This window comes from Ambystoma mexicanum, chromosome 12, assembly GCF_040938575.1.
Source record: "Ambystoma mexicanum isolate Mex_15411 chromosome 12, UKY_AmexF1_1, whole genome shotgun sequence".
Classification (NCBI taxonomy): Eukaryota; Metazoa; Chordata; class Amphibia; order Caudata; family Ambystomatidae; genus Ambystoma; species Ambystoma mexicanum.
In genome coordinates, this window is record NC_090936.1 from 763,838,849 (window position 1) to 763,910,937 (window position 72,089).

Here is a 72,089-nt window from a genome sequence, read left to right on the forward strand (position 1 = left end):
TCGCCGCCCAGTGGAGGCATCCCTGCCGCTTGGCTCCACAGCGCCGTCTCCGCCCTCTTCTTCACTTGACGCTGTGTAGAGGGAGACATAAAACACAAGCATCAGGGTACAGTACAAAATACCCTAGACAGGAAGCAATAACACATGAGTGGCACTGTCAAATGTCACTTCCATCCTGTCACTCCACAACACATGGGTGAATGCATACAACACACATGCAGAAACAGTCCTGGCGCCTGCAATCAACATCACCATCCATGTAGAAGGGCCCCTGTAAACCAAGATGTTGCCTTCAAAGTCACATGCATCCATGGCGTTTCAAAGTCACACACACACACTTCTCAGGCACACACACATGTGCACCATACATGTACATGACATCAGCACCCATTCCTCACCCCCCTCCATGTCCAGGAACAGAGACAGCCATGCTTTCATGTGTGCATTCCGCATAGAGCTCCCCATGTTGAATTGAAACACATGCACCAACCATGTGGTTCACACATAACTGGTCTCGCATGCATGACCATGATGTCCCTGCACACACACATCCATACATGGCCTATGTCACACATACAGGCAAGCATCAGACTACCAGCACACTGCAACATGTCCTGTCTCACACAGCAATGCTTGGCCACTTACCGCTGAACTCCAGATGGGTCTGCCTCCGAAGGATCTGGGTGTGGAGTGCTGGGCCTACGCGTTCCAGGACCCTCATCTGGGTGTTACTCACGCGTGCCCGTCCCCCCTCCGCGAGGCGCCGGGCCTTGCGAGTGTCCTGGACCTGAAGTCCTCCCAGCGCTTCTTGACGTGCTTAATGTCGCGGGTTGCCACCCCCTCCGCGTTGATGGCAACCACTACGCCGTCCCAAATCCTCTCCCGTCCTTCCTTGTTGGCGCGTGATGTTCCGAAGAGGGCTTCATAATGCCCCAGGACATGCTCCAGCAGGACACCAACTTCGGTGGCAGTGAAGCTGGTGGCCCTCTGCCTCTTTGGCTGGGGGTTGCCAGTGGTGCCAGATGGAGATGTGCCCGACATGGCAACCACAGAGGCAGGAGTGGGTGGGCAACTGGATCCTGGGGCTGGGCTGTGGAGCGATGGTATCCCAGTCGGGAGTCTTCTGTTCCAGCAGGGGTGAACACAGCAACTGGACCCCTGCAGATGGCTGATGTGCAGGCACCAAATAGCAGGGCACGTGGGCAGCAGACAGTCAGGCAGCAGCAGATGGCAGGTGGGAGCGTGCTTGGGGCTCTGGGGGGCAGGAAAATGGCGTTCAGGGCAGGAGCGTGGTCTTCCGTGTGTGTATGCGTGGCCAGCTTGATACGGAGTGATTTGGCATGTGAAAAAATTGCACATCAGCGTGTAATTTGAGGAAAGGCCCTTAGCGCGTAAGCGTGTCTGTGACGTATCGCGCACAGGCGTTGCACTTTCGTGTGTAAAACTTCACGCGAACCTCAGGAATACACGTACCCCACTCGCACAGGGCCCTTAAACGTGTAAAACTTCACGCGAACCCCAGGAATACACGTACCCTACTCGCACAGGCCCGTTCGCGTGTGAAACTTCCCGTGCACCCCGTAATACACGTACCCTGCTCCAATCGCGTGTGAACCTTCCCGCAAACCCCAGTTATACACATACCCCACTCGCACAGGGCCCTTTCACGTGTGAAACTTCCCACGCACCCCGTAATACACGTACCCTGCTCCAATCGCGTGTGAAACTTCCCGCGAACCCCAGTTATACACATACCCCACTCGCACAGGCCCTTTCGCATGTAAAACTTCCCGCGAACCCCTTAATACACGTACCCTGCTGTAATTGCGTGCAAGACTTCCCGTAAACCCCAGTTATACACATACCCCACTCGCACAGGCCCTTTCACGTGTAAAACTTCCCGCAAACCCCAGTTATACACATACCCCACTCGCACAGGCCCTTTCATGTGTGAAACTTCCTGCATATCCCCGTAATACACGTACCCTGCTCCAATCGCGTGTGAAACATCCCGCAAACCACAGTTATACACGTACCCCACTCGCACAGGCCCTTTCGCGTGTGAAACTTCCTGCGCACCCCCGAAATACACGTACCCTGCTGAAATCACATGTGAGACTTCCCACGAACCCCAGGAATACACATACCCCACTCGCACAGGCCCTTTCGAATGTGAAACTTCCTGCGCACCCCTGTAATACACGTACCCTGCTCCAATCGCGTGTGAAACTTCACGCGAACCCCAGTTATACACGTACCCCACTCGCACAGGCCCTTTCGCATGTGAAACTTCACGCGAACCCCAGTAATACACGTTCCCTGCTTGGCGTTTGCTGTTTGGCAGCCCTGTAAACTGGTCCAGGGTTAGCGCAGCCCTTTGCGCTGGATTGGGGATTTTGATGGCTTTTCCTTGCGCAAGGGCGTTCTTGGGGCGTACCTGGCACTGCTGCAGGGCCGCTGCGCCACTCTGCACCACGGCTGGTTTTGGAGGCTAAAATCCATGAATACGCTGTGTGTGGAAATCGATTATAGCGCACACGGCTGGCGCAGACATTCGCACGCGCTCACCGTTTCGCCAGCCGCATGAGCCACTTGTGCGCGAAATTTTATGAATTACCCCTTTAGTCTTTTTGCACATTCCATTCTCAGATAACTTTAAAAACCATTTTGACAGCTTGCTAATCAATTCTGTCTTACTCTTGTGGAGCTGGGGGGAAAGGGGATTGTTATTTTGTTTGAATTCTGCCATTCCTGAAAACCTGTTCTCACCTCCTATCTCTTTACATTGTCTATAGGGGGATTGATGGGTGTGCAGGGGGAAATAGTAACCACACTGCTATTTGATTTGAACACACACACAAAAGTATTATTTCTGTGCTGAATTGTTTTGCTCACTATTACTCCTTGTGATTAAAGAGATTGCTTAGTGTTACCTCACCCCATTGGTGATCATTGTATACCCATTAAACATAGTGTGATTAATTTGTAAATATATCAATAAATATTTTACCTTTGCAATCCAGCCTGATTCCTGGTTCAGTGTGACTGGGGGTGTTCCAAGAGAGGGGCGTGCTATGAGTGGTACATCGTTCAGAATAAAAGAACTTTTAGACTTTTAGACACAAATAAATAAGGATTTCAGTTGTGCATTACACGCTAGGCGTTGATTTAGGTGAAGTGCCTGATTGAAATCACTTACAAATTGCTGAATTAATTATCACACATGATGTTGATGCCATTTTCATTAATGTGACCTGGATGACATCCACCTCCACCCAGAGCCTAGATATCCTCATTCCCAATGGTTACACAAATCTACAACGAGATAGTCCAAAGAAGATCAGTGAAGGCATCGCTATCATTGTCACGTACCCAACTGGACATCATGACGATTGTCTCTTTTGAAAACCTTTCCTGCTACCACCCGTTCTCTCAAACGGATACAGTCACTTTTCAACTCATCTACAGATCACCAAGGTCCAACACCTCCTTCATTGAAGACTTCAAGGACTTGGTCGCTGCCATGTCTCCGACGCAAGCCAAGAACATCTTCCTTGGCAACGTTAATATCCAAGGGAACACAGTGAACAAGTCATTGAGGGAAGATCTACACTGCTTACTCAACAGTCTGAATCTCACACAGCACACAAAATACCAAACTCACAAGAAAGGTAATATTTGCAACCTCATCATCTCTGCCCTGTACACCGTCCATCACAGCTCTCAAATCCTGCTTAACTGGTCAGACCACTCTGAGGGGTCAGTAATGCGAGGTGGACTGCTGCTTGTAGATTTCTCAAAATATGAAATTTTATTAAAGAAATTATATAAAGAAAATACCTTGCTTGCCGTACACTACAGAATAATGCCCTACCTAGTCTAAATGCTAAGGAAACATCCTCTAACATGGGCAAACTGGCCGTCTTACTCAACTACCAAAGTACAAAAGAAATCATATAGCAACACAATATAATAAGCAATATTAACACAACGTCTGAATGGACTTCTGTCCTGGGTAAGATCTCTTCCCTGGCCTTAAAGTCAATTAAAAAAAAAGTCATCAAAGGAAAAGAAAGGTTTTGAGCCAGCTCTTAAAATTTCAAAGTCAAAGCAAAAGTTCATCAAACTCTAATCCACTGGTAATGACTATTTGTTCCTGGATGAAAGGATCCCCTTCAAACCTCCAGAAAAAGAAATAGCACCAATGGTAATACTGGTTATGGTGATGAATTGTCTCTTCTGCAATATAAGTTGTCACAATTCAAAAGAAGGTGTAGTATTTCCCCATTGTCAATATTATACAATATATTTAGGACTTCTTCAGTTACAACTTTACATTTGATATGATTTGCTGGATGCTTTATTTGGGCTGCTGCTTCTATTATCGAAAACAACACTTCTACTGCTGGAACTATGAGAACATTCCCATTTCTCCCACAGAATATTACTACTTCAAACCACTTCAATGTGACATCTGTTAACAGCTTAATATACCTCCACAGTTCGAGTATTACTACCAATGCTCAGTACTCTTGAATTATCAGGTAGATTTTGACAAGACACCTGAACCTCTTCAGGTAGGCAAGGTACTCATCCTTTTAATTGGTTTCTTAAAATCCTCTTTTCCTCTTCCGTGATTCTGACTACCACAAGAACAACCTGCTTCTGCCCATAAGACTCTCTCCTCTCTAGCTTCAGCAGTATTTTACACCACAGGTTTTACTTCAGAATATTCATTCACATGAATTTGGTTCCCCTTCCATAGCTTTACTGCCACTTTTCTGCCAGTTAACAGCACAAGAAATTACCCAGAAGCTTATGTGCCACATTTGCAGCTTCGGCTAACAATAGTGTACTTGCTTCTTATGCCACTCGACTATTAACAACTTCACAGTGTAGTTAGAAGAACCGTTAACTCTTGGCAAGACTGGTTTCACTATGAAAAGGGGATGCCCCTTGGTATGGGTAATGCTTGTTCTTCTCTTCAATAGTTTTGACTCTTTACTTAGTTGAAACAGAACAAATGTCACTTCTAGATAAAGTGCAGAGTTTGGTATTTCAAGCGAAAACACAATTGGGCACAAGCAACCTATCTTTCAAGTAGATTTTAAGGTTTAAAGTTAAATAAATAATTATATTCCCATGTAACACTAAGGATGAAGTTCTGACTTCCTTTGGGAATTATAATTAGGTACATGTGGCCTGATTTTGAATTATTTTTCACTCACTGTAACTTGTAACTCCTCTATCGACAATGCTTGGTATTCGAAAATGGTTAAGAAGCATTCCCTCTTTTTAAATAGGGACACGTGACCACTCTAAAGGTTTCAACAATGGCTTTTAAGCACATTTACCTCTAACCCAAGTATGGATCTTTAAATGTATATGCAAGCTGCTACAACACCATTTTGAATGACACTTCAGGTAAAACAAACAGTGTTCTCTTGCATTCAGTAATATGCGAGTTACTTAAAAGCTGTATACAGTTACTGGCAAGGCTTGAACAGTGTATTTGAATGCTGTGCTTCACTCACTGGCTTCAGGGACACTGACGTGCAGGTTTTAACACTTTCCTGACTTGCTCTACCTCTTCTAATTCTAATGGCTCATTGGGGGCCCACACCCTTTCCCAACATGGGCTGGTCCGGCCACTTGATTTGGGAGTTACTTTTTCTCCCGAAACCCTTGGCTTGCCTTCTGCTTCTGACCTCTGGTCTCTTGCACACTAACGGCTCTGCAATCACTGCAATACAGCTCACATGGGGAAAACTCAGCCTCTTGCATGTCTTTCGCTGGGCAGCCTCTACACTTCAGGTTTTGGGATAACAGCACTCTCTCATATCTTGCAGGTGAAATCTTCTGTCTCCACGTTCCAGCATCCCTTCTGTTCTTCCACTTCCTCATGATTTGCCAGCCTTCTCCTTTTCCTCTGCTGCTGCTACTACTGTAAGCCTTACAGTTCTCATTCCAGATCCATCTACTCATCCTCTCCTGCTGGGGACTTTTATGTATCACAGGTTCAACAATAGACTTCAGATGTGGTCCACTAGCCTTCACTGCCAGCATACTGCATTGGCTACTATGCTTAATTGACTGACTATTACATCTACAGTCCTTTTCTTCATCTCAGTACTTCTAGGTTTCTGGGACTTGTAGTTTCTTCCACTAAAGTTAGGGTTTTCAACTTCCACAATATATATATAATGGTAGATTTGATTCCCTTAAGGCTTTTTATGGGGGGCTGTGAGAATTGGATATCATAGAGGAAGATGGTTTAATGAAGACAATATTTCCATAATCCTTCAAAAGTTACCCTTGGGTTTGAGGAAGGTATTTAGTTTGAAATACAAAAAAGATCTTTCTTTTGGTATTGTTTGTTCTGGTTTTAAAACCTTGGCATTCACAACCTTAGAACCAACATCAAAATGACAACAAGCCATAACCTCGTTAGGTACTGTAAGGGAGGCATGGTATCACAAGTATGACATGGAAACAAGAGCTACAAGTTTCAAAACCTTTATTACATTCTTGGGGTTTGGAAAAACTCCTACTTTGCCCTATAGCTATGATTGGAGTTGTCTCTGCCATCAATTAATAAAGGAAACACAGTCCTAGTCAGTCTATGTCAAATCAAAATGGCCTATACTAGCAAATCCTAATGCCTGCCCTATCTTTTATACAAAATTGTGTAAACGGAAAGGTGTATGACAAGATAAGTCATTATGATGACATAAAAGATCAAGGTGGCTGAGTCAGTTCTCCTTCCCATGTTGGACAACACGAAATAAGGCACCCCACAGAAAGGATGACACACTCTGGCTCAGGTTATCAAAAAAAGGCATTTCAAAATGTGGGTTGAGGCCCGCTTGGCCTTCCACCTTAAAGTCACTTATTTCTAGTTCACCAAAAGTTCTTTCACAGTTCAACAAAAGTTCATGTAGGTCTCCCTCTGTCGGGCTCGGACCTCTCCAAACACAAAGTACCTGATCCATTGTAGATCTACCTTAGCCGGACTCGGACCTCGCATTCACAGTACATTCATTAGGCGGTCCCTACCCCTAACTTAGTTCCTGTTTATCATCTCGCTGAGTCGGGCTCAAACCTTTTACCAATGCTGTAGACTTTCAAATGTGTGAGGCCTTTTCCATAGACCTCCCCAGGAACACTTCAACTTTCAATTCAACTTTCCCTTGTGTTGATTGCCCCAGTGTCTCATGGACTTGGTTGTCCATAGCACACTTTATGTTATGTTTGTATTCAAAGAAAACTTTCTCTTAGAGCAATTACCTATTAACTTCCCCTTTCAAAGGAATTAATCTTGACCATTGCGCATTTCATAAATCGTTCGCTTTGTCGCTTTTAAAGAATACAACAACATTTTGTGAAGACTTTCAAGTGGTCTATTTCCTTTCGCCAGACCACTCCACTACGTTGTATCACTGGCTTCACAGTTATCAGTAACTTTTCAAGTTCACTATTCATTTGCTATCGTTTGCATCTCATCAGCACGTGAGCAACTTTCAATCAGAAATACACTGTTTCGGCTTCAATCTTTCCTTGACAGAAACTGGCCTTCCATGTCTTTTGCTAACTCACCGGTTGTGTGCATTCATCTCCTGCCTTTGCGGCTTTGATTCACGAGTCAAGGTTGATAGCACAGGCTTGGGCTCGCCTCCCCAACTCTGCCGTTCATCAGGCAGGGTCGCTGGTGTCCTTGAAACACAATGCAGGCTTCTTCTTGTCTGGGATTTAACTTTCTCTGCATATCCTTCACGGTTTCCTGGAGGCAACAACCTCCTGCAGGGATATTCAGGGTTTCCCTATCCTTTGCTCTTGTCCATCAATCAGTCATCCTGCTCCACTGGGCTTTCGTTCACCCCAGAAGATCTGCTTCTTCTTGTGTCCCACCTTGCTGAGAGTGTGTCTTTATATTTTGCCTTTTATCTGTGTGGGGGAGCTAATGGGTATCAGATGTATGTGATTAAGTGCCTGACTTTGCCTGACCTTATTAACAGGGCATAACAGGCGTATTTGTAAAGCACACTTTCACCCCCAAAGGGGCATCTTGACGCTAATAGCAGATGTTTATTCTTACCCAACTTAATGGTACTCATTTTATCAACCTCGGAAGGATGAAGGGCTGAGTGGACCTGCCAGGATTCGAACCTGTGACCATGAGGTTAAACACAGGCCCCTGTAGTGGGTGAATTAGTCCACAGAGTCACAGACCCGGCTGTCCAATGGATATGCAAGTGTTAGTTTCTTTACTCTCAGTCCTCCTCCTCCTCGTCCCAGTGTTTGTGTAGAATGGGGTGAGAGTTGGAGAATCCTATAAAATAGGATGGGATATGGGCATTGAAAAGGGGGGGATACTGTGTCTCACCATCGGTTGTCTTACCCCCACTCCCAGAAAATCCCCCACCCAGGTGATCCGCCCGCACAGGTCCACCCCCAGGGTCTGGATCCAAAGGAGATTGCTGTGCCTTGGCCACCTGAAACAGATCCCCAGGGACACCTTTTGGTTTCCCACAGTACATTAGTAAGAACCTTCCTGTTAGAGGACAAATACTGTGTCTCATCCCACAGACTCTCCTCACCACCCTAGGTCCTGTCTCCTCCCAGGTAATGGTTCTGCAGCACACCACTCCCAGGGTTGGGATCAAGTAGCATATGCCTTCCCCTAACCACAAGGGAGATGACTTTAGGCAGGGTTTCAGTGAGGGATATGTAGTATTCTTCACACACCCTTCCCCTAAAGACCTGACTACTCGGTCCAGGTTCTTTGTTCTCTCTTACTTCTGCCTTCCCTGCATTCTTACTAAGTCCACCATCTTCTCAGTCCCAGACTGGATCATTGTTAAAATAATCTCCGCAGACCCATTAACCACGGGAGGAATTTGAATCTTTTTTCCCTCCCTTTTGAATAATAGACTTTACTTCAGTTCTTAGTTTCATTTGAGCCATGCAAAAAATCCATTCATTAAATCATAAAATGTCCAAAACCAAAGATATAGGAAGATCAGTCTTCTCTAGAATGGTAACATCAAGAATGGTCGAGGGATGGTTCTCTATTTGACCATGTACACAATATTTTTCTTTATAGCCCATAGTTTTCCAACTAGATGGAAGAAGGCTTGCTTGTATAGCTTAGTTTTTACTTCTAGAATCTAACTGGGCCCAGAATGTTTCACCATAAAATACTACTGTAATTGTTTTTTTCTCCAGTACAAAACAAGTTATCTGATTGATCTCCCCTCTCGTATTTAGAAAGTTTACTGATGGCATACTGTCTTCAGAAATTGCTTGTTTTTCTTCTTCACACTCATCTCTCAAGATACTGAATGGACTATAAGCTCTACATCCATACTAGTGTGGTTCAAAATTCCCACAACGCAAACACCTTGAGTCAGAAGATACATCTTTCTCAGAAAAATCTAGATCTCTAAAAGGAAAATTATTTTCCTGTGCAGGTCAAGAAGTAGATCTTTCAGATATATCAAGACATATAGCAGGGACGTCATTTGGGGGTCACCAGAGGTCGCAGGTGCGATCTCTGAGGTCTCCCTTGCGACTTCTGTTGTCTCCCTTGCAACCTCTAAAAAAAAAAAATGTATATATATATATATTTATTTTTTTGCAATGCAAGCTCCTGGGCTGTGGCCAACAATATGTGGGTCTTTCATTCTGGAGTGGCTAGCTTTCTTGTTCAGGCCCCTTAAAAAAGAAGAAAAATAAGAACATGAGGGCCACAAGTCTAACACTTTCAGCACTGAACCTAAATAAGAATGAATATGAATGTCAAAACATTTCTCTTTCTGTAATTCTATACAATAATTGCGAGACTCATTAAAGGTTTCTTTCAGGCACACTTCAAGGGGTGAGTCACTGATTTAGTCTGTTCTCAAACGCCTCAACTCAGCCTTTCATCCTTCTGAGGTCGATAAATGGGTACCAACACAGGTTGGGTGATATTGGGTGTATATTTCTTCTATGTAAATCGCTTAAGCGTAAGTGCTATATAATAACACATCATTATCATATGTTCATGGACGTCTGCTTGCAATCACAGTAATTTGGTGATATGGGCCTATACACACTGATCTTAACAATACATATGGCGATCCATTCAGGTATGAAATGTACATCACATTATTGTGATATCATAACCATATTTTTCATAGTGTACACTGCTATGTGATGCCACTTCCTGTTTTGTCAACGGGTGAAAGGACGTGTTCCATCGTTTCCTGCGATATCACTTTGGGGTGGGGTCAAATGACATCACTTCCTGTGATGTCATCAGGGGTCAAGAGTCGTGTGATGTCACTTCCGCTACCCCTGGCATTTTGGTGAAATGACGTCCCTGACATATAGGCTCCTCAAGGCTGGAAACATTTTAGTTAAAGCGGAAGAAGCACAACCATTTGATATTTTATTACTAAATCTGATAGTCTCCTCAAAAAATCTGGATTTTGTTCTTGCTCTACACTCTAAGTAACACTTGCTTGCTCTTGAAAAAGAGGTTCATGTTCTGGGCAAGTAATGTCTTTCTCAAAACGGTATAACAAGGTAGTTTGAGAATTTTCACATTTTGTTTTACACAGATGTTCAAGGTTAGGGTAACTTTATTTCTTAATGTAATATAACATGGTGTCTGGTGACCTTCCTGTTTGATTTTACTAGAAGAAGTGTCATAAAGGTCACAGGTGGAAAGAAAACAATTCTAGGGTAATTCAAAGCCTTGGTAGGTGAATTTCTCTCTTGACGCCATGACTCCCAAGCTATATCATACATCAACTTGCCCAATATATCTCCTTATATATTTCATGAGTATTGGTTGACAAATTGAGAGCTATAAGTTTCATTTCCTTTCCACTAGATATGAGAGGATAGATCTTAAATGTCGGTGCTTGCCGCAGTATAATACAGGCAGATATATAAATGGAAAATTCTACCTTTAATAACAAAGACACTGTCCATTTGTCTTTCCGGGTATCACAAGATTCTAAGGGAAATATATGTGCTACACATTCCCTTCAACATATTGGTAAGCCCACTGCAGGCGAAGGACGCTGTTGTCTGAGATGCTAAGCTGCCCGGACCCGACGAGCATTGATGGATTTGGTCCTGCCCCTTTTTCGGAGGAAGGAAGGATGGCAGCTCCAAAAGTTGTGCCGGCAAACCGTTGTAGTGTAAGCACGCTGCAGGCGAAGGGCACTGCTGTCTGTGCTATCCACTGCCCGACTCGCGAGGAGGAAAGAGTTTGAGCTGGTGGTGCTAGTGATGGCACAGGTTAAGGAGTCAAACGCTATCCCCAGAAAGGAGTAAGCAACACGGCATGTACAGCTCTTTTGGCTATTGTTTTGTGCACTTTCAATTGCTTAGTAATGCTCCACTGCTGGGGCCAGAGGACTAGATGACTAGATGACCAGCGGGTGTTTACCTTGCATCCATCTTAACTATTTATCCTTGGAAATTTCATTTTTAAAAGAGTTGTATCTTGTGCAGGCAACTGCCTTTTGCTACAGTGTATTTCTCGGAGCAAGTAACCAAAGAGTCTTGCACAGACACTGCTTATTGTTAACTTCACTAATTTATTTGTACATTTTGCACTATTTGCTCAACCTGCTATTTTGCACAATCTTTTGAAGAGTCATCATATTTGGTGGTGGACCTGAAAGTGACTGTACAGCCCTCTTCAACAATGGGGAAAAGGAACGCTGCCAACCCAATCTCCCCAGCAGAGAGCCAGACATTTTATGTAATTATTTAAAATTCAAACCCATAGAGGATGTAAACATGCTGATAACAGAGATCAAATATCTCCTTGGTGATATTGAGGCTATTGACACCATCAATGCAAGGAAGGGAGTTGCTGTGACATCTGTACTTTTTACAGCGACAGTTGATGAGCGACCTCCAATCACTAATTGCAGCTTGAATTTTAACGCGCTACATTTATAAGTTATATTCTCTGACATTTTAGAGAGTAGGCCAGGTGTATTATATGTTCCAACAGCTCAACGGAATGAGCTGTGTTTTGGTAAGGGAAAAACAACAGCTGATCCGTTGGACGCATTCAAGGTAAATAACACCCCTAGCCCCCCCCCCGTAATGGTAACAACTATTTAATTCCAGTCTCAGACTGAGACATTTTCCCAGTTAGGGGGCCCATTGAATGCCACCCGCATCCCTTACCCTTGTTCACGACTGCATTGGATGCCGAGTCAAGCAAAGCCCTGGCAGGAGGCATAGCACCCCAACTGAGGGAGAAGGAGGTGGTATCTACTGTAAGGGAAGGGCATGCACTGATCGTGACTCATAATCGAGGAGCTAATGCAGTTGGCACATCGCCAAGCCCAAGCTGCAAGTGACCAGCTACATTGTTTGTCCCGCTCTAACACTTCTATTAGGGTCGTCACACCATAACTAACTGTAATGAACCTTTTGTGTATTCAGTACCCCTCTCCAACAGCAAGTGCAGAGCCACAGACACAGGATAAGGTGTCAGAATGGGAGAGGGGGCATTAAGAGAGGGGGAAGGCAGGGCAGGGGAAAGGTTATCTCCCTGACTAGGACGCATAAAACCTGTCCAACCAAAGGGAGGAAAGATTCCATAGTTAAACTTAAACCCTCCAGCCCATTATGCAGTAGTAATGATATGGGCAACAATTGTATATGTAATGGCTGGAACCCCCGTGAAATAATGGCTACCCTGAGCAGCATTACAGAATAAGTAATCAAACTAAAGAGTGAAGTTGCTAAATTGGTTAAGGTTTCTGAGGCTCGGATAGAGCAGTCAGCGGTATCTGGTCATGCCCAGGGCACTTTGAATTCAACCAGTGAACCATTAAAACGTTTTCCAGGTTGGGGGACAGAATACTCCCGGGCACTGTAAGGATATTTGGCGTGTTACAGCACAGAGTACAGCACTACTGCACAGGTAGCATTTTTTTTTTGATGCAGCACCACCACATGGGTGTGGTGCATTGCTATATGTGTTGCCAGAGTAACATGGACATATAAGTAAAGACAGGCTATTCAGTCAAAAACAATTTCTACATATAAGATGCAAATCTATTTTTATAGTTAAAAGCACACATGTGCACATTCAAAATGCACACTATTTTTCACCTGAAATGCCTATGTTGCAAGAGACACATTTGAAAATTAATAACTAACCTTATTAATAACTAACCTGACTAATAAAACTTCATTTAACATAACCCACTAATAAAAATGTGTCTCCACTGCAGAATAAGGCCTACTCTGAAAGTGAACTTTTAAACGCACATTCATTTTTTTTTCTCTGCTGCCCTGTCCACATAACTACAGGAAGCAAAGATCTCGAAGGAACAGGAAATCTGTTTGTTACAATAGCCACTGTAGAAGTGAGCCATTGTCTAGTGAGGGAGGAGTTGACATGATTGATTCTGATTGGAGCAGTGTCATAGCATGTATCATGCTAGAGGCTGTGATTAGAACTTTGCTGGAGAAGCTTGAGGGGAGAGGGAGAACAATCGAGATCTTGCAGAGCTGGGAGAAGGATCTGTTTCCTGGCTGAGGCATTCCTGCTGCAAAAGCTGAGAGTTCCAGGCAATAACCCCGGTTTGAGAACAGCAGACGCTTGTTCTCACTGGGGTTGATTTTCAAGGGAGCCAAATTCAGAAAGAGAATAGCCGAAGAAAACTCATGCTGAACAGATAAGGTAATTATAGAAGTGAGTGGGAGCTGTGCGAAAGTGTGCAAAACTGTTCAGTCAGTGTATTAAAGGGAGTATCAGTCTCTTATCAGCATATTTAATGTTACCAATTGACTATAGTCTCGCAGCTCTCTGTTCATTTTATCACAAATAATGTTGTACCATTTCATTTATTTCTGTTTATATAATACAAAAACATTTGAAAATTTGAAAACAGATAGCTAGTGTGTATTATTTCTCTCTTTCATTTTGCATGGGGAAAGGTTTAAACGTGGGGAGATTTTTAAACAGTGTAATTGTCATTTTAAAACAGATGTGTGCATGATTCTATTCAGTATGGACAGTTGTGAGTGACTGCTTGTAGCATAGCCTGTTGGAGGTACATGAGTCAACGGCAAGAGAGACTCTCTGGGCATAGTTCCCTACCGTATATAAGGTAGTGGAAATTACCACAAAAATACCACAATAGCCCATGGTGGCACACAACACTAACACTGAAAATGTGGTATCCCTAAAATGTAGGCCTGAGGTCTCTCTATTGATCAAGAACAATCTAGATAAAAAACAACGGATGTTTGATATTGGGGCCACAAATAAACCAACCACTATACCAACCAACCACGCAAACTACCGCGCACATCATCTAAATAGGTCTGAATTTCTGAAATAATGCAATGTATTATTGTCATGTGTGACCCAATATGAACACAGAGAGTGATTATTGCTAAAGGTATTTTGGCGGCAAGAAAATACCGCAAAGCCCCAAATATCCACAACATACCGAACATATTTATGGTGCGTTGCAGGCCTGGAAAGTGATCACACTGCCATTTGCACATTAAAGGGAACCCATTTTATAATAGCAGTGTGCCACTAAAAACGAATTTCAGAATGTCACAAAGGGAAACCACAATTTCAGACCTAGTGCAATATTTAGAGGCAAAGTTGTTTGCACATGGACGTGGTCGTCGAACAGCACCTTAGAATGGCGTGACCGCATTCAGGGTGAGGTACAGAAAGAAAAACTAGACAATATTTTTGCAGAAGGCAGCATAATTCAGGTCTGCCTTATAAGATTATTGAATGCAGCCGATAAAAGTGCAGAGAAGACTGTTCAATACGGCTATGCAGCAAAATATAGTTTATTTTGAATAAGTCCCTGCGAATACAGGAAAATGATACCCAGCTAATTAACAGGTTAAAGACTGAAATAGATGGGGCAAGTAAAAATCAGGAAATGTTAAGAGCAGAATTGGATGTATGCCAAAAAGACATGCAATTAAAATGCAGAGACTTTGATGCACAGTTATTCAAAAGCAAGAAACAATTTGAGCATAGTGAGCAAGAATTGGTACACTTAAAAGCCTTAGTGGACCACATTAGACAGGATAAAGATGAGGTTGTTTTAGAAATGCAGATTTTACAAAAAGAACATTGTGAAAAAGAATGTGATCTCCAGAGTGCAGAACAAGAAATTATTAAAATGACTCAAGAAAGAGACAAGAGAAATAAAGAGTTCAATGAATGCCAAATGCAAATGTGCGACATGCAGGAGATGATTAATAAGATGCGTGATGAAAACAACTATTTGCAAAATGAAGCAAACAGACTCCTTAAAAAGTGTAAGGACTTAGAACAGCAAATGTGCATTCCCAGGTCCCAGGAGAGGCGGCAGGGTACCACATTCAATGGAGTGGAGGTGAATTCTAGTTCTGCCCAAAGAGCTAGTGCTCCAGTGACTGGGCCGGTGACTGAACTTGGTTGCAGCGCCCTTGGGGGATTTGATACTCCCATTGGGGGCAGCCACCAATCTCTTACACCTGAAAACAGGATTGAATCACAAAATAGTGCAATTCCATGCATTGCAACAAGTAGCCCCATAAAAATAATGAAATCCATTAAAGCCCTGATCAAACCATTTAAAAAGGGAGGTGAATGCTGCATTGAGGATCACTTAGAAGCGGTGCATGACATTTTTAAAGCACTCCAGATACCTAAGGAACAGTAAAGACAATATTTTCATTTAACTTTAGATGCCCGGACGGCCAGCATCATAAGTGGATTAAATGAACAGCAGAATATGACCTGGGTGGAGTTTGAAAAAGAAATTAGGCTTCATTTGTCTCCTTTTCAGTCATTGCAGGAGGCAAAGAAAGTCGCTTACACAATCACTGCTGGACCTAATACATCCCCTCGCCAATTTTTACAAGACTTAAAAAGAGCATTTTCTCGCTTTGATGTATCTTTTGACCCAAATTCCAATGAGTTTAAAACTGCATACTTCTATGGGCTACAGAAAGACATCATATCCCAATTGGTCCGTGAATTTGACCGTGACAAGTCCCTTGAATGGATTGTACATCAAAGCACAAAACTATATGAGGTACTCTATTGTCAGGGTAGAGAAAGTGATAAAATGAAAGATACTAGACCTAAATCTAAAGAACCCTCAGCCACAGTAATGGAAATCAGGTCAGCCAAAATGGCCCTTGAGTCTGCTCAAAGCCAAGGTAAAAATAATGTGACACCTGAACAAAGGGGTAATCAACAAAGATCGCCATTTCCTGTACCAATGTTCCAATTACATGATCCTAGTAATAGGGAGAGCTACATCAGCCCTAGGTATTTAGGGGACAGAACCCGGGTAGGATATCGGCCTGATATGGCAGGTATGAACAATAACCAGAGACAAAATCAAGATCAAAGAAATGATGGTCCCTACCAGTCATTGGGGACACAGAGCAGATTTGATCCCAACACCATGATATATGGTAATCAGGATAGACCCCGATATGTGGATCGATTTACTGATAATGGAAATCAACATAGGGGCCAGTACCCACAATCTGAGAGACAGGACATGAGGCAAAACATGAACTACAATCCACGTCAGTACAATGATTCCCCACTAGGGGATTATAATCAAAGGATGGGTGCACCCCGCTCCCCTCCACAAATGAATCAAGAGTTCAGAAACCATCCCAACCAACATCAATCACCTGAGAGGTATCATAATAGATCCAATCAGGGGGAAAACAACCAATATCGACCTAGGCCACAGAAAGAGGATTCTAGAGAGATGGAAAGGTTCCAGTGCCTTGAGGCCCAAGTGAAAATGTTAGCTGAGCAAATAGGAAAGCTCTATACAGCGCAAAAACAACCTTCCAAAGAGGGGGCTGATGGCCATAGCAATGACCGGGAGGCTTCCGAAAAGTGACTAAGTACTCATGATAACTGCAGTGCCAAAATGACAGATTGCTCTGATATAATTTTGCATAACGACTCTGAGATGCCTAATGAATTAAAAATGAAAGTGCCAGTAAATGAACATGTGACAGAAAGTGCAAATACTTCTAAAAAAGAGATACGGTTTAACCTAGAGCTAAATAAAACAGTAAAGATTTGCACAAATGAAAAAGAAACATTAGGAATTCCAAAAGAACAAAGGGACAGATTTAAGAAAAATGACTCATGCATGGGGAATACCAGTGAACAGGGAGTAAGTGGGGATGTTATAGCTCCTTCCCTGGACAAGCAAAACAATGACCAAACACAGGCAGAAAAAGGAAATACTCAAAAGGAGGGTACAAGTCAATCACCTGAAGAATTCTTTGAGCCACATATTTTTGAAGTGGCTGAAAAGGCTGGTATCACACTAAATGATCACAAATGCACAGAATTAAAAAAATGACAAATTGCTGAATGATGTTGTTACACATGTTCAGTTGGAAGGTTGTAATGTGGTCTCTGATGTTACCCAGATGGATGGCCGAACAGTGGCCACACTCAAAAAAACCTCTGATCATGGAGAAATGAATAAAGTCTCTCGCGCAGAAATGGGTAAAAAGGAGGGAAAAATGTCTTTCCATTTACCAATGTGCTTAGCCAAAAGTGAAAAAGGCCTGAGAAAGGTGAGCCCTGAAATCAGTAAGAATTCACACTTCTTATGTATATTAGAGGAAGTTGAGGACAGATATTATGCACCCATCACTGTAGAAGAAAAATGCCACACCTTTGCTATGATTGACACTGGCGCACAGGCCACAATTATGTCCAAGGAGCTGGTAAAGAGTATCAATGAAGGGAGATCCCCACAGAGTCAGATCACAGTGAAGGAAAATCAAGGTCCAGTGCATACCTTTAATGGGGAGGAGGTTCCCATCATAGGTGTAACTGAGCTTGACATACAAATAGGAAAACACAGAATGAAACAAGAGGTATTGATCACATCTATTTGTGAAATTCCATTTTTGATGAGGACAGATTGCTTGAAAAGATTGTCTCCTCTTATAGATGGGGTGAATGGAGTGCTGTGGTCCTTAACCAAAAAACCATTGAGGCCTAAGAAACTAAAATCACGAAACAGCAACATAAATGAATGTCACATCGTTGCCAAAACAAATGATGCTGTGGAGGTATATCTCCAGAATAGTTATATTAATGTGTCAAGACAAAATGCAGAGCGACATTGAAAAACTACCTGTACAAATATACTTGGATCCAAGGAAAAATTGGCAGACTGCCATAGATGAGCACACATTACGTTTTCATTTAAAAGAGAAAACATGCAAACAGAATATTGCTCCTAAAACAGATTCAGAAAAACACATTACAACTCTGGCAGAAATACACATGGAAGATGAGCAACCATGGGTTCATGTTGGTATAAATGACTATTTTAAAACAATAAAAGCCACGTTAGCGCTTGGACATGAAAGGAGTTCCATTAATGAGAAATTGTTGCAAAAAATAATGGAGAGGGAAGAAATTAAAAACCAATATGTTTCTGGGTTGGACAGTCCAGACTTTGAAAACCGAATTGCAGGCAGATGCATGCTTAAAATTAGCATTGGGCACAGGGCTGGACTGGGAACCAAAAGAGGCCCTGGATTTTTTTTTCAAAGTGGCCCCATATTTCGTCGAAGGAGCGTGCACAGCACGCGTGCCCAACACTTCTATGAGGGGATTGCGAGTATCCCCCCAAGAAGATTTTAAATAAAATTAGTCCAAATTAGTACATTTAAACCATGTTATAATCATATATGGATTTTAAAAATTCATGTTTTAAGTAAGTTCATGATCTCATAAAGTATATCTTCAATGATAGATGGACAAACCACGAGTGCAATATCAGTCTCAATAAACGTCAGAAACATATCAAATAAAGCATGGATTGTAACAAATGTTTTTATTAAGTAACAGAAAACTGTGAAAACTCTAGAATTGTAAAACTGCTAATAATAAATAATAAACATTCTATAGAAATCTGTGAAAACTCTAGCACTATAAAACAGCTAAAAATAAATAATAAATATACATTTTCAACAGAAATCTGCGAAAACTCTAGAACCGTAAAACAGCTAATAATAAATAATAAATATTCAATATATCTTGTAACATTCTAACTTCAAAGCAAACAGATCAATGGTGACATCACTGCCAAGTGACTAAAAGCATCACTTCTCCCTTACCTTCAGCATAAAGGCTTCCAACTGAGATTTTGAAAGATAATTAAATTGAACATATATTTTTTTTATTATTAAATACCACACATCCATGAAAACTGTAGGACTGTGGAGTCGCTAATATTAAATTATAAATATAAAATAATTTACATCTGTTGTAACAAGCTGCCTTTAGTAAGGCAAAACATTGAGCATCAATTTAAGGAATGTGCATATAGGCTTCCAACTGAGGTATAGTAAGATATTGCATTCAGCATGTTATGCATACAGTATTAAATAATGTAAACCATGCAAAGCTGTAGAACTGTATAGAAGCCTATATTAAATAATTAACAATCTTTGTAACAAGCTACTTTTGGAGGCCAGATGATTAATGATTTCATCATTGTTAAGTGTCATCAAAGCATCTTTTTCAACTGACATAAGCATGAAGGCTTCCAAATGAGGCTGAGTAAGGGAACTGCAAAGTCTGTGCAAGATGTACTTGAGCTTTGAAAATGACCTTTCACATGCCACCTGAGAGCAGGACAATGTCAGTGTAAGCTTGTAGGCATTAGAAAGTGATCTATAGGCTCTACTGTACATTTTGAATCTTCGTAGCACATTATAGCAACATGCTATACAATTCTTGCACATCTTGCATGTTGTACTTTTGCCTCTGTCCTCAGGATCGTCACCTTCTTCAGTTTGAAAAATGAGATGAAAATGGGCCTCATCTTCTTGTGCATACAGCTCATATTCTTTATCAAGAGACATTTTGAGTCGGTTCCACTTTGATGCAAAATCAAGCAGTTCAGTCTGCAATGTTTCAGTAGATGCTTCTGAATCAAATCGTGTCAGCAAGCTGCTTAGTCGAGCCAGGGCATTACTCGGAAGGTTCTGCAGGATCTCCTGAAAGTTTCTGGGGTCCAAACATGCCAAATCTGCAAAGAGCTGACCATGGGTAGTGAACCGGCTCTGCAGACTTGTAATGATCTTGTCCATTGCAATATTGTACACTTCAACTCGGAATTTATCACTGGGTAACACGATAGGTTCATCCGCTGCAGTTTCACCAGGCATCACCTTCTTTCGACGTACTCGAGGCACTGGGAAGTCTTCTTCGACTACAACTTCACATTCCCTTTCCTCCAGCTTGTCATTTGCCCAAATTATGAACTTTCTTGTTGCATCCATTATATCACTAAAATTACGACCCTGTGTCTGTAGTCTTTCTATAGTTTCATTTACCATTCGATATGCCTGTAGCACATCCAAACCTTGTGTTTGTAAGTACAGAGATAAAGGAGTGGTATTTTTAAAAATAGATAGATACATCTGAGCAGTCAAAACAGTACGGAATGAAATGAGTGACTTTGCATATGCTTCAGCCTTGTACCTAGTATCGTCATTGAAGCGATCAGATCTGGCTAACTCCAGCATCGTTTCCACAACATCAACAAACATTGCGCGACTTGGGTCATTATATGAACCAAACATTTTAGTAAGTGCTGCATCTTTTGCCCACCATCTTGTTTCCCCAATTACAGATATTGAACGAAATCTATCCTGTTGGCATTTGTCACGCCACACGTTCATGCGGAGGTATGATTCACGAATAAATACACCACATGAATTCAACAGGCCAAACAGCGATATTGCAGGTATAGCCACTTTTGTGACATCCAACATTACTAGATTAAGTACATGTGCATAGCACCACACATGAATTTGGCCTGGGGCTTTGCTGCTCAGCCATTTTGTAAAGCCATTGTACTGCCCTTGCATGTTGGAGGCTCCATCTGTTGAATTACCAACACAGTTTGATACATCAATATCCATTGACTGCAGAACATCACAGACCAGATCACACATAGCTTTCCCAGTGGTTGATGCACAGTTTACTAGAGATATAAGACGCGCATGAACAACATCCGTAATGTATCTAATTACAATAGAGCACTGATCTAAAGCATTTATGTCCTGAGTTGTATCCAGCTGTATTGAGAACATTCTAGCTTCTCTGATTTCTTCAGCAATTCCTTTTTTCAATAATGATGAAATAATATCAATGATGTTGTTAACAATAGTTTTTGAAATCAGTGTAACCAGGCTGCCACGCCCTTTACTACCCTTTACACGGTCATGTCGGTTTTTACTAAGTTTTCCTACTTCTTCAAGGTGACTTTTTAGTAAAGGATCAAATTTGTTCAGAAGAAGAAGAATTTCCAGAAAATTGCCATGATCCAAACTTTCATCTTCTAAGGTAGGGGCTGCTTCAAAAGTTGCCCGATAGCTGAGACCTCTTTTGCCAATCAGTTTAATTGTTTCCACCACACGCTCCAGAATGGCCCGTTTCCTTTTCACTTCCTCTTGTTTTGCAGTTTTTTGTTTTTGAAAGAGACAGCTAAAAATATCAGCATTCTTTGATCTCATAAAGAAAGAGGTCGAACTATTGTTGTGTAGGTTGCTTCGTTCATGCTCATCAATTCTTTGATACATGTGCTTTTCGTCAATGCATCCTTCAATGAAAGCACTTCTGTCTGTGTTTCTGCTAAACGCAAGACACACCATGCAGAAAAAAGCTCTAGCCTTGCATGAATAAGTCAACCACTGCCGCCGTTCCCCATATTTATGTTGATATAATTTTTTTGTATTGAAATGAATTGGAAGGTCTTCTGGTTGACATGGATGGAATTTTAAAAAGGCAAGTAGGGTTTCTGATGATGGCCTGATAAACCACTGTTTCTCCTCAACATTTTCAGCTGACTCAGCATCAGCCAGTATATCAACATTGTCACACTCTACTTCTTCAGCTTGTACGTCGAGGGAACCTTCAAAAGTTGAAGCCTCTATTTCAGTTCTTTCATCACTCTGTCCTGTACCTCCAGGTTCAGTGTCATTGGTAATTGTGGCAGAACAGCTGCTTTCTGGTCTAGGATCTTCCTGAGAATGGACATGTTTTGTTGACATAAACATGTCACTTACTTTTTGATATTGGCTGGCTTCTTTTTCTAATTTCTTCTTTTTCTTCTCACGCTTTTTCTCAGCTCCTCCTTTAACTTGTTTTCTTTTCCCGTCATCATCTACTTTTTTATCCATGCTGAAATCTTCCAAGATAAAAGAACATTTGTGTAATCAAAAAGCTTCCATGTTTTGGTTACTTTTAACAAAACAAGTATTACAATCAAGTCTGCTATTGGTCAGTCACTCGGGACAACTGTCCTGGCTGGGCTTCGTGCATATACTGTTCTGAATTTGGGTAAGGGAAAGCTGAGTTCAAGCCAAAAGCTGGACAAAGCTCGAAACTTGTAAGTTGTAAGGGCAAGTACAGGTTTTGGACACAGTCTTGATTTGGACATACTGACACAGACTATCCTTAGTTTTCTTTAGGTAGGGAAATCCCAACTTCGTATGCGGCAAGTTAGGCCTAACTCCAACTCACTTTGAAGTAAAAATAAAGCTTGAGATTAGAAAGCTAAATCTGTTGTCTGTGTCTTACTTCATTGTGCCTTCACAGCGCTCAGACAGTTACACACTCATTCATGTACCCACTAACTTACCCAAATATCCATCCACCCACTTATCCCCCCTCTCTATTTTCCCTTCATTTCATCGCATTATTGCAACTCCTATGGGAACTCCTAACAAAGCTATGGGTTTGCCTGCACGATGAGTTACATCTTTATATTAATGTCAAAAATGGCTGGTCAGGACTTTTAAAAAGAGGTGGATAGCTCAGCGGCAACGTGCTTGCCTTGGAAACAAGACGACACGGAGCAACACAGGGGCGATCCTCGGGTCCGTGCTTAGAAACCTCTGGGTATTAAGCGTGTTATAAATAACATATCATATCATAACCAGGTCTAACGTATATGCATGTTAGCAAGCATGATCTAAATTGCATGGATGCAATGTTGTGGGCCCATACAGTTAAAAATGCTACTTATATAAAGGGAATGTAAAACGTAACTTTAAACTTCTCTGCAAATGATTTTCCCCATGTCTACTGTCAGATCCTACACACACATGATGCTGTCAATAGGCACATTTTTCTGCTGCTTGCCTTGATTATAGAGCAGCATCACAATTTTGAAAGGCAATATTGGGCTTTGCTTTCCAAAGAAAAAAACACCCAACCATGGTAATGCTAGGAATCAATATAAATGACAACAATTGGGAGCGTAATGTGATTAGTAACAAGCAAGGTATGTTTGAAAAATGCAAAGGCTTACGGTCAGAAATGTTCACCAGTGTACACCGCAATCTGTGTTTGAGCTGTTGTGACACAGGCACGTGATCAGAAAATGGTGTGACAAGCAGTTACCTCAGACCTCGGGCTGCGGGCATCAACCATGAACGAGAAGCGCAGGGGAGGAGACAATCATGGTTGCACGAAATCCTGTGAAGAATTTAAAAAGAAAATGAATGAAGGTTCACTGGTCCAACCCCCTATAAAACATTGTATACATGATGTCACAGTTCACACACACTCTGCAACACACTTTTCGGCTGTGCACAAACAACAATAAAAACCATACGCTCTCTCATGCAGTGCCTGGAAGAGTTGACTCCGATGAGTGGTTCAGGCCTGTGCTATAGGGGCACCTGATGCAGTGCAGAATTAGTGGGACGTCCACTGCATTGCTGTTTGTCGTTACAACATTTGGCCTTTGCCTACCAACTTCCTAGTTTGGTAAAGTGGGTCACAGTTTGATGAGTTACTTCACCATACAGCTAGTAGTTTTGACTAGTGGTGTTGAATAAATAGTCCTTAAAATGCACAATTTGCATCACATTTTATCAAAAACCTCCCCGTTGGGTACTACTCAAACAGTCAAGACCATTTTATGCCCCGGTCCGACACTGGCTGAGTGCATGAGCGCCAGTGTACAATCACCGCCAGAATGTCAGCCTGCACCCAGAACCTCCAAATGAGTTTGCTAACTTTGGCAGAGTAGCCTAGATGGGATAGCTCAGTGACCTCGCTCTGGCCCAGTGGGGTGAGGGTTGGTAACTTGGGGAGGGCTGCAGCCTCATGCAGGGGTAGATCACACCTCCCTGACTGTGAGAGGTGAGGAAAGGGCTGAGGCCATGACGAGCCAGCCCATACACTTCACCACAAGCAGAGGGTGTTTCTGCTCTCAAACAGCCATCGTGCAGGTGTGCAGGCCTACAGGGCCGGCGGCACACGGGGAGCTTGCAGGTTTTGTGGTTACTTAGAAGATAGATGCAGATTTGTCTAGTCAACTCTGCACTGGGGTCTCCTTAATCGGATTTGTAATGGGTTTTCTGGACGCCATAGAGGATGGAACCACCCACAGGGCAGGATTTGGACCCTGAGCCCCCATGTGAGGTGATGAGCACAATGGCGGGGCACTAGAACTAATGAGATCTGGTGGTGTGTGGAGCGCACAGAAGGATGTACTCGCACAGGAGATCATTTGCATAGGACATATTTCATTATTATGAACTACTGTTTGTTTGCTTATCCATTTGTTGATATTATAATATGTAATAAAAATTATGAAACCAAAACAAAAAAAGTGAATTTTGGAACATAAGAATGACCACCAATTTCTCAAACGTGTCTGTGCTAGTAATTCAAACGTGCATTCCTTCGGAGCATGCAATGCACGCTGGGTATGGTGCTCATTTCCTCTGTCAGAATAGTCACCCTAACAGTAAAATGTGTGCAAAGCATGAGACATATATACAGCTTTGGACAGTTTCATTGTTTAAGTTTGGGCTGTTGAGCAAAGGATGACTTTCCGATGCAGTCTCTGAGAACGTGTGCCAGGCCCGCAGGAAAGACAGTTTTTGCAGGAACACAGCTCCCTTACGGTCACTTCCTCCCTTTTGCAAACTTAGAGAGAAACTGAAACCCACATAATCCAATGTACATTTGAATACCGCGCTCAATGTCCTTTGCGATCATGATGATGCAACATATTCAGTCCTCTTGTTCTCTATTTGCTTGGTCATACTGTACACACTGCTTCAATCATCACAAGCCAAGCCTCCACTTCCATACCAACAACCACCCAGCCGTCCCCAGCTCTAATGTCCATCTCTAACCTCACATGACATAAGACAGCCCACAGGCGATGTAGCCAGGCCTAAATGCGCCTATATCCTGACCTGCAACCCCCTCCTACTTCAGCACGAGGTTTGCTATAGTGCTCTACTGCTGCAATGCACCCCTGTCCTTCTACCCCTGGTGCACACACACACAACTCAGCTGGTTGTGTTACAGCCCCATAACTACGGCACCACACACACCATCACAGACACACATCCATATACACAAACACCAGCACCCTTCGCAGCACCCAGGTGTCCTTCAAGTAGGAACTCATTCAATCTACATCATGCCAGGAAAAGGCGTTATATGGATGTGTCACCTGCTTCCAAGGCGAGCACGTTGCCGCTGAGCTATCCTCCCGAGGACCAGTAAGACAGTAAGACGGCACGTGCAACATACCAGTATGCAGGTCAGACTGGCCCCAGGCCATGTTCCCCATGAACTGTCCAACTAGACGCCCCCCACCCCACGCCCCTCTTCCCTCAGTTCTCTTATTCTCCCCCTCTTTTGTGTAGCTCTCGTTGCTTGCTAGGCAGATGTGATGCATACAGACCCCACATGTACTCAAGCAGAAGCACTGGCCAGGGCAGGGGGTCCAACGATGCTCCATTTATACCTTATCCTGTCGTCCATGTTCTTCTTGCACACATCATGGGCATTGGAATTAAAACTTGTAATATTGGCCCAGTGCTGCTATTCTGTGCACGCTGCAGGACTTGCGATGAGCAGGTGCACGAGCACTGCCCCTAATTCCGATGTGAATTACACGCGGCGGGGAGCTCATTAACACTTGCATTGCTGGCAGCTCTTGTTTTTTCTAGATGAGAAGAGCGATGTTCCGGCAAAAGAATAATGGTGGGATGGCAGCTTCCGTGGCCATTCCCAGAAGAAAGTAAATTCTCAGGATCCCCCCCACCTCCCACACACACACACTCCCACACTGTGCCAGCGCTCCGCCAGGCGGGTCCTGACCTCCGCCACGTCTTCACGCATGTCAAGTGAGTGTACTGGATTTCAGAAAGCATGCTAGAATAATGCGACTCACAGCGCTATGTCTTGAGTCAGTCATTCATTCTCCAGTCTGGTGCAAGGACAGCCTAGTATGTGCTCCAGCGGCAGAGTGCGGGCGCTTAGTGAAGAGGGTGACGGTCCCCTGCCTGCTACATGTCAGACACTGGAAGTCAAGTGCAGCTTATTACTGAGCTGCAATTGCAAACATGCATCCCATAATCCCATAATTATCCAGGCTTTGGGAGTCTGCAGAGTCAGTTTTGTCTACTGCCCAATAACAGGGCTCTGGGGAATTATTTGAAGGCTGGCCAGGCAGCGCAGCAGGTTTACTTTACTGACGAACTCACACCGCACGTTGATCAGGGCACAAGTCAAGGGTACACGTGGGGGGACGGAGTCCACCAACTTTTTTCAGAGGGTGGACTCAGTCCCCCCAGCTAAAATGAGAAACATTGAATGTCTTCTTTGAATTTATGCATTAAAGCCGAGGATCGAACTACAGTCGTCAGAGTAGTAGGCTGGACACTTCACCAGTGCACTATATAACTTGATGAAAAATAACAAATAACTAAAGGTAAAATGTCTCATTTCGGTACTGCAAGTCCCAGAAAAACATTCGTATTGCTCCACACATATCTTTTAACGTTTTCAAAAAACACCATTAGAAGAAAAAATCCTCTCTGGGATTCGTGTGTGTGTTGTTTTTATGAAAGGCAAATGCCATTCGTCCTGTGCAATTTGGCTGGTTTAATGAAATATGCATATTTAACATTGATATGCTATTTATGGCAACGTCACATTCCCTTCCATTTGTTGATGAGTCCCCCCACTTTAATTTTTAGGACTTGACCCCTGACGTTGATGATATGTATCTCGAGTCGAGGTACATATCATCAACGTGCAGTGTGTGTGTCTCGCTTCTTACCTGAGGCTGACAATCCATCGATCTTCGGGCTTGCCGTTGCAGGGCCTCATGCAGCCCGGACCAGCTGCCTGCCTGCAGTGCCTGCTAATGTGTGCACTGCACTCTGTGCCGCAGGCTGGGCTGCAGGCAGGGCACGTGCGGTTTCAATCTGGTGCCCCAGCCGAGGAGGCCCTGCGCAGGGGCGGGCCCGGCCCAGCCCAGCTGCTGGGAAGGAAAAAAAAAAATGACGGTGCCTCTGCAGGGCACGTGCCGTGCGGTTCCAATCTGGTGCCCAGCAGCCAGCCCAGGGGGCACTGTGCAGGCGCGGGCCCAGCCCAGATGCTGTGAAAAAAAAAATGACGGTGCCTCTGCCTCGGTCAGTGGTGGCAGCCAATTCAAGGCAAACCACCCAGGCGGAGCAGAGAGGACGCGATGTGTAACACATGTATCCTTCCGCTCAAAAAGAGGCCCTACAGGCCAGAGGCCTACCGGGGGATGTCCCGGTGTCCCGGTGGGGCAGTCCAGCCCTGATTGGGCAGAAAACAATTTACCATAATGTATGGATAGTGAGTGGAGCACAAAATGAATTTTACATGGGCAATGACATCATGCACAGAATGTGTATGGTGTTAGATTTCCTTAATCCAAAAATATGGTCACGCCTAGGTGGTCCGGCACCTGAATTTGAAGACAAAACAAGGGCTTATCATTGTGCACAACTGGGTCCTTATGCAATCGAATTACAAATGAGGAAAGATACTATTATTCCTGCATTTACAAAACAGTTTGCAATAACACTGAAATGCAAAAATGGACAGCAGATGAAAGACTCTGATGCATTTGTATGCCTGAATGAATCCATAAAACAGCAAGGCCTGGATTATGAATACATTCCATTGGTAGATATTGGTGAAGGATCTGTAAAAATTATGGTAAATAATAAAGGTTGTCAGGATATTCATTTAGAGGAAAACTCCCCATTAGGAATGGCCATACAAAAATCACATTATACGGCAGATTTAAATAACATGGGGATTGGAAATATCCCTGAAAAGTATGTAGATGCCAAGGGTGAGTTGCCAGAACACCTGGACTCTCAGCCCAAAGGAATATTTAAAATTCATTCTGTGTATCCTTATGATTCAAATGAGACAGTGTGCTGCCATCAAGAGGATTGCATAATATTTAATTTAAATGAAAATGAAACAGAAAATCAGCCCATTGAAGTGGAAGCTGATATGCCAAAATATTTAAAAGTGGCAGTTTTAAAAAAAGACACAGCCACACAGTTAGAGGAAAGCACCGAGATTCCCTTACCAGAAGATTTTCCAGAATTTTCCAAAATGGTAGAAGAGCAGATCTCCTTAGCTGATGCGTGTGACAGCAATGAGGATAGGGAAAATCTGAGGGAGATATTTATGGAGTTTAAGGATGTATTTGAAAAAAAGATGCTTATGATTGTGGTTTAACTGATTTACATGTGGCCACACTACCAGAAGGGTGTAGCAGAAGTCCAGTGTTTGTACGCCAGTATAGACTACCGCTGGCATGTTTAGAATCATTGGCAGAGATTATTAAAAATTTGGAATCGCGGGGAATCATCAGGCCCATTCATAGCACATCCAATACACCTATTTTAGGTGTGTTAAAGCCAAATGGTCAATGGCGGCTATGTGCAGACTTGAGAGAGTTAAATAAAAGAGTACCAGTATCTAGAAGGCCACTGCCATTCATTGATCAGGGCCTAGCTCAGGTGCATGGTTCAAAAGTATTTACCACATTAGATCTCACCTCTGGATATTGGTGCGTGCCATTGGCAGAGGAGATAAAACATTTATTTTCCTTTACATTTGACAGGACTCAATACGCCTGGCTTAGAGCTCCGTTCGGGTACATCAATAGTGGGAGTGAATTTGGCATATTTTTGAGAAAGGCCATGCCGGATGCAGCGGAAAGAGGAACAATAGTTTACGTGGACGATGTCCTGATAAAAAATGAAAGCCTGAAAAGCCATTTTGATGAAATAAGACATGTGCTTGGCCAATTGCAGAAAGCAGGCACTAAAGTATCTTTGCAAAAAGCACAATGGTGCAAGAAAAAAGTGTACTTTCTAGGGCATGAAGTGACTGAAAATGGGCTAAATCCACAAAAGAAGAAAATAGAGGCCATACAAAGATTAAAAGATCCTAAAAATGTGAAAGGAGTAAAAAGTTTATTAGGGATGACAGGCTATAACAGAAAGTTCATTGAAAATTATGCAGAAATCACTCAACCATTGACTAAACTGCTTAAACTGAATACTCCCTGGAAATGGGAAAAAGAGCAGTCTGATGCAGTGGCTAAATTAAAGGAATGTCTTGTAAAGGCACCATGTTTAGCATATGCCATAAAGGACAGGGATTTCTCTATAGAAATAGGTTTTTCTGAACATTGTATGTCAGCAGTGTTATCACAAAAACACGATTTGAATCACAAAACCATTGCCTATGCAAGTAAGGCATTTTTCCAAGTTGAAATGAAATTTAATGAATGTGAAAAGGCCCTATTAACCACTGTGTGGGCGCTACAACATTTCCGCCCCATTGTTCAGGGAGAAAAGGTGATTATTGAAACAAATCATCAACCTTTGCAATTTTTAGAGAGTAAAAGAATTAGATCAGGTAATCTAGCGCAGTCCAGAATCACTTCATGGACGCTGGCATTACAAGGTTTTCCTGTAGAAGTGAGATATGGACAAAATAAAAAGAACCCAATTGCTCAAGGGTTAGCTGACTTACATGACTGCGCAGCTGAACCATTACCAAATGAAATGGAAGTGGAAACTAGTTTGCAGGAATTTGAACAATCACCACACAAAGCTTTTGATGAAAAAACATGCAAGGATTTGCCAACTGTATATGTGGATGGTTGTGCTTTTCACATTGAAAATGACAGTAATAAACAATTAGTGGCAGGAATAGGAAATGTCTGGTCGAAATGTGAAGGCGTCCCCAGTATAGGGATGAGGATTAGAGATAGGAGCAGTCAGGTGGCGGAATTGGCAGCCATTTATAAAGCAATTGCTACTACAGTTGATAAAAAGTTCAGTGAAATTGTCCTGGTGACTGATTCTGACTATGCACGGAATAGCTTTGTGGAGTATTTGCCTGGTTGGAAAGCAAGAGGCATGGTTACATACAACAAAAAGCCACTTAAACATGGAAAAATGATACAAGCCATGGACAAATTGGTGTCAGAGAATAATTTAACAATATACTGGAGAAAAATTCGTGGGCATTTAAAAACACCAGGAGAGGATAAGGAGGGAAATGATAAGGCAGACCACCTGGCTAAGATTGGGGCTGTGATGGGAGAATTGCTACCTATTGATTATTTAATGGGTAAAATTCAAATTGATGCAGTAACAGTTCTAAAGCACCAAAGGAGGTATATCAACCAGTGGTACAGTGGAGTCATGACACGCCAGACCAAGATTTGATTGAGGCACAAAAGAATGATCGAATTTTGGGAATCTATTATAATCATTTGATAGATCCTGAACAAAATCCTTTAGCAGAAAATGATTGTATGGGAAAAGAAGAGTTGAGGGTGCTATTAAAGAACAAAACACGAATTAGATTACAGGATGGACTCATGATTAGAGAGTCCATAACAGGACAAATACAGTGGGTGGTACCCCTTTCATTCAGAGGGCTAATGCTACACCATGCACATGATGCCATAACTGCAGGCCATAGAGGTTCACAAAAAACATTAGAAATACTAAAAGATTATGCTTACTGGCCACATATGTCCCAAGATGTGGAATTATATACTAGAGGATGTCTAGTATGCGCCCAATTTAAACCTGTTTCACCAATGCATAGAGCCCCATTAATGAAAAGAGGCCTAACTCTTCCATGGTCAGATTTGCAAATAGACTATGTAGGGCCTTTAAAAAGGTCGAGCAGAGGAAACCGTCATATTTTAAGTGTGGTATGTTTGATGTCAAAGTGGATTGAATGCATTCCTGCACCAGATTGTAGTGTGCAAACAGCAGCCACATTGCTGGTGAACCATGTGTTCTCAAGGTTTGGGTTGCCACAAAGAATTGAGTCAGACAGAGGAAGTCATTTCATAAGTATTCTAATGAGTAAGGTATGGCAAATACTGGGTGTGAAAAGAAAACTACATATTGCATATCGGGCGGCCTCTTCAGGTGGAGTTGAACGAAGCAATAGGTCTGTTGTGGATATTTTAAAGAAATTCGTGGCAGCAGCAGGTTCCAGCTGGGATTTACGTTTACCGTTGGTTTTGATGGCAATCATATCAACTCCTGCCAAAGCAACAGGTGTTAGCCCCCATGAGGTCTTGACAGGTAGGAAAATGGTGTTACCACAACACCTAATATACAGAACACATGAGCAAACACTTGTGAGTGCATCCACAGTTCATGAATATATTGATGAACTGAGGAGGCATTTGCAACATGCATTTGCTTTTGTGCAGAGAAATCTGGAAAGAGCTGCTGACAGTGCAAAGTCTTAAAAAAACATCAGTAAAGGAATACAGTGTAGGGGATCAGGTGTACAAGTTTCATTTTGGAAAAAGTAAACAGAAAAATTCTAAATTTCTAGCAGCCTGGCAGGGGACATTTTGAATTATAGATAAGGTCTCTCCTGTGGTTTATACAATTTTGAAAAATGAAGGTGAAACGGCGATAGAGCAGTTTGTCCATGTAAATCAGATCAAGCCATGCCATCCCAGACACGAGATCAGGCGGCTTGAGCATGTAGAAACAGAAAGCCCTGGGGCTACTGTAGAGAAAAAAACGACCGGTGGGGGGTGTCTGTACTTCTGCTCTCTATATGGTAGAGGAGAGGCACAGAGGACCCCAGCCAAGATTCTCTAATACGGTAGCAATGGACGAGCAATCAAGGCCTAGCTTCTCAGGAGGTGATGCAGGCTGGTTCTTAAGTACAGTGTAGTCCCCAAGCCCCCACAAAGGAATGTCCACACACTGTATTGGTTAGAACACAATCTTTATATAATCAATATTCAAGGTTATGTACACTTATCATAATAACTCACTTTGTACTCAGGAAAATCAACAATGGCAAATATATACAATTCTAAAGTGGTACCACCCTTTGTATTAGATCTTATTAAAGTGCATCAACAATACTGTAACAATGTCACACAGATCAATAGAGTGAAGCCAGCAATAGAGAGAGGAGAGAAAATAAGATGGTTGAGCAATAGGCAGAATACTGGCCCCTACCACTAGACACAGTTCTGTGTGGTGATCCCCCCACCTGGGCAACCTGTAAAATAAAGATATAGCACAAGCCCAGTCCATATGTTGTTCTGCAAGTCTTATTCCCTCCTATAATGTTTTTACCCCCCCAATGTACCTGGTGGAGTCGAGTTCTTCGAAGAGGCGTCGACAGATCCTTCTTGAGCGACCCCCTTTCAAGCGGGAGTCACGGATCGTCGAGGGGCGTCGAGAAGCGTTGAGGAACTCGGTGTTCGGCGACGGGGAATCGACGGCCCTTCTTGAATGCCTTCGCTTTCAGCGGGAGACACGGGGCGTCGAACGTCCGTCGACAAACAGGGTAGAACGGCGTCGATGAGGCGGCAGCTTCGTCCGAGCGGTGCTCGTCGGCGTCGGAGCGTCGGCGTCCTGCAAGGCAGAGGTGTGCGGGGCACCTCGGTGACAATGGTTCTGGACCGCAAAGATTGTGGAGACGGAGGCCCAGCAAGGGCGTCGAGTCGTTCGAGTCTTTGTGGTCTTCGGGTGGCGGGAAACCCACCGGCAGGCTTCTCCTCGGCGCGTTGGTCGTCCTCGACTTTCTCCGGCAGGACAAAGCGGTCGACGGTGCGGACGAGGGAGTCCTTCAATTCGAATGTTCTTAGGAGCAGACGGCTCCGGTCGTCGGCGGCACGGCGTCAAGTGGTTCCCACGGCTGGGCAACACAACTTCGACGGGCCTCCAACGGTTACACAAACCTGCGAACCCTGGTCGACGGCAATGGACTTCGACGGCGGCGATGTCCGGGTGCTTCACTTCGATCTCCTCGGCGGTCCCGTCTCGGGTCGGCAGCCTTTCGAGGGTCTGTCTTCCAGGGCGCTTCGGCGAAGATGGAGCGGTGCTCGATGGTCCCTCGGAGCACGGGAAGAGGGCGCCTTACCAGGTCCTCTCTCGGGTCAGTCTTCGACGATTTCGGCAGCCTTCGGATCGGTCGAAGCAAATGCCACAGCAAGTCTTCTTCTTCCAGCTGGACGTCGAGGGTCAGCAGTTCCAGTTACTCTTAGAGTGGAGACTCAGCTCCAGAACGCTTCTGAACGCTTCTGAACGTTCCCTGAACCCTTCTGAACCTTTCTGAACCAATTACCAGTGGTGAGAGGTCCCAGATATACTATTCTGTCTCTCATCCACACTGCTGGCACACACTCAGCAGCCAATCATATAGAAAGGCATTCATGCAGTCAGTCAGCCAATCAGGCACACAGTGCATTCAGGCCACACTCCTCCCTTTCAGACACTCACAACAAGGAATGTGGATTGGGACAAGTACCCAGCCATTCAACACTACACACTGCATTCAGGCCAGTTTCGGGCAGGGCTGTCTCAGTCTTTGTCTCTCATGCCAGAAACCAGACAACCACAACATGGAGTGTATATTGGTCACACACTCCATTCACCCAGGTCCCACCCACAGGAGATACCCACAACATACAGTCACTGGGAAGGCTCCAGTCAGTCTAGCTGGGCCTGCACAACAACACCATATATGGGACTTCCACCCAACAGCCAGTCAGGGGGAAGGGACAGAGTCAGGGCTTCCCAGGACTTTGGGAAAACAAGGTAACAGGCAATAGAAAGCAAGAGGCCACAGGGGCCATCTTGTTTCCTATCAGGAATCAACTGATCCCAATGGCAGGGCCTGGGTATCCCAAAATGGAGGACACCCAGAGCACCTGTCAAATTCAGCATGGAGCTGCCACCAGCCCATACCCTGCTCTGTGGGCCACCCACAGGTGCCCAAAAACATACACTAGGGGCACAGGGTTGTACCCCTACCCATGGGTGCCATAAGGGTATCCATGGGTCTGTTCACCAAACCAAAAGAGAGAGCTGCACTGCCAGGAGTCCCACATGGACTCCTGGGCAGAAAACATGACAGAACATACGATAAAAAGCAGTAAAGGACAAGGATTCAGAGGCCCTGTCCCTCTGATGCATTTCCAGCATCACAGTCGCCCCCCCCCAGACTGAGGTGGAGGGTGTCTAATCTCCCACGGGATAGACACCCTCATCCAGACGGTCAACATACCTTCTGGAAAGGCCATCTGCATTATCGTGACTCTTCCCTGGTCTGTGCTCTATGGTGAAGTCTAGCCCTTGCAAGCTAATGGACCACCTGAGCAATTTCAGATTCTCACCCTTCATTTGCATAAGCCACTTCAGGGGCTTATGATCTGTTTGGACCTTGAAGGTAGACCCTGTAAGGTAGGGCCTAAAACGCCTAAGGCTCCAAACTATGCTAAAACACTCCCTTTCAACAGTAGCCCACCTAAGTTCTCTACCCTTGAGTTGTCTACTGATGAATATGATAGGATGTTCTCTCCCTTTGTCATCTAACTGGGACAAGACAGCTCCAATTCCGGTGTCGCAGGCATCCGTCTGGACGATAAAGGGTTGGCTGTAGTCAGGCGCCCACAACACAGGTGCCCTACACAGACTTTCTTTCAAGCCATCAAAGGCCCTCTGACAGTCTTCGGTCCAATTAACCTTCCTAGGCTGTTTGGGTGAAGTTAGAGCTGTCAGGGGTGCAGCTATGGTTCCATAGTCTGCCATGAAATTGCGATAGTACCCAGTGAGGCCCAAAAAGGCTCTCACCTGGGTTTGAGTAGTGGGAGTCTCCCAGTTCTGTACATCCTGTACTTTACTGGAGAGAGGTTGGATTTGACCCCCTCCAACCTCATGACCAAGATAGGTAACTTTCCCCTGAGCTATCTGGCACTTGGTGGCCTTGATAGTGAGGTTAGCCCTTTTCAAGGCCTGCAACACCTTATCCAGATGTGTCAAATGCTCTTCCCAGGTGGAACTGTAGACGGCAATGTCGTCTAAGTAAGCCACACAAAAGGCTTCCAGCCCACTGAGCGCATGGTTGACCAATCTCTGGAAGGTGGCAGGGGCATTCTTCAACCCAAAAGGCATGACCCTAAACTGGTAGAGTCCCTCAGGTGTTGAGAAGGCCGTCTTTTCCTTGGCATGGTCCGTCAGAGCTATTTGCCAATAGCCTGAGGTAAGGTCAAAGGTGCTCACAAATTTGGCAGCACCTATGGTGTCCACGAGCTCATCAGCCCTGGGCAATGGGTGCGCGTCAGTTTTGGTGACGGCATTGACTCCTCGGTAGTCCACACAGAACCTCCAATCCTTGGTACCTGCCTGGGAACTTGCCTTGGGGACAAGGACCACTGGACTGGACCAGGGGCTGGTTGAGGGTTCAATAACACCCAGATCCAACATCTTGGCGACCTCAGCCTGGATGTGGTTCTTGACGGTATCTGACATACGGTAGCACCTGCTTTTGACAGGCACACTGTCACCAGTGTCAATTTCATGCATACACCACGGTGTAAGGCCTGGCGTCAGTGAAAACAGAGAGGCATACTGTTGGAGTAAAGCCCTGCAGGCCCTCTGTTGCTCTGTTGTCAAATCCGGAGAGAGATGTACTCTCTCCACTGAGCCATCCTGAGGGTTGCTATGCAGCAAATCAGGAAGGGGCTCGCTCTCATCCTCTTCTTGCCCTGAAGCTAGCAAGAGACATGAGACTTCTGCTCGCCGGTGGAAAGGCTTGAGCCTGTTGACATGGAATATCTGAGGGGCTACCCCAGAGGCTCCCATGTCAACCAGATAATTGACTTCGCCCATCTTGGAGATGATCCTGAAGGGTCCAGTCCACTTGTCTGTCAGAGCTCTAGGCTTGGTAGGCTCCATCACAAGGATTTCCTGTCCCGGAGTCCAATCTACTTGCGAGGCTTTAAGGTCATGCCAGTACTTATTCAGTTCCTGGCTGGCCTTGAGATTTGCTGTTGCCTGACCCATCATCTGTGTCATCCTCCGTCTGAGGCCTAACACATAGTCCCCCACTTGCTTGGCGGGACCTGGAGGGGTGGCTTCCAAGCCTTCTCTGATCAAGGCGAGGGGCCCCCTCACGGGATGTCCAAAGAGTAACTCAAAGGGGCTGAAACCAACACCCTCTTGAGGTACCTCTCTGTAAGCAAACAGCAGGCATGGCAGGAGGAGATCCCATTTCCTCCTTAGGGGTTCTTCCAAAGCCCCTAGCATGCCCTTGAGAGTTTTATTAAATCTCTCAACCAGACCATTGGTCTGGGGGTGGTAAGAGGTGGAGAACTTGTAGGTTACCCCGCACTCTTTCCACATGGTTTTCATGTAACTAGACATGAAGTTGGATCCTCTGTCAGAGACAACCTCCTTGGGGAATCCAACACGGGTGAAAATGCCCAGGAGAGCCCTGGCAACCACCTTGGCAGTAACAGTCCGAAGGGGTATTGCTTCAGGGTACCTGGTGGCATGATCTACCAAGACCAGGATGAACCGATGTCCACCTGAAGTTGGAGGGTCAAGGGGACCGACGATGTCGATGCCCACCCTCTCAAATGGTGTGCCAACCACTGGCAATGGCTGCAGTGGGGCAATGACACTACCTCCAGTCTTGCCAGACAACTGACAAGTTGGGCAGGTCCTGCAGTGGGACTCCACCTCTACTCCCATCAGTGGCCAGTAGACATGGGCAGAGAGCCTCTGCTTAGTCTTCTTGGTCCCAAGATGACTAGCCAAGGGCACCTCATGTGCCAACTGCAGTAGGAAGGGCCTGTAAACCTGGGGTACCACCAACCTCTTGAGGGCACCAGGTCCAGGCTTAGTGGGCTCACTAACAAGGAGCTCACCCTCCCAATAAATCCGGAATGTCCTAGGCACTTCTCCTTGTGCCTGGGACAGGGCCTGTTTCCTCAGTCCCTCGAGAGAGTGGCACTCTCTCTGTCCCTTACAGAAGTCTGCCCGGGAGGGTCCCCCTTCAGCTAACAAGCATTGAAGGTCGGGATGATCCTCCGGGTTGAGAACCTCTCCCACAGGAGAGTCTTCTGTCTCTTCTCCCACAGGAGTTGAGTTTGGGTTTTCCACTGGACCCAGCCCGTCCGGAGCATGGATCCCAATGGGTACTGTCGGAACAGCAGGAAGAGAAGGTGTTCCCTCCACAGAGGTGGCCTTCTTGGTCTTCCTTCTTCTTGCCTTCGGCCTCGCCTTTGGCTCGGGTACCTGACCCACAGCCAGACCCGGTGTCACCTGTGACCTAGTGACTGCAGCAGCAGTCATGGGAAGACCATCCGAGATCAACCCCAACTCTACTAGATCATTTCCTAAGAGAATGTTAGCAGGGACATTGTCCTGAACCAGGACAGGAAGCTTTGCTGTCTTGTCTCCAATCATGAGTGTGACTAAGGCTACAGGTGATAATTTGGGAGGCCCACCAGCTAACCTGGTGGTTCGCATAGTCCTCTGGCTTGAGCAGGGTCCTGTCCACCACTGTCATGCTTGCCCCAGTGTCTCTCAAACCAGTAGAAGGCTGGCCATTCAAGAGGACACTTCTCAAAAACCTACGGGTGTTCTGTGGGATAGTCGCCAGTACTTCTGCATACTGGTCCCAGGCCCCAAGGGACACTAAGGAAATCTCTACCGGAGCACCAAATGTGATCCCGGTAGAGGAGGGGAGGACAGTGGCCTCCACCTCAGACACGGGGTAAGGGTAGGTCAGGCTGACAGCCTGTACTCCAAGTGCCTTACCTTTACACTTGGAGTCACCCCTTTTGTGATCCAGAGCCCCACAGTCCCAACAAGCACCAGGAGTGCGGGGTACGGTACTGGAACCACCGGGAGCCTGCTTTGCAGCATGTGGACCACTACTCTTATTCCCACCCACAGATGACTTATCCCCACTAGATTTTTTTGTCTTGGGAGAGGAAGGTTTAGGTTTACCCGACTGTGACTGCTTGTGGGACTCCTCAGCTTTCTGAGAGGCCCCCTTTTCTTTGTCCTTGTCCTTCCCACTGGAGTCCTTAGGGGACACCCGGTGGGAGACCCACTTGTCAGCCAACCTAGCCAGCTTAAAGGGGTCCAAAATGGTCTGGTCATCCACATACTGACGCATCTCTGGTGAACAGGCTTCAGAAAAATGCTCAAAAAACAAGAGGTGGGCCAATTCAACAAAAGTCTTAACCTTGTATCCATCGATCCACCCCATCATGTTCATGTGCGCAGCACTCACCCAGTCAACCCAAGACAAATTCTCTCTTTTCTTAAAATCCCTGAACCTTCTAAGGTATCGGGTAGGTGTCTTGCCAAACTTGGCAATCAAAGCAGACTTCATACACTCATACTGACCCCTTTCTTCCACACTCAGCTTCAGAATACAGTCATATCCAGTTTGAGGCACTCTGCTTAACAAACACTTAGCCCAATCTCTTTTGTCAACATCATGAATCGCACAGGCCATTTCAAATGCTTCAATCCATTGGAGGATATCTGAACCCTCCACAAATACACCAACCAAATCTTTCATAAACTTGGTGGCTGGGGACCTGACACTCTCACTGGTTTTAACTGAAGTCTCCACTCTAGCTTTCTCTAGATGGATTCTCTGACATTCAGTGTCCTGGCTCTTGAGTTCAAGGTCCTTATTTCTGAGTTCAAGATCCCTATTCTTGAGCTCCACTTGTTGAGCCAACTCCTCTTTCTTAAGTTCAGCATCTATTTCCAACTTGCGGTATTCAAAGGCCAATTTCATCCTTAATAACTCAAGCTCCAAGGAATTGCTGGGGTTTGGAACAGAGGCAGCAGGAATGGCGGCATTCCCAGAAACAGATTCAGCAGAAACCCCAGGGGCAGAGTCCTCATTGGTTGCATTCCCCCCCTCATCAAGAGTTTCACCATCAGTCTGGTAGTCCACCAGGGCAGCTATCAGCTCAGCCCTAGACTTATCCACAAAGTCTAACTCCCTGGCTTCACAAGCACTCTGGAGAGCTCCCAAGCTCATCCGAGTCAATTTGCCATTTGCAATAGACTCCATTGTTTGTAATGCAGTTATCTTGTACACAACTAAACCTTAATTTAATAAAGTGCGGATATCCTTTGTAAGTGGCACAGTTATACACTGATTCTTAAAACCATAAGCATCCCACCGCTGCCACCAGTGTAGAGAAAAAAACGACCGGTGGGGGGTGTCTGTACTTCTGCTCTCTATATGGTAGAGGAGAGGCACAGAGGACCCCAGCCAAGATTCTCTAATACGGTAGCAATGGACGAGCAATCAAGGCCTAGCTTCTCAGGAGGTGATGCAGGCTGGTTCTTAAGTACAGTGTAGTCCCCAAGCCCCCACAAAGAAATGTCCACACACTGTATTGGTTAGAACACATTCTTTATATAATCAATATTCAAGGTTATGTACACTTATCATAATAACTCACTTTGTACTCAGGAAAATCAACAATGGCAAATATATACAATTCTAAAGTGGTACCACCCTTTGTATTAGATCTTATTAAAGTGCATCAACAATACTGTAACAATGTCACACAGATCAATAGAGTGAAGCCAGCAATAGAGAGAGGAGAGAAAATAAGATGGTTGAGCAAAGGCAGAATACTGTCCCCTACCACTAGACACAGTTCTGTGTGGAGATCCCCCCACCTGGGCAACCTGTAAAATAAAGATATAGCACAAGCCCAGTCCATATATTGTTCTGCAAGTCTTATTCCCTCCTATAATGTTTTTACCCCCCCAATGTACCTGGTGGAGTCGAGTTCTTCGAAGAGGCGTCGACAGATCCTTCTTGAGCGACCCCCTTTCAAGCGGGAGTCACGGATCATCGAGGGGCGTCGAGAAGCGTCGAGGAACTCAGTGTTCGGCGATGGGGAATCGACGGCCCTTCTTGAATGCCTTCCCTTTCAAGCGGGAGACACGGGGTGTCGAACGTCCGTCGACAAACAGGGTAGAACAGCGTCGATGAGGCGGCAGCTTCGTCCGAGCGGTGCTCGTCGGCATCGGAGCATCAGCGTCCTGCAAGGCAGAGGCGTGCGGGGCACCTCGGTGACAATAGTTCTGGACCGCAAAGATTGTGGAGACGGAGGCCCAGCAAGGGCGTCGAGTCGTTCGAGTCTTTGTGGTCTTCGGGTGGTGGGAAAACCACCGGCAGGTTTCTCCTCGGCGCGTTGGTCATCCTCGACTTTCTCCGGCAGGACAAAGTGGTCGACGGTGCGGACGAGGGAGTCCTTCGATTCGAATGTTCTTAGGCAAAGGAGCGGACGGCTCCGGTCGTCGGCGGCACGGCGTCAAGTGGTTCCCACGGCTGGGCAACACAACTTCGACGGGCCTCCAGCGGTTACACAAACCTGCGAACCCTGGTCGACGGCAATGGACTTCGACGGCGGCGATGTCCGGGTGCTTCACTTCGATCTCCTCGGCGGTCCCGTCTCGTGTCGGCAGCCTTTCGAGGGTCTGTCTTCCAGGGTGCTTCGGCGAAGATGGAGCGGTGCTCGATGGTCCCTCGGAGCACGGGAAGAGGGCGCCTTACCAGGTCCTCTCTCGGGTCAGTCTTCGACGATTTCGGCAGCCTTCGGATCGGTCGAAGCAAATGCCACAGCAAGTCTGCTTCTTCCAGCTGGACGTCGAGGGTCAGCAGTTCCAGTTACTCTTAGAGTGGAGACTCAGCTCCAGAACGCTTCTGAACGCTTCTGAACGTTCCCTGAACCCTTCTGAACCTTTTTGAACCAATTACCAGTGGTGAGAGGTCCCCAGATATACTATTCTGTCTCTCATCCACACTGCTGGCACACACTCAGCAGCCAATCATACAGAAGGGCATTCATGCAGTCAGTCAGCCAATCAGGCACACAGTGCATTCAGGCCACACTCCTCCCTTTCAGACACTCACAACAAGGAATGTGGATTGGGACAAGTACCCAGCCATTCAACACTACACACTGCATTCAGGCCAGTTTCAGGCAGGGCTGTCTCAGTCTTTGTCTCTCATGCCAGAAACCAGACAACCACAACAAGGAGTGTATATTGGTCACACACTCCATTCACCCAGGTCCCACCCACAGGAGGTACCCACAACATACAGTCACTGGGAAGGCTCCAGTCAGTCTAGCTGGGCCTGCACAACAACACCATATATGGGACTTCCACCCAACATCCAGTCAGGGGGAAGGGACAGAGTCAGGGCTTCCCAGGACTTTGGGAAAACAAGGTAACAGGCAATAGAAAGCAAGAGGCCACAGGGGCCATCTTGTTTCCTATCAGGAATCAAATGATCCCAATGGCAGGGCCTGGGTATCCCAAAATGGAGGACACCCATAGCACCTGTCAAATTCAGCATGGAGCTGCCACCAGCCCATACCCTGCTCTGTGGGCCACCCACAGGTGCCCAAAAACATACACTAGGGGCACAGGGTTGTACCCCTACCCATGGGTGCCATAAGGGGATCCCATGGGTCTGTTCACCAAACCAAAAGAGAGAGCTGCACTGCCAGGAGTCCCACATGGACTCCTGGGCAGAAAACATGACAGAACATACGATAAAAAGCAGTAAAGGATAAGGATTCAGAGGCCCTGTCCCTCTGATGCATTTCCAGCATCACAGCTACTACCCACTGATGCACACAATACAACATAAAGTCCCTTGAACACAAAAAGAGAAAATAAATGGATACAATCAGGAGGCAGTGAAAGAGAAGTTAAAAAGTTGATTGTTATAATGGCACACAAACACTGTAATATATGTAAAAATATATAATATAAAACAAGTAAATAAATAAATAAATAAATAAATATATATAATGGAAGCTCATGGTTGGTTTGCAGAGAGAAAATGTATTAAATATTGAATTCTGTTTTATATATGCTTGTTTTCTTTTCAACTTGTGTATAATTTCAGAAAAAAAAAAAAAAAAAACGAAATGTTTTTACCAAGCATGTTTTATTTTTGGAAAAAGGGTGAAGTTAGTATTGTGTAATATACTTAATCTGTTTCTTTTCTATTTTGGTTTAGAACATTAACTATTTATACCAGAGGTCACGGGAGACAATGGAGTCCTGGAGCCCACGTGGACGGATTCCGTGAAAGCCCCAAAGAGGGGTGAAGACCAAGGCTGCAAAGCGATCAGCATTGAAGATGATACCGATGATATGGTTAATGATGATGATATTTGGAGGGATCTTCAAGTATTCAGAAGCACAGGTTGTCATTGAACCTGGACCAGCATCTGGTATCGCGGTGGAAGAGGCACCAGGATTCATCATGAGTGATAGAAGGATGATTTTCCAAAATATCTACATACCATTGAATCCTGAGATTTTGATTGAAAAACATTTGAACAATACCGGAATTAAGATTGAACAGACTAAAGAGTGGCTGGAAATAAGAAAAGAAGAATTCAGCAGACATTAAGAAGAGGAGAGGAAAGAGAGGTGCGATGATGCTCGCGATATCATTGGTAATGTCTATAGTTGGAGCCATAATAGGTACCACAATATCAACAGCCAATTCTATTTCGGTAGGAACACTGAGTACTAAAGCGCAACAACTGAGTATTGACCTAGAAATAATACAAAAAACATTAGATGGGATTAGAGGGGGACTGGATGAACAAGTAAGATTCATAAATGAAACTGCAATCATTCTAAATGAACAAGCAGATGTGATGCAACGGGCGACTAAAATAATACTTAAGCATGACAGAACTTTAAATGAAATATTGAACATAATGAGTCCTGTTGATAGACTATTAACGAATTATATGAGAGAAGTTCAAACTGCAGTTTCACAATTGATTCAAGGACATATCCCCCTGTATTTTGTTTCGCAGGATATTATTCGTCAAATGATAGAAAGATTGACCAGGAGGGAAATTGATATAATACAGGTAAAAATTGCATTTGAAATGGGTAATGCAATGCCGTTATACGTGGACTTGGAAAGACTAGAGATCGGATTTTTTCTATGCATCCCATATGTAGCTCCTGAACTTATTTATCAAACGAAGTGGGTACACAACGTGGGATTTTGGCAAGAGGACAAATTTATTAAGATTAAGACTCCAGAAGTGGTGGCATTTCAGTCATGGGAACCTGAAGTTTATTTAATACCAAACCTGGAAACGTGTCAAATTTAAAGAACAAAATTATATGTGTCCAGGTAAACCGTTTGTTCCTGATGCCACAGATGCTATTTGTGGTATGAAATCTGACCCAGGTATATCAGGAGGATGTGAAGTGATTATTAGCAATATGGGGAGTGAAGAACTGGCACAGGCTAAGATGGTCAGAGGTAAATGGTTGGTCAGCACCTGTTTAAAGAACATGACGGTAGTACATTTAAACCATGGAACATACGTGGTTAAACAGGTGAAATATAATGTGTTTTATTTACAGGTTCCAAAGGATACAATTGTGTCAATTGGGGGGTTGACATTGTTTCATGTAACAAATGATGTTTGGGAAAGCCAAGTGGAAAATATCGATTTTTTTCAAAGGGATACTTTTCCAATAGATCCGGACGTGGAATATTTATTGAATCACAATGAAAGACATGTTATAAAAATGAATTTGAGAAAAAACAATATTACAATTAGTAATCTGGGGATAATAGAAGTGGAAAGATTTAATTGTGGAACCTGGGGGGAACGCTCAATAGAGGGTTTGGCTGTCCTGGTGCTAATCATGGGTGGATGGTTGATTGTGCTATCAGTAAAAATGAAAATGTTACTGATTTTAGTAGCTACGTCAGGAAGAGAAAGATATCCCAATACACATGCATTTAAAAAAAAAAAAGAACAAGTTGTTTTTAGGAATTGGCTTGGACCGTAGCCAAGTTCTAAAAACAAAAGGAGGGTATGTAAGGATATTTGGCGTGTTACAGCACAGAGTACAGCACTACTGCACAGGTAGCATTTTTTATTTTTGATGCCGCACCACCACATGGGTGTGGTGCATTGCTATATGTGTTGCCAGATTAACATTGGCATATAAGTAAAGACAGGCTATTCAGTCAAAAACGATTTCTACATATAAGATGCAAATCTATTTTTACAGTTAAAAGCACACATGTGCACATTCAAAATGCACACTATTTTTCACCTGAAATGCCTATGTTGCAAGAGACACATTTGAAAATTAATAACTAACCTTATTAATAACTAACCTGACTAATAAAACTTCATTTAACATAACCCACTAATAAAAATGTGTCTCCACTGCAGAATTAGGCCTACTCTGAAAGTGAACTTTTAAACGCACATTCATTTTTTTTCTCTGCTGCCCTGTCCACATAACTACAGGAAGCAAAGAGCTTGAAGGAACAGGAAATCTGTTTGTTACAATTGCCACTGTAGAAGTGAGCCATTGTGTAGTGAGGGAGGAGATGACATGATTGATTGTGATTGGAGCAGCGTCATAGCAAGTATCATGCTAGAGGCTGTGATTAGAACTTTGCTGGAAAAGCTTGAGGGGAGGGGGAGAACAATCGAGATCTTGCAGAACTGGGAGAAGGATCTGTTTCCTGGCTGAGGCATTCCTGCTGCAAAAGCTCAGAGTTCCAGGCAATAACCCCGGTTTGAGAACGGCAGACGCTTGTTCTCACTGGGGTTGATTTTCAAGGGAGCCAAATTCAGAAAGAGAATAGCCGAAGAAAACTCATGCTGAACAGATAAGGTAATTATAGAAGCGAGTGGGAGCTGTGCGAAAGTGTGCGAAACTGTTCAGTCAGTGTATTAAAGGGAGTCTCAGTCTCTTATCAGCATATTTAATGTTACCAATTGAATATATTCTTGCAGCTCTCTGTTCATTTTAGCACAAATAATGTTGTACCATTTCATTTATTTCTGTAAAAAAAGTTAAACTGTGTTTAAAAGAAATTTCTATAATACAAAAACATTTGAAAACATATAGCTAGTGTGTATTATTTCTCTCTTTCATTTTGCATGGGGAAAGGTTTAAACGTGGGGAGATTTTTGAACAGTGTAATTGTCATTTTAAAACAGATGTGTGCATTATTCTATTCAGTATGGACAGTTGTGAGTGACTGCTTGTAGCATAGCCTGTTGGAGGTACATGATTCAACGGGAAGAGAGACTCTCTGGGCATAGTTCCCTACCGTATATAAGGTAGTGGAAATTACCACAAAAATACCACAATAGCCCATGGTGGCACACAACACTAACACTGAAAATGTGGTATCCCTAAAATGTAGGCCTGAGGTCTCTCTAGTGATCAAGAACAATCTAGATAAAAAACAAGGGATGTTGGATATTGGGGCCACAAATAAACCAACCACTATACCAACCAACCACGCAAACTACCGCGCACATCATCTAAATAGGTCTGAATTCTGAAATAATGCAATGTAGTATTGTCATGTGTGACCCAATATGAATACAGAGAGTGATTATTGCTAAAGGTATTTTGGCGGTAAGAAAATACTGCAAAGCCCCAAATATCCACAAAATACCCAACAGCACCCATATCACTTATTCTGCTGTGCCCGGAGCCCTAACAGCGAAGTGCTGGTCGCATTGAGAGAAACCACCCATGGGTATAGGTTCCTGCAATGATAGAATTGCGGGCCCTACCAACAGCGGTGGTGCTGGGGGTGTTGGCCCTTCCGTTTGATCATGTCTACTGGAATAAAGCATTGGTCGGACTACTGGCAGTTAAGGGGATGCTCACAGGTCTATGCAATGTATGCAAGGGAATGAAGGCAACACAGAGGTTAGAAGGGGTAACCAACCTTGGGGAGATGATACAAATGTGTATTTGTATGATGTCCAAAAAATGGGCACTGGGTGTGTCGAAGTACTATCATCACTGGTGAATAAAATCACCCATTGGTTGCGTAATGTAAGAGGGTGTAAGTCCGTAATTAGGGAGGACATCCTGCGCTGTGCAAGGAGTAGGATGCCAAAGAGAGACAGATACTTTGTCCAAGTCTCTATGAACAACTCAAGTTTAGTTGAGGGACTTCCGTCAATTAAACTATAATCGTATCCCCCTTCATGCACACACATTTCTATTCGATCTAGAGCACCAACGCCAGTCCAAAATACAAGAAGTTATTTAAATGGGTGCAGTGTGATGCCTGAGCCTATAGCAGGGATGGTGGAGGCATTGGAGGGTGTGGACTGACTGCAAAGTGTAGTCAACATGAACCCTTCCTTACCCTCTCACGAGCAACAGTGGCTGGTAGAGGACCCTGCCAAATCAGAATTGAAAGCATTGTCTTGGAATGTGACAGGGGTCAACAGATTATTGCCGGACTTTGACTGGGACAGATTTATTCACCAATTTGACCTTGTCAGCCTCCAGGAAACATGGGCATTGAACTCCTTTGAGTTACAGTGGTTCATTTCCTTTTGGCTGAATGCTAACAAAAGGCCTTAGAGGAAGAAAAAAGGGAGGGTTGCCTATATTGACCAGCCCTGCTGTGGATTTTTCAACTAAAGTGTTTCCCTCAGGCTCTGATGTTCTTCTGTGTCTAGAGCTGAGCAGATGAAATGGGTGGCGTCTGTTGATATTTAAAATTTATAACAGACTTGGTGAGAATGCCTGTCTGGAAAGCCTCAAGGTAATGCATAAACTAATTAAGGATTCCCAGACACTTACAGTGGGCGGTTATGGGTGGTTATGGCAATCGGGGATTTTAACGTTCAATATGAACCTGTGGAAACACTGTCCGGTTTGTGGGATGATCAGGATGCAGAATTTGGGATACCCACACTAGAAAGAGCTAAACCTGCCAGGATACATCAAAGTGATTTAGAGGTAGCAAGGTTAATGTAAGAGGTGGGCGTGTGCTCATTTAACAGGAGGGTTTTACCAGATAAGCCTGCAAGATTCAGGGCATCAGGGTAGCTCAAGGATAGATTACGTTCTAATCAGCATTGCTGACTGGGACAAGGTAATACGCATGGAGGTTATTAGTCAAAATGATAGTGACCACTACCCACTAAGCTGTGTTGTAAGCTTTGAGCCGGGGTGGGTAGCAAATCAGGTGGTCCGAGGGGTGGGAGTGTACTTGCAGTCTCTGGACAATCCAAAAAAGGCACTATATTGGTTGTCAATAGATCTGGGTGTGAGTAAGCCATATATATATATATACAAGCATTGACCCTCATATTGCGGGCATCTGCATGGCCGATAGTACCCTCGCTAGTGTTGGAGAATTTGCACAGATGTGATGATGATTTTGTCCTACTTTTTAAAATGTTGTTTCAAGAACGGGGGCTGTCCCACAGTCATGGTGTGATGCCATAATTATACTATCATAAAAGAAGGGTGACACAAGTGCTGTTGACCCGCTTACAACACTGGGCTTCAGAGAGTAATAGTATCACCCACCTTCAAGTCAGGTTTTTGCCCGGCTTAAGGATGTGACCAATGTTTAGGTTGAACGTAATATTGTCTAACTACATCTCCTTGCAGCATGTCAGAATGTATGCAATATTCTTAGACCTTCGGACAGCTTATTACAGTGGTTCTTGCTGTAAGCTGTGATCTGTGTTGAGTGAGAAGGGTGTCCCTGGGGCTACCATTCAGTTCTTCTTCATGGATAATAGGGCATTAGAGAGAAGGGGGTTGCCCCCCCCCTCCCATTTTGTCTGCATATTAAAGTTATAATAGAGGCACAGTTGGCATCCAGTGTCGATCCCCCTAAACTGGGTAAGGACACACTTCTGGCACTGTTTTACGTAGATGACAGAGAGCTATTATCGACCACCCCTATGTGCTTGAGGCATAATTTGAAAACTTCCATTAAGAAATCTGAAGAGCTCTCAATGACGCTCAACCTAGAAAAAACAAAGGGGATAGTATTCGATTGAAAAAGCTGCAAGAAGATGAAATTGAGGGTTTTGGTTTGATGATCATTTTCTGGAGCAGGTATGTCATTATGATTACATATGGATTAGGTTCTTGAATGACCTCTCATGGACAGCTCACCTTTCATAAGCCACAGCAACCCTAGAAAAGTACAGCAGTGGAGCCTGTTGCTTTTATAACAGGCATGGCCGGGGAGCTATTTCCCCAGCTTTAAAACTCTACAAAGCCCTGGGTTGGGCGAAATCTCATATGGGGCTGAGCTGTGGGGTCACTGCAAAACTGTGAAGCTAAATGTGGTTGACAGCAATTTTCTACAGAGTTTACCTATGCAATCCAAGGGTACTCCCAGGACTAGTTTATGCTGGGAATGCAAATTCAAGCCCATTAGTGAAGTATTAGCAAATAAGCCATTGATATACTGGATTAGATTGTGGAGCATGTCAGATATTGCAAAGTACAGAGACGTGCTCTTCAACCTAGGGAATATACCTGTATCTGGTTCACTCACATGGCTCAGGTTAATTCACAAAGGCTTTGAGGACCTGGACCTGGTTAGCTTATGGGCTAACCCAGCTGGGTTATTACCCAGCTTCAAGGCGATGGTTAAGATAAAATGTCATGAAGCCACCAATAGGAAGATGAAGAGGGAATGTTCTCCATTGAGGGGGGGTGCACCATATATAAATCAGAGGGTTTTGAGCCCTATTTGGATAGTGTGGTGGCGGCATAAGCTTGAACCTTATACATCACATTTCGCAATAATACTGTTAAAGTGGCCGTGTTTACAGCAAGGTGGTCAAGTGCAATGGACACACAATATTAAATCTGTGGAAATCCAGAGTATTTAATAAAACACTTCCTGTTATTCTGCTCTGGGTACACTGGGCTGATGAGAAGTTATTTTCTGCCACTTTCTCACCTGAGGGACATCAGACTGACTGAAACAGCAGTCACATTTTGCAAAAATACTGCTTATGTAAACTCAGTTTATTTTCATCTCCAAGTATCTCCATAGAGTTTGGCTCCAAAGAGCAAACTTGTAAAGTGTAAGCATGTCAACAACTATGCCATTGCTAATGAGTTCCAGTGGGTAACAATGATGTATTTACATTTTAAAATATCTCAAATTGTTTCTTTGTATGGGAAAGTGTTGGGTGCTATTTGTAACTGTATTTATGGATTATTGGTAACAACATTCTTGACATTCATTGTGATGTTAAGATGCTTTTCTGATTTTAAACCGAATAACGTTATGTGAACACATATTGGGCCCGATTCATGGAACGTTTTCCTATGGGATTGCGCCATTATAAAACACTTCCATGAATCAGGGCCTCTTTCTTTTAGGAAGAATAACCTGGCCTGAGACTTTAAAAAATGGTATTTCTACATTCATTTTAAGAGGCCACTGATTACAAGGGACTTCTCTTATTTTCCCAGCTCCTTTGACGGAAAATGCATCAAAGCTCAGTTCCTCCCCTTTAAGGGAGGTATGAGAACAAGGGTTTGAATGGGAAGTACACGTGGCACGAGTAGGAGTAATAGACTCAGACCAACCCTTTTAAGATTCAGCCTCAGTTTGATCAGTGTCTGCCAAATACATTGTGGATCCACAGTTTGTATCATCTGATTTTGATCCCACTTCTTGCACCATATGGGATGGGTCAGTAATGCAAGGCAGACAACTGCTCGTAGATTGCTCAAAATATGACATTTTATTAAAGTAATTATATGAAGAAAATCCCTTGCTTGCCCTACACTACAGAGAAATTCCCTACCTAGTCTAAATGCTAAGGAAACATTCTCTAGCTTGGGCAATTTGGCCCTCACACTAAACAACTCATGTACAAAAGAAATAATATAGCAACACAATATTATAAAAAATATGAACACAATGTCTGAATGGCCTTCTCCTTTCTTGGGTAAGGTCCCTTCCCCAGGCTTTAAAGTCAATTTAAAAAATGTTCATCAAAGGAAATTAACAATTTTAAACCAGCCCTTAAAAGTTCAAAGCCAAAGCAAATGTTCATTAAACACAAATCCACTAGAAACATGAATGAAAGGATTGCCTTCCAACCTACAAAAAAAATAGCACCAATGGTAAGCATGATTATGCTGAAGAATTGTCCCTTCTTTAAGATATGTTGTCACAATTCAAAGAAGGTGTAATATTTCCACATTGTCAATAATACACAATTCTCTTAGTTAAAACTATACATTTGGTATATTTGGTGGGATGCTTTCTTTGGGTATCTGCTTCTATTATCAACAGTGACACTATAGTGCTGATACTATGAGAACATCCACAATACATTACTACTGTCCCACAATACATTACTACTTCAAACCACTTCAATGCGACATCTGCTGACTGCTTAATGTACCACCACAGTTCAAGTCCTACTACCACTGCTCAGTATGATTAATTATTATGTAGATTTTGACAAGACACTTCAACCTCTTCAGGTATGCAAAGCACTCTTCCTTTTAATGGCTTTCTTAAAAGTGGCAGCCTCTTAGCCTCTTCTGTCTGTCTGATTACCACAAGAACATCCTGCTTCTGCCCATAAGAGACTCCCCTCTCTAGCCTCAGCATGTCTTTTACACCACATGTTGTATTTTACTTTAGAATATTCTTCACAAGCATTTGGTTCCCCTTCTCCAGCTTTACTCCCACCCTTGATATGATATGATAGGTTATTTATAATGTGCTTAATACCCAGAGGTTTCTAAGCGCGGACCCGGGGATCGAACCTGTGTGGCTCCATGTCGTCTTGCTTCCAAGGCGAGCACGTTGCCGCTGAGCTATCCTCCCGAGACACCCTTCTGCCCGTTAACAGTCCAGGTAATTACCCAGAAGCTTATGTGCCACTTTCCAAGCTTCAGGTAACAATGGTGTCCTTGCTTCTTATGCCACGACTGTTAACAACTACACAGTGTAGTTAGATGACTCTTTAACTCTTGGAAAGACTGGATTCACTATGAAAAGGGGATGCCGCTTGGGTAATGTGTGTTCTTCTCTTCAATGCTCTCAGCTCTTAACCTTGTTTAAATATATCAAATGTTACAATTGGGGACACACAACCACTCTTTCAAGTAGGTTTTAAGGTTTAAAGTTGAATAAAGAACTATATACCATGTAACAGTAAATGAAGAAGTTCTGACTTCCTTTGGGAGTTAAAATTAGGCACACATGACCTCCTTTTTAAGTAGTGTTTACTCTTTGTAACTTTGAACTCCTCTATTGACAATGTTAGGTATTTGGAAATGGTTAAGAAGCGTTCCCTCGTTTTAATTAGGGACGTGTAACCACTCTGTGATATAGCAATAGTCTTTAAAGGCTTCAACAGTGTGTTTTAAGCGCTTGTACTTCTCACGCAAGTGTGGATCTTTAAAGTTATACACAAGTCATACAATTCCATTGTGAATGACATTTCAGGTAAAATGAACAGATTTCTCTCACAGTCAGTAAAATGTGAGTTACTTAGGAGCTGGCTACAGTTACTGGCAAGGCTTGCACAGTGTATTTGACTGCCATGCTTCACTCACTGGCTTTGGGGACACTGGCTTGCAGGTTGCACTGATTTCCCGACTTTCTCTACCCCTTCTACTTCTTTTGGCTCACTGGAGACCCACACCCTTATCCAACATAGGTGTCTCTGGTACGGCCACTTGATTTGGGAGTTCTTTTTTCTCCTGTGAGATACCAGAAGCTGTCTCACCCACTAGCCCCCAGGGATCTGTCCTCTAGGTGGCCAGGACACGGCCATCGCTTTTGAATCCAGTTCCTGGGGGTGGACCAGTGTGCAAGGATGATTTGGGTGGGGGGTCTTCGAGGAGTGGGAGTGGGACAATGGATGGTGAGATGCAGTATCCCCTTACCTGTTACACCTTTACCCCTTCCGACCAGGTAGGATACTTAGGAACTCAACCCCCCCCTTACACAACACAAGCACTTTCTCACGGACAGGCTGCTATGAGAGAAAATGGATTAACATATACTTGACGTGCCCCAATGCAATGGTCAGGCAGGGTCAGGCATTTACTGACCATCACACACACCTGACTTCTGTTACACTTCCCCACATGGATAAAAGGTGGAGCATGAGAGCACACTCTGAATGAGGCAAAGCACACGAGGAAACAGTAGTTCCAAGATGGCAGTTTAACACAAGGAAAAAGACTAATATGCACATGGATATTTCCCATCTGTGAAAGATACAGTGAGCAAAAAGCAGATGGCTGTGAACTCTCAAAGTGATTAAATACCACTGAACAGGTTATCATTCGAGAGAGGGGCGCCTGCTACCTTTCTTGTATTTTTGGAAGGAACTTGGGGTTGGTCACCCAAAGTTACCTGGGGGCAACCAGACAGGGACTCCCTGCTCACTGTGCTCAGAGAGGCACAGCTCCATCTTACTGATGAGGCCCAACAAGGCTGAAACACGTGTACGGGGTTGCTGTTGGTACTCTTGTTCAGAAGGGAATTGCCATAGCATTTCGGTGCTGGACTGCCCATGTGGGCGGGACAAACACTAATATGCAAATGGATATTTCCCATCTGTGAAAGGTACAGTGTTCAAAAAGCAGATGGCTGCGAACTCTCAAAGTGGTTAATAATAACCGAAGAGGTTATCATGGCGTGTACTTTCGAGAGAGGGGCGCCTGCTACCTTTTTTGTATTTTTGGAAGGAACTTGGGGTTGGTCACCCTAAGTTACCTGGGGGCACCCAGACGTGGACTCCCTGCTCACTGTGCTCAGAGAGACACAGTTCTACCTCACTGATGAGGCACAACAAGGCTGAAACACGTGTATGGGGTTGCTTTTGGTACTCTTGTTCAGAAGGGAATTGCTATAGCATTTCGGTGCTGGACTGCCCATGTGGGCGGGACAAAGACTAATATGCAAATCAATATTTCCCAGCTGTGAAAGGTACAGTGAGCACAAAGCAGATGGCTTTGAACTCTCAAAGTGGTTAATAACCACTGAACAGGTTATCATGCGGTGTTCTTTCTAGAGAGGGGCGCCTGCTACCTTTTTTGTAACACAAAGAGAAAGACTGCAAAAAAGAAGGAGATCACAAGGGAGGAAGGTCCCTTAACCACTAATTCCATGAAGCCTCAAAACTAGAAAGCGTAAAACCAGGAAACAAGGCTGAGGAATCCTGCATTGTGTGTCGGATGCACCTGGGGCCCTCCTGCCTCGATAATCAAGGCAGGAAGAATTGCCAGCTGCCTGCTGCTGTTGTACTGTCCTTGGCTGCAACAACAAAGCAGTGTCAGTGAAGTCAACACAGCCGGTGAGTTGGGGAGACCGATACAAGACTGTTCTGTGTTCTGTGGTGCAGCCAAGGTTGCAAGCAGCAACATTGTATGGTGAGTGCTGAAACGCGTGTGATAACCAACGTGAGTAAAGCTGAACTGCAGATGAATGATTGAACTTTGAAACCAAGATATATGATACCTTTGACAGAGTGGTCCAGCACCACTTGCATGCTCAATAGAAGGTCTCTTTAAAGTGTCCAGCTAAGAGTTGACAAACTGCAAAGTGGCAAAGGATTGTGAATCAAATTGGTCCTTCAATGGGTCATGAAAAAACCTGTGTGCAATCGAAATTCTTCGATGTAGATACAGTAAAGAAATTTGATGGCAAAGTAGATAACGTTGGTCTGAGCCCAGAAGATGGAGATCAATTGAAAGCTTTGTGTTCAAGCAGGTTTGTGTTACAATAGATACATAGGTCCGAGCCCAGCAAAGGGAGACTGATTGAATATTTTGTGTTTGAACGGATCTGACCCTTCAGTGTCAGGAATCCAAGCTGAACCGTGAATCACCCGAGAAATTGGTTACTTGAAAATCCGGATAAGTTTGTGTTGAGCCTGATGGAGGGGGATCCGAGGTGAATAGTAAATCACTGAGGTAGGTTGTGCATAGGACACTCCCGAAAAGGAAAGGAACTATTTGTTTTATCAGGCCTTCTGAAATAAGGGACTTTGAACGGAAAAGAGACTTTGGGCAGAAGGCCATGATTTTGGAGTTTTGAACTACTCCCTTGTGCTGGAGAAGCCAGAGACTGTGCTAAGCTTGATTGTGCTACCTTATCTCATGCTGAAACGTGGGAAAGGAAAGCCAATGGCTTGAATATCCTGCCATATAATTTCTCGAACACTTGCATAACATTGTTTCCCACACTATTTATATTTAGATGTAAGGATTGGCAATAGGTTTATTAGTATAGGCCCCCTTATTTTGACAAGACACAACTAGGACTGCATTATTATTATTTGATAGTCGTAGCTTGCTCCCATCTGTAGATTTAGGATTAGATAGGAGTTTTTCAAACCCACTTGAAGTGCAATAAATACCCTTGGACTGTGGTCACTTGTGTTTGTCTTACTGTTGATACCATGCCTACAATATGGCTCACATGGGGAAAATTCAGCCTCTTGCACGTCTTCTGCTGTGCAGTGTAAGGAAGGCATGGTATCAGAAGTAAGACAGACACAAGTGACCACAGTTCAAGGGTGTTTATTGAAGTTTCACAAGGGTGAGTTAAATGCCTATATAAACCTAAATCTACAGGTGGGTGCATCAAATAATAAGAATGTAGTCCTAGTGGAGTCTTTTCAAATAAAAAGGGCATATACTAAAGCTCCTATTGCCAATCCTTACTACTAATTTACAAATGATGTGGGGGTGATGTTCATGAAAAAGAAAGAAGTGTTTACAAAATGATCAGTCAGGAGGTTCAGCCGTTGGCATCCCTTCCCCAAGTTTTCAGCACGGGACAAGGTGGTTTACTCGAGCAAAGCACACACTCTGGCTTCCCCAGCACTATGTCACAGTTCCATTTTCACATGTCAAGCCCTTCTGTGCACAAGCCTCTTTACTTCTTGCAAGTCTCTTGTCTCAGAGGGCCTGGTATACAAAAACAACATAAAAATGTTATTTTCCTTTTCCGGTATTCAATTTGCGTGTTCACCCTGGATACCCCTCAGCCGGGCTCAGATCCCTTTCAAAACAAAACATTAAATGGTGGATACCCTTCAGTCAGGCTCTCATCCCTTCCGAACAAAAGTTTAAATAAGTCCTTCTCGGGTGACTCACAGTTCACCTAGAATCCCCCTCAGCCGGGCTCAGATAACGTTCTTTCACTCGATTAGTCTCCTTCAGCTGGGTTTGGACCAATTGTGATGTAATTTTAACTCTTGAAGAATTTTCAAATGTGACCAGTTGCAGTACCACTTTGATCTTAATGATCTTAATATTCCTTTTTCTCACGCAAGCATAACAGAGACTTTCGAATGAGCACCCACGTGGCGCCTGATCACTCTGTGTATGGTATCTTTTCTTGGCCTCCCAAAATTCAATTATAAAGTTCAACTACTCCTTTGGTTTCCAATTACATCTGCATTTCTCTTTGCAAATGCCATCGAACACTGTTCTCTTTGTACAATTTTGCCGTTTGCAACCTTGATTCAAAACACAAGCTTGTTCGGTATCAATCTCTCCAATTCACTGGCTGTGCTGTCTTTTCTGGTGCCGATTTTTGATGTAGGAGCCCAGGACAGAACCACAGTCGCAATCGCTTCCCCCTGCCTTGGTTATCGATGCAGGAGAGCCCCGGTTTGCGTGCAGGTTTGATCAGCCTTAGTTCCTGGTCTTCAGTTTTCTTACTTTCCAAGGCTCACAAAAGTAACAGTCTTTAGAGGTCACAGGTATTTCCCTCCTTGCAACTCTCTCTGGTCTAGCCGTCTTTCTCCTTGTATTAAATTGCCATCTCAGAACTGTTTTTCCCCATGTGGTTTGCTTCGTTCAAAGTGTGCTTCCTTGCTCCGCCTTTCATCCATGTGGGGAAGTGTTATGGAAGTCAGGTGTGTGTAATAATCCGCAATTGCCTGACCTTGCCTGTCCATGGAGTTGGGACATGTCAGGTATACAGCTCTGGTATTAGTCCATTGTCACTCAAGGTGAACTGTCAGTGAGAAAGTGTTTGTATCAGAGAAGGGGAGGGGGGTTGAATTCCTAGGTACCCTACCTTGTAGGATGGGGAAAAGGTGTTATTTCGTAACGGGATACTGCATTTCAGCCTCCGGTGTGCCACTTCAAATCCCCGTGGACCCCTCATCCAGGTGATGCTCCTACACTGCTCCAACCCAAGGAACTGGATCCAAAAGCGATGGCCATGTCCTAGCCATCTGGATGACAGATCCCCGGTGACTAGCGGGTGAGACACCTTCAGGTTTCTCACAGCAGCCTCTTCACTTCCGGTTTTGGGCAAACAGGACTCTCTCAGAACTTGCAGGTGAAATCTGCTTTCTCAACATTCTGGTGTCCCTTCTGCTCTTCCAATTCCTCATGACTTTCCAGCCTTGTGATTCTCTGCTACTGCTACTATTGTCAGCCATCCAGTGTTCATTCCAGTTCCTTCTACCTTTCCTCTCCAGCTGGCCCTTTTATGCTTTACAGGTTCGACAATAGATTTGGACCATTAGCGTTAATTGCCTGACTACTGCAATGGCTACTAGGCTAATTTGCCTGACTACTTCATCTACATGCCTCTTCAGCCCTCTTTTTTCATCTCATTACCTCCAGGGTTCTGGGACTTGTAGTTTCTTCCACTAAAGTTAGGTTTTTTAACTTATACAGTACTTATAATGGTCATTTTATTCCCTTGAAGCTTTTTAGAATATGATAATTAACTCTCCTAGAGGTAGATGATTTTGTAAAGATATATATATATAAATTATTTTTTATTTTTTTATTTTGATACAGCTGAAATCAATCAACTTTTCAAAAATTACATATATGGAAAAATATAAATACAAAATCACTTTCAATTACAATTTCAAATTGGGACATAACGAGACACAAAGGAGCAGTATAAAAGGAGACATATTAAAATAAAAAGTGCAAAGTATAAAGTAGAAACTCAGCCAAAGCAGCGGAATTACAGATATATACAGTCCATGAGATGCCTTAATTCTAATGACATAATATCATTGAAATAACATCAGGTTTTTACAATATGGCTAAAGTTCCACTTGACTGAGAATTGATTTCAAGAGGTAAAATATTTTCCAAAAAATGTACCAGGGCTTTTATCACCGAAAATCTGGGACTATTAAGTAAAATGTTCCAAGTCTCAATTTCATCCCTTTCCATATACAGGTTTATCAGGTTTAAGAAATATTTTTCTCTAATGACCCTCAGCTTAGGGCACGATACTACCACATGTTGCAACGTTTCTCTTACAGTATGTGATTCACAAAATCGGCAAAAATTTAAGTCAGAGGGAACAATTTTGCGCCTCGCCAACAATTCCCGCGTCGGCCATAGGTTCATCCTTAAACGCAAATATTGGTTCCTAATTTTTGCTGAGGGGCATTTCAAAAGATAGTTAGGCACTTGACCCAAGCGCTTGCTGCCAAAGATTCTAGTGTCAAAATCTCTATAATTTGAACAACGCTCATAGTTCTGAATCCAGACCCATTGGTAGAATTTTGTTTTAGCACTTAGTGGGCTATCAATTAGGAACTGTAAAGAAATGTTGGCCTCCACTAAGGTATTTAAGACAAAACTTCGCCATTTTGCAGGGAAAGTTAGAGTGGAGGAGGACAAATGATGGGCAACAGTACTCAGTATGTTATTATTTGTCGCACCCATCAAGCATTTGCGAAAAAAGGAGCACATTCTCCATTTAATCCTGCTCGCTAGTGAGTTTATACCCAATTCAAGACGAAGTATGGGCATAGGTACACAGTTTGGTAGATGTAACACCCTTTTCCAAAACACGGCTTCCAATTTATCCCAGATTTGATCATTGATATACAGCTTTGATTCAACACCATAAAGAAGCATAGGAATCACTTTTTGTTCGTAAAACATAAATAGATGCTTTAAAGTGAATTTACCATATCTGTAAACAAGTATTTTGGCTTGTGACAACAAGGACAACAGTTTGGACTGCAACAAAATCGAATATTTAGCATCTCCAACAGTATTTTGAATAGATAGGCCTAAATATTTATATTCAGAGACTAATTGCAATGGTTCCAGTTGGAGATTCCAAACTGCATTTCGATACTTGAATCTCCCCTTTGGTCTACATACCATAATTTGAGATTTTTCCAAGTTTACTGTTAATTGATTCTTCAAAGCATACTCAGATAAAGCAGATAAGAGATTCTGGAGGCCCTTTGGCTTCTGGGAGACCAAGACAAGGTCATTAGCATAGAGTAACTATGGGATGCGCTGGCCCCCCAATTCAGGCGCATCCGACAAAATGCAAAAGAAAGCCTGTGCCATGTCAAGAATAAACAGATTGAACAAAAATGAGGCTAAAATACACCCCTGTTTGAGTCCTAAGAATGTGGCAAAGGAAGCGGATAAAAGGCCTTCAGTAGAGAGTCTAACATGCATAGACGTGTCTGAGTGTAATTGAATAATTAAAGATAACAAGGAGGACGGACAGCCAAAAGAGTACAACTTGTGGAATAACAAATTACGATTAATAGAATCAAACGAAGAACGAAAATCAATAAAAACAAAATATAAAGATTGTTTTCATGCCGCATATTTTGACTTGAGCATATTCAAGGTAATCATGTTAGGTAATGTAACAAGATCAGAGACAAAGCCTGATTGTAAGGGATCTAATTTCGAATATTGTTTCGACTACTTTTTCAGCTCTCTAAGAATTAAGCGAGAGTAGATCTTCCCAGGCACATCAAGAAGGGAGATTGGCCGATAACTAGCGGGATTGGCCCGATCACCCTTCTTGTAGATAGGGATGACAATTGACTGCTTCCATGACGTCGGTATCATCTGGGAGACATTAATGGACTCAAACATGAGGCATAATATGTCTGCCCAGGTATCCGGAAATTGTTTTAGGTGTGTATTGGCCAAACCATCCGGACCAGGGGCTCTAGAATTGCTAGCTTGTTTTATAAAATACAGTATGTCATCTCTATCAAACCACAAATGAAAGGGAGGCAGTACCTCTGACATGACTGGACCTACAGTAGACGGTGGGGCAGCAAATAAAGTGGCGTAATGTGGGATCCACATAGTCTCCGTCACGTCATTTGCTTGGACAGCCACTTGATGCCCCGCTGTCGCCTGATTTATGATATTCCATGATTGGGCTAAGTTCTTCACGGCTAAAGCCTTTAGCATAGAATTGCCATCCGTTTGATAGAGTTTTGCCCTCATGCCCCTTGCCCAATTTCTATACTTAGTTTTAATCTGAGACAAGAAGGCTAATCGCATATCTTGTGGAGGCTTACGGGCGGCCCTACTATCTGCCCGAAGTGTGGCTTTTTTAACTCTAAATTCATGATTGATTATATGTAAGTGAGGAATGTGTTTCTGTTTTGTAGAGTTGACCCTGGTTGAAACTGTTGCATTAAATCGTGGTAAACTACAGCCCCCGGGAAAGAGCCCCCTTTTCGAGTATTCAATTGCGTGTGATAGGAATCCCTGAAAGCTGCAAGGGCAGTTTCGGACCATATCAATCTGTTCCTCGCAGAATTGACTTTGAAGGAACCCATATTGTGGACATTTTCAAATTTAGAAATAGCAGACTTTAAAGTCCACATCATATTTAACAAATTATGGTCGCTTACTTCTGTGTCAATTATTTTAAATGCTGTGATATTATTTAGCATACATGCATTTGCATACATATAGTCGATAATTCCTTCACTGCGACCACGATGCCAGGTAGCTCTGGGTGGTAAATACTGAGGAAACGCTCCATTTAACATGAACAGATTACGAGAATGAACAAAACTTGTCCACTTCTGTAAGCGAAAACTCTCAGATTTACATGAAGGACCCAAACAATGTAAGTTTAAATCACCAGCTAAGAGGATGTAATCAGTGAGGCCCTCGAGCATAACAATATCCAAAGCCTGAGTCACAGAATCAAGAAAACAATCGTCAGAAATTCCCAAAGGGTTCCAATAAACATTTATCGCAGCACAAAAGAAGTTGTCTCCCATGATTTTTGTCATTTGTAAAAAGGGGCTAGGGGAGAACCATGATTCAATTTTTAGCGACGAGGATTGCTTTACAGCAGTAAGCAATCCAGATGTGGGTCGCCCCCTGCAACCTTTCTCTGCTGGATTCAAGAGCACCTCATAGTTGTTCCATGAAGGGATGCTCATGAACCAAGATTCTTGTAACATAATAACATCATGATCCAGTAGCTGTACATTCAAGTTATTCAGCAAATGACTATGTCCTCTGGAATTCCAACTAATGAAGGACCAAAAGCAAATTACATGTTTTTGATGCTAACATTGACTACTTTTAAGATTGCATGAGCAAGTGTGAGAGGTCAATTCTTGTTTTTTATTTGTTGGTTGAATGTGATGAGAAACCTGTAAACAATTTGAGTCTGATGTCTCTGACATAATATGAAGGGTAAAGCCCAAATTAGATAGTTGTGATTTAACAGCCCAAATTGAGTTTACCACAATTCTCGAGTTGATCCAAAGATTTACAGAGGAACGATTTGATTTGTTGTAAAATTCCACAAGCTCAATATCAATGGAGCCAATGTCATCAAGTTCAGGACTCTCACCAAGAATTGCCAATATAGAAGCAAGATTAAGCTTATATTGATTGGCTGGGGCAGGCATACAACTCAGAGTTAATGCATGAATCGCTGGGCGTTTACGGCCTCCATTCATACCTTTCTGTTTTGCTGTCAAAGGCAAGGCTTTTGCCGTTTGTTGAGCTACAGGAGATGCATTGGTCTTAGCAAAGGCAGAGTGCTCAAAGAATTTGTTCAGGGAAGACTGAATCAGTCTTTCTAAGTCTCTGGTGGGAATGGTCTCAGACGGAGAGACAGTTGCCTTGGTATGAACAGACACCTGAGGGGTAGGTAGAGATGGAAGAGCCTTATCAACGTCTGGAGACGCTGTGTGCAAAGGCTGAGCCAAAGACACCTGGGGGACAGCTTGAGAAGACACAGCATTGGCAGATGGTTGTGTAGATATTTGCACATGCTGTGGCGGCAGAGCAAAAGAACTGTTTGTAGGCAGGGATTTGAATGGAGCAAAACTCAAATTTTTGGCAACAGATTTACATACCATGTAATCATCGATGGCTTTCCTTAGCTCTTGAAGTCATAATTCTTTATCTGCAGGACCCATTGACACAACTGCTTTAGCAGAAACATCAGTTGACTGATAAATTAGTGTATTTTTAGACATATCAGTCGCCACTCGAATTAGGTCATTTAAAGGACTGTGCTCCACTGGCACTAGTGAAACCCTCACTTTCCGTTTCTGTGACACTGTGAAGAGTATTTTTTCGCAATTAATTTCGCTGCAGCAACAGTGGTAGCAACAGGGACAGAAAGATTCTTGACAAACGCTTTGGTTTGACTGCCGTGTTTAACCATAGATTTAACATTCTTGGATTTTTTAACGGGTGAGGCCTTTTTAAACCCCCATTTAGCGCTGTTAGAGGGGTTCAAATTGCCCTCGAATAACGGATACGTTGGTTTTTTTGGTTTTGTTTGCTGATCTGGGGGAGAGTTATCTACAACACTCATTAAATCTATAATATGAATTGTAAAACATGGAATGGTCTGAAATTCTTGTGAGGGGGCTAAAGACTGGACAGAGGTCTGAGAGGCTATAGACCTCCTCATAATTGGTGAGCTATGAGGTTGTCTCAGACTTTCAATTTTGTTGGCAAGCATAAGATGCTCTGCCAAAACTTGGTTGAGTTGGTTAGAGTGTAAATCAGCCTTTGTGACTAGGACCTCAAACAGTTTAGCTAAAGCCAAAATGGCAGTGTTCATTGAGGTGAGAGCTATGCCAGTTGGCACACTATGCGATTCAGCCAGGCCAGATTTAGGAATGCCAGGAGAATTTATTTTGCGCAGAGTAGGGGCAATAAATGACAAATTAGCAACGGAATTTGCAGCACTGATGTTGGTAAATAAAATGGGGGATTTGGACACATTTTCAGGGAGTGTATGGGTAGAAAAGGCAGAGGCATTTGTGTCCAGATCTATTACAGGCATGTCCCCAGAGTTTGAAATTGAAGACAATTTCGAATTTGAAGGGTTGCTAATGGAGATAATATGATTGACTGGAGTTTCAATAGAGGGAATCACAGCACCGGTTAAGACATTTTTCAACAAAATGCTGTCAGTAAGAGACACATTTTCATGCGCAAAAGTGACAGTTGCAGTGACCGAAGGGCCAGATTTTACCATATCTTCATCTTTATCCTCCACCGTCGAGTTCTTAACAGTCTGTCCATGATCCGAGTCCCTTTGTAGAGGAGTGGATTTTTGGTCCACATGACCACATTCTGGTTGTTTATTGCTTCTATTGTGAATTTCCTCAGAGTTCACAACACTTTGATCACTACAAAATGATCGAATGTCCATTCCTAAAAGGATTTCTGCTCTTGTCTTCGATTTTGGTTTGAAATTGCCAATACGAAGCGTGGAACTTAGGCGTGGTTTTTTATTTACAGCAGGTGAATTTTCACCGTTAGAGTAGTGAGTTGCTGAAATTATAGGCTTCCCTGATTTTAGGGAAGCCGTGACTCGTTTCATTTCCACAAAGCACCTTAAAGACCAAAATGCAAAGAAAGGCGAATACGCTAGATATTTGCAATGAAAACAACTAAATCAAGATAGACACGCTACTCGCCGCGACGAGCGCAGCGAAGCGGTAAAAATACGGGACTTCTACAGGGCTTCCTCGGGTCCCTGTTCTTATAGCCCACCTCCAAGAGAAGTGAATGCTCCTGGTAGATGTAGTCCTTAATACGCTGTTAGCAAACGGAGTGTAGAATAAACAGCAAAATCACCAGCAGCAGGAAAGCGACTCCGGGCAAAGCCGGACTTCTATGGAATTTCCTTAAGTAAACCTTAAAGGAGTATCTAATAACAAGTATAAAGTGTTGCCACCAGATCAAAGGGCTGAGCACCGCAGTCTCTGGAATAGTTTTGAGTCTGAATGAGAACAAGTTCCAAGTTAAATATTTAAGTGCCTGAGTCGTTGAAAGTTAGATGGATGTTACCAGATCAAAGAGTCTGCAATAGTAATATGCAGGCTCTGCAGTCTCTGGTATGCCAAATAAGAAAAACAGTAAATCACTGCTTTTTAGATACTGAAGTACACAGCAGGCAGGGAGTAATTGTCAATGGAGTTGCAGGAAAGGCAGAATCAAGGTTGAAAATCAGGGTGTAAAATTGAACAATATTGACAGTGATAGCCTGGTTACTCAAAGTTGAGAAAAGGAGCTTAAGATATATTGGCAGTCTGCAGCCGCCCACGCCGAACAGCCAAATAGCACCAGCCCTTCTACCACCAGGGCTTGCGCCGCAAGGGTGGCGCTGGCTGCAATTTCAAGTGTCCAGTTGAGTCATGTGATAGTGTCACGTGATTGGGTGTAGCTCGGCCTCCCTTCCAGCAAGAGCTGAGTGCTCGCAGTGCTGTGAAGGGGCCAAGGAGCTTCCTTTCAGCACAAGAAAAACGAATGTAAAAACACACCAAGAGCTGGTCAGAGAAATGCTGCTCCAAATAGAGGTAAAAATGATAGATATTATTTACATAATCATTTACATTGTACACCTCGGTTTGAGGAAGGTATTTAGTTTGTAATAACAAAAAGGATCTTTCTTTCGGTATAATTAGTTCTGACTTTATAACCTTGGGATTCAAAACCTTAGATCTAATATTTGGTTAAGAAACATTAAGATGACAACAAGCCCTAACCTCTTTAGGTACAGTGGTAAGAATCTTCCTATTAGAGGAAAAAATGGATTAATCCCACAGAATCTCCTCACCACCCTGGGTCACATCTCCTCCCGGTGGTCCACCTGCAACACACCACCCCGAGAGTTGGGATCAGGAAGTGTTTCCCTTCCACTGGCCATCTGGGAGGAGACTTAAAGCAGGGTTTCAGTGAGTGATCTGTAGGGTTCTTCACACAATCTGGCAATCCCCTTTCACATTATTCATCATCATTCAAGTTTATTTTGGTTATTAATCCATTTCCCTTTGAATAAAATATTATAAAACAATAATAGCAAGATCAGGAAACAAAATATCACATCATGTATCATAGAGCACAAACTCTTCTTTGCAGGCAAAAATTACAATGCATCCACAAAACATAATATACAATTCAAAATCATATATCACCCGATCCCCTCCAATAGCTTGCCTCCACTTTTCCATACCTTTTTTAAAAAAATGTGTGATGGTTAAGTTAACTGACACATTGGATGATGCTAATAAAAAAAATAATTGTGTGGTGTCTCACCCCAGTATCTCTAAGCATACTCACAAGCAGCATTTCCCTAAGATCAGCATACAGATGACTCAATAAAACAAGGTGCATTTAAGACTCTTGTTGCCCACAAACACCACAGCTATTTAACCCATAGGAGGAGTGCTTGACCGATTTACAAAGGACAGCCTTCACTGGGAGATTATTAAACCTATTTGTTGTAAGAAAGAACCTGTGTAGACTAAACGAGACTTGTAAGAGATAGGCAGAAGGTTCCCCCATGGGAGATAATGGAGCATTGTCTCTCACCTTGGATTTCAAGAGCATAACATCCTCTCTATTAGCCCCCACGAATTTCAGAGGCTCAATTTTTAACTCTATTTTTGAAATGCTCCTCTTCATTCGAGGATTCTCACAAAAATAAGACGGTTTAGTAAAAGCTTATTGTGTGATAACCATCCCATTATTTGAGACCCATATAGAGAAATAATGCTCCCCATAAGATCATTAGTTAGGGTGCTGTGTTGACCTTAGTAGCAAGATCCGGAAACAAAATATCACATCATGTATCATAGAGCACACACTCTTCTTTGCAGGCAAAAATTACAATGCATCCACAAAACATAATATACAATTCAAAATCATATATCACCCGATCCCCTCCAATAGCTTGCCTCCACTTTTCCATACCTTTTTTAAAAAATGTGTGATGGTAAAGTTAACTGACACATTGAATGACGCTAATAAAAAAAATAATTGTGTGGTGTCTCATCCCAGTATCTCTAAGCATACTCACAGGCAGCATTCCCCTTTCCATAAAGCCTCCCACACTATCAAGGGTCTCAAGAAGCTATGTAGTGGCTGTGTCTTCATGCATAGAGTAACCTGGGGTTGAAGAGGAAACCATTAGTGAGTGCATCAAAAAACAATTCTCCATTTCTGGGGACAGTCCCTCTGTGCCATCTCGCAACCCGATTTTACACCCATAGCTTTCAGCAAGGATTGATTTGCTCCTGTACATCATAAGTATCTGCTACACTGAACTATGTCTTGCTATCCTTGCAAATCCAAAGATGCCACCAACTACTTTTAAATTAGTGACACCAGACCGGTCAAGCAAACCCATTGAAAACCCAGCAAACAAACATTTAGATCATTAGAGAACTTCCCAGTGGAATCTCTTATGGAAGATCTCATCAAAAGCCACGTAACATAGGCTGATCTAACTCCTCTGATGAAACCGCACATCGACTCACTTCCCCAAGAACTCAACATCCCCCAAGACTCTGCAACATCCTCCAAGTCAACATCAGACTCACCCCATTGCAACTTGCAGTTCAGGAATGAGCTCAAGACCCTCCTCTTCAAGGAATGGCTGCTCCGTAACGACTAGGTCCAAATACCTAACAATACCCACCCTATGTACACTGGGTGATCTGCTCCCCACTGTTTCCTCACCTGGTTGCTTGTAGATCCCTTACTGCCAAATTGGCCACCCTGCATTTCCCCCATTGGTAGCTCCATGATCCCTTGTTTATCTGCATTCTTCAGTGGGTTCTTTCCCCTATCTTTGTAAATCACTCTGTTGCTTCCCGAAGCTAAAACCATGGTCAATCAATACCCTATTAACAATAATGAATAATAATGATAATAATAATGATTATAATAATATTAATAATAATATTCTCCCAATATGTAACATTTCAGCGTAAATGAAAGTTTAATTGCCTAGAAATGTGTCCCACTTAGCAATAACATTGATACCAGTTATTCCATATGCAGAGGACACTATCCTTATCGCTACAGCACCATGATCCGTCAAAAAATAATTGAGTAGTATGCAAGTTCAGATCTAGACCTAACAGTAAATCCCTCTAAATCAGCAATAATGCACTTTCAGACTACCATAAAAAAAAAAATCTTTCAGTTTTTGCAGCAGTTAACAAGGTGATCAAAGTGGTAGCCACCTCTGATTACCTAGGTCTGGCTTTCCCTTAGGCTGGGGAGGGGGGTGCACTTTGCAAAGTCGTCTTTAAAATGACTCATGCTCTTGAGGGCATTATATGTTTTGAATAGACATATAAAGCGGAACCAGTAGATATGATGCTTAGAGTTTATCAAGGAAAGTAGTGGACAGCTACAGTGCCAGGATTTCTGCATTGCCGGATTCTTGCATATACAAATAAAGAAAACAATTTTTTAAAGGTTTTCTGTGGTTATGCCCTATGAGATACATTATTAACTGCAGGGACACTATCGTAGGTGAGAATGTAGGGAAATAATAAAGCCATACTTAGCTAGTGAATTATTAAGGATTTAACTCTCTACATTACTTTTCAGTTCCATGCCTGCATTATGTAAAATGTGAATACCCCAGGCATGGAATTCCACATTTAAAATGGGCCACAGTATGCTTATTTTCAAAAAGCATTCTGTGGCCCATTTTAAATATGGAATTATACTGCAGAAGATCATTTCAGCAGGTGAAAAAGCAGCCAATTGACTACATTAGATGTGAAAGGGAATATAGAGAACGATAGAAGTAATGTAATAGAGCACATGATCTCTTGATTAGTTCCACATAATTACTTTTCATGGTCAAAGTATCAACATGAAAGTGTATTGATTACCAAATCTCAACTTGAATTATTATCCCAGAAAGCCATCATGTAATTTGGAAAACAAATATTATCAGAGGATAAGAACTGCATACTGTGCAAGAACGTAAATGAGAAGTTGTTCCATTTTAATAGTTTTTGTCCTGCATTTGCTACAATAGATATGTACACTTGATTGCATATATTACATAATGTCAGCTTCCCCATGGTTTGCACATTCACTTCTCTCTTCTATCAGATCAACTATGAAAATAAAACATACTGCTCTGTTTGGGTTACAAGTTTCCCTTTTTGTTCAACAATTTGAATTTTAAATTATTAAATATGGTTATTGTTTAATGACATGGGTATCAATACGTTTTAGCAATTTGTATTGTATGTCTCTGTGATTTGATTGTACAGCTATCTCTAATCTACAAGTGCCTTTTGTATTTAGCATCAGTTCTGGTCGTTTTTCTTTTGCTGCCTTATTCACCAGAAGCTACCTATACATTTTTAGTGTTTTTGTTGTTGGAGATGAACTCGTAGATAGGTCCGAGAGCTACTAGGAGTTTGAGAACTAAAAGAACTTGTGGAAGGTGCCAACACATTCCTACCAAAAGGAACGCAGCCGCAGACAAACAGCAATTTCAAACTGTGGTTTATTACTGCCAAACCCAACAGGGATCAGTACAAGGATCGAAGAAAATCGTGGGACATCTCAGCATTCCCTGGCTTGCAGGCCAGTTTTGTGGGTACATTACGTCACACTGACATCACAACCTGGGCTCCTCTCCAGCAAATCTATTGTGCAACTGGATTGGGTACAGAGTGCTAATCAACCTATAGTGGACCCTATGCATGATAGTTTATTGGCTCTTCCCATGTCAGGTGTCAGACCTTGCTCATCCCAATAGTGTTATCACTAAACAAGGTTGCAGTGAGGGGTCTTACCATTGGTTCATGTGTGTTGCTAACCACCCCTAGGATACTGGACTGTGATTGGCTGGAGCTGACATCCCCAGGCCTGGGATCCAAAGTGATTCTCAGCTCGAGGTGTACCTTATCAAGGTAATAAGTATAACATTGTAACTTGTGTGTACCACCATAGTCTATGAGAGTGGCCATTCACACCGTGCAACGCTTGTCTTCTCGTGTGACAACTTTGTTGCAGCTTCTGTTTGGCGGCGTGAAATCACTTCTCTTTCCCAGCACCAGTTTCGATTCATCATCCAAGCCTGCCAATTCACATGTCTAGAGACCGTGTTTGTGCTTTTTCTTAGCTCCAAATTACTCGGAATGTTGCAGAACCTTTTGCATTTACTGCAGCTGGTGTTACTGCCATTCAGGGAATGGAATGCCACTTGTACCTGCTGGCCTTGGCAGCCGGCCTTGTTTCACATGTTTGTTCTTCTGTCGTGCCTGAATTCGCTCAGCTCAGCTCCTTGCGAGGGTCTGTGGCCTGTTGTAATTTTCCTAAACCATAACATGACTTCTACATGCTGTACTATTCTATACCCTCCATATGTTAGTTGTATATGGCTATGTCAGGTCCCATAGGTGCCCCTGCAGCACCATAGGGTCAATTTTGTATAAGCGTCTGCAAGCTTGTTCAGGATCTCTTGCTTCTTGCGGTTTCTGCGATGCTGCGTTAGCTAATGGCAAAATAAATAAAAGCAAAGACATTATGTATATGTATCTGTCCTGTAATTTGTAGAACTGTTACGCATGTGTTCTTTGTATATTCGAGTCTGTGTTTGTGTCCCGATATATGGGTGGCATGTGTGCTTCCTGCCTAATGCTGCTATGTCGTGGTGTCTCTAACAACGTCAGTACCATGGCTTCTTGGGGCTTTAGTCGATACTGTCAATTGAAGTCTCCTTAGTTGCATCCTTAGGTTCCTCCTCCACTCTGGGTAACGGTTGCACTGCTCCTGGGTTGTAGTGTTGGCTGAGTGGGTACCCCTCGGCATACTTGTCTATCAGAAGAGCACTAGGAATTGGTCCAAAATGGTATGGGCGAACGCCATATCTCCTGTTCTTCTTCCGGGCCATGGATGTTATGGGAAGGGGAACACAGGGGGACTCGTCCATCCCTCTTCAGTCTCCCCTCTGGTCGACTTGTCGAACAAATCTCGATATGGCCACCCTTTTGCCCTGGGCTGCCATATTTTCGTTATTCCTCTGAGGTGTCCGCAATCATTTGTGTAATCATCAAAGGACCAGTGCATGTAGCAGCATACTCCTTTGGGGTTGCACCAAATCCACTTCCCTTTGAAGAGTTTTGTATCATGGGGGTTGTCTTTATGGTCCCTGCTGGAAATAGATCACACTGTGCAATTATCACCCTTAGTCTATCTCGTTCTATTACAATGTCATCTTTTGTTCCTCCTATGTTCACATCCACCAGTATCTGCATTCTAATTGCCTCTTCTACTGTCGTCTTGCACCTTCCAATGCATATTTTAATTCCACATGCTGATGCTGTTCCCAATGTAAGTGCTCCAGCTAGTATCTTCAGTCCGTCTGACAGCCATGATGGCATCCATGACCACATGTATGCTAGCCAGCTCTTGTCTTTCCCTGTCCCACGTGCTTCATCTTACATCTTTGCATGCATTTGTGCTGTGAGGAGATCCAGAACGTATCTATTCTGGAGTGCCACCAACCTTATTGCTCTGAGTTCTTCTTTGATGGCATTGAACCCATTCACTGTTGAGTTAATTGTTGCCATCAGCTCCCAATGAGTGATTGCTAACCATTTGGCATTTGTGTATGTCTGTAGTCCTGGTATTAGTGATCTAAAGAACGTTTTCCTTCTGCTAAATGGTCTGTGTTCTGCTGGTATTGTGTCCAATGCCGCTTCTGACTTTTCTGAGAAGTAATTCCCCTCTCTTCACTCTGCTCAACTCGCTCTGCTTCTCCACCTTCTCTGCCTGGGCTGTTGGTGCTATCTTGATCTACCTCTTCTTCCGCCTGTTGTTGTCCATTTTGGGAAGTCATCGAGCTTCACATCCTTTCGAGGTACCACCAACGATGGCATGCTGATGTACACCAACGAGCATTTTCCTCCCCATTCAGATGGCAGCTTCTCAAGGCTTTTGATCCACATGCCCAATAGTGGTCCATCAGCACTGCTGTTCCTGCTCTCATTGCTGGAAGTTGTTCTACTCTCTTGCATCCTGCGTTCTCACCAACTTCTACATCACCATTGTTCTGATAGCACAGGTCTGGCGTCTTCAGGGGATTTATTGGCATCAGTCCAGCTTCGTTCTCCACCCATGTCAGCAAATCTGCGCTAGTGTCTCATTCTTTCGGGCACTTGTTGTTTTCTTCCTGCACCTTGTACACCACTGCTGGCTGTGCTAGGGTCAGTGCCTTGCTTCCTACCACGTCATTCTCCCATCCGTCATTAGTTTACACTTGTCCATAAATCAGTACCTGTGGTCTTTCCCAGCATCCATGCTCTCCTCCTATCTCCTTTACTCTTGTCCAAGGACATGGTAACCTTTAGTGTGATAGTCTTTGTCTCTCCCATCTCAGGTCTGTCAGAGATGTACTGCAACCCTTCATCTAGTTGCCATTATTTGTTCATCATGTGTTTGTTTTTATGTAGTTATATTCATAGGGAAAGGTTCTTTGGACATCCGTCTCAATGTTGCTGTCTTCCTTTGAAATCTTCATCGCGTTTGTACCATTGGGAGATACATCAGACATTGTGCTCTTGGTGCGGGTATTTCAGTTGCTATGTACGTTCAAGAGGCTCTCATGGCATAGGGGATTAAGGAGCAGACATAACAGCTCTCCCCGGTGGGTTCCTTACCTACTTTGGATATGTGTTTATACCACGTTATTGGATACCCATGCTGTGTCAGTGAAATACATATCAAATCCTTTCATGCCTGTGTCAACACTGCGCTTACCGCTCCTTACCTTTACAGCAGTGTCTTCTCATCCACCTAACATGATTGTCTCTCCTGCTAGGGTTGGGGTAACGCTGTGAGAGTAGTGAAAAGTGTGTCAAAACATGAGCATATCTCACAGTATAGGAGAAACCTCCATTGGAATCCTGTGGAAACAAGAATAGAGTTTAAAATCAATGTCCTGACGCATAAATGTTTGCTCGGCGATGCACCCAGTTACCTAAAAATGCGCATCAATGTTCAAACATCGATCAGGAACACCAGATCTAAAGACACTATGCGACTGCAATGCCCCATATCTCGTAGAGTATAGGGGAAGGAATGTTCATATCCTGTGAAAGCGGCTATCGCATGGAACAAGCTGCCAATAGATTTACGATGTGAAAGAAACTTATCTGCTTTTAAAAAAGCCATGAAAACTATTCTCTTCTCATAGAGTTAAATTGCTCTGCTGTCTCCTGATTTCATTGCTGTGAGCCCCTGGGTCCTTTCACCATGCCCTGATGCCTACGAGCTTTGGTGCGTTAGAAACAGATAAATAAAATAAATAAATAAAATGTTAGTAGAGGGTACAGCAGTAATACTCATGGCAATATAAAGATGCCAAAATACAAGTCCCATTAAGCCACTGGGAATCAATAAACACACCATGATAATAATATTCTTTATTGTCCTTTTCATGACCACTTACACTGCTTGATCCTTGCAGCCTGTTGAGATGATAAAGTTGCCCGACTAGAATTCGCAAAGAGAAGCGTTATTGGTTTAGTAGTTGTCAGTATTCTCAAGCTCCTCAAATTAAATAATCGCTGATGGCAAAAGCAAAGACCTCCTCCCAGACTTGTCTTACTGAGGGGTCTCTCAGTGTGGGTAGAACCATGTATGCACTGTGTTCAGGTTGAGGGTATGCTTGGGCCAAATATTCTATAAATACAAGGAAATGTACTGCAGGGGATCGGGTTCTGAATCTTCTGGGTCGTCTGATATAGTGCACAAATTGGTTAGAGAACGCTTCATGGTGATCAATGGGATGTAACATCGGGCGAACATTATATATAGCCTTCACTACATTCACATAGACCTGCATGTGCAGAAAGGAAGATAACAAACAGACAGTGTTTCACTTCTCTAGTTGAACAAGTGTATCAGTGGCTACTTGTGCTGCTTGGGATCGTCGGACCATGGGATGGCCTTGCCTTCCTAATTCA